This window comes from Gouania willdenowi, chromosome 19, assembly GCF_900634775.1.
Source record: "Gouania willdenowi chromosome 19, fGouWil2.1, whole genome shotgun sequence".
NCBI classification, from domain to species: domain Eukaryota; kingdom Metazoa; phylum Chordata; class Actinopteri; order Blenniiformes; family Gobiesocidae; genus Gouania; species Gouania willdenowi.
This window is the reverse complement of record NC_041062.1, coordinates 3,597,675-3,658,622: the sequence shown is the minus strand read 5'-3', so window position 1 is coordinate 3,658,622 and position 60,948 is coordinate 3,597,675. Positions and strand designations below refer to the sequence as shown.

Genomic DNA, 60,948 nt, shown 5'->3' with positions numbered 1-60,948 from the left:
TTTCCCTGCATTTTTAACTAAAAAATAATCAATGTGTGCCCCAAATGGACGCTCTGTGGGTCAAATTGGGCCCCTGGGCTTTGGGTTTGACACAATATCAATATGATGCTTTGGGCTATCAATGTATGATAATGATCAGGCAACAACAATAGAACTTCAAAATGCCACTTTCTTTGTTGTAGATAAAAATAAAACAATTAATTGTATTGTGTATTTTTTGAACTAAAATCTTAGGTTTACAGTTCGCTGATTCAATTTACTCTTAAATGATGTTCCAAATTACTATTTCTTTTATTAAAAAATAACAACCACATTAACAAAATATACAAAGACTGATCAAAACGCAATACACAACATTGACAATCAAGAAATGAACAGAAAATAAAACCAAAATAAATGAGAGGTCACTCAAAAAAAGACACATTTCCATTAATTTGGGAATTCTTACGAGCAAGTTTACATTGGACAAGAGTAGAGTAGCTTTATTGATCCCGCAGTGGTGAAATTTACTGTTATTACAGCTTAGATCAGATAATGTACAATAAAAAGAAACAGAAGGCAACACACGGAAAACCCAAAAGGCACCCGAAAAATAGTGCAATGAAGGAGATAAAATAAGCAATACAATAATAGAGGCTATATATAAATATAAAAAAAACCAATATAACATTATTTTCAAAATACTTTTAAGTCATTCAGAAAAAAATATTATCTACACTTAAATATCTATTTATTTATATTTTTATATATTTTTTGTTTACTAAATCAAAATTGAGTTGTATCCTTTATTTTTAAACCAGACTCAAGTTATGGAAAACCAGAAATTAAATCTTGGAATGAAATCCAAAAAGTATGTGTGTTTACATGAAAAAAAAAATACAAATAAATATAAAATGTTTATCACAAAAAGAACATTTACTCACATCAATAATACATTTTAAAATTTTGTTTTTTATTTTTACATTACGTGTCAGATAATTAAACAGGCGTTAGGACCCGGCAAACACCGCTGACGTCAAACCCTGTGAGCCAATAGCGTGGCTGCTGTGAGCCGCGTGGCTTCCTGTGTCGCTGCATCGCTGCAGCTGAGCTCTCACACGCACGCACACACGCGGAGCTCTTTAGGTGTGTGTGTTGGTACCAGTAGCGGCTCTGACAGACAAAGCCTCCCCACACTCACACATTGTTTGTACTCTTCCACTGGACTCCTTTATCTGCTGAGTCAACACTCCGCCGCTCCCACACACTGACTGCTTGTCTCCATGTTTACCTTCCGCTCACCGGCCTCTGTCTTTATCATGTTAGCGGCTCGAGTTCCCACAGAGAAGCTCCGACTCAAGGACACAGTCTCACACCTACCGACCACCAACCACACTGTTATACTGGTATTATCATGAGTTATACTGGTATTATCATTAGTTATACTGGTATTATCATTAGTTATACTGGTATTATCATTACTTATCCTGGTATTATCATTAGTTATACTGGTATTATCATTAGTTATACTGGTATTATCATTACTTATACTGGTATTATCATTAGTTATACTGGTATTATCATTAGTTATACTAGTATTATCATTAGTTATACTGGTATTATCATTAGTTATACTGGTATTATCATTAGTTATACTGGTATTATCATTAGTTATATTATCATTAGTTATACTGGTATTATCATTAGTTATACTGGTATTATCATTAGTTATACTGGTATTATCATTAGTTATACTGGTATTATCATTAGTTATACTGGTATTATCATTAGTTATACTAGTATTATCATTAGTTATACTGGTATTATCATTAGTTATACTGGTATTATCATTAGTTATACTGGTATTATCATTAGTTATACTGGTATTATCATTAGTTATACTAGTATTATCATTAGTTATACTGCTATTATCATTAGTTATACTAGTATTATCATTAGTTATACTAGTATTATCATTAGTTATACTGGTATTATCATTAGTTATATTATCATTAGTTATACTGGTATTATCATTAGTTATACTGGTATTATCATTAGTTATACTGGTATTATCATTAGTTATATTATCATTAGTTATACTGGTATTATCATTAGTTATACTGGTATTATCATTAGTTATACTGGTATTATCATTAGTTATACTGGTATTATCATTAGTTATACTAGTATTATCATTAGTTATACTGGTATTATCATTAGTTATACTGGTATTATCATTAGTTATACTGGTATTATCATTAGTTATACTGGTATTATCATTAGTTATACTAGTATTATCATTAGTTATACTGCTATTATCATTAGTTATACTAGTATTATCATTAGTTATACTAGTATTATCATTAGTTATACTGGTATTATCATTAGTTATATTATCATTAGTTATACTAGTATTATCATTAGTTATACTGGTATTATCATTAGTTATACTGGTATTATCATTAGTTATACTGGTATTATTAGTTATACTGGTATTATCATGAGTTATATTGGTATTATCATGAGTTATACTGGTATTATCATTAGTTATACTGGTATTATCATTAGTTATACTGGTATTATCATGAGTTATACTGGTATTATCATTAGTTATACTGGTATTATCATTAGTTATACTGGTATTATCATTAGTTATACTGGTATTATCATTAGTTATACTGGTATTATCATTAGTTATACTAGTATTATCATTAGTTATACTGGTATTATCATTAGTTATACTGGTATTATCATTAGTTATACTGGTATTATCATTAGTTATACTAGTATTATCATTAGTTATACTGGTATTATCATTAGTTATACTGGTATTATCATTACACAGCGCAGTCCAATGTATGGAAGCCCGTTTCCGGTCAAAATTAATTAAAAATCACTATGGAAAGTCATAATTATGAGTTAGTAAATTCATAATCATGAGATAGAAAGTCAAAAAATTAGAAAGAAAGTCATAATTATGAGAATGAAAGTCAATTATGAGATGGAAAGTAGTAATTATGAGATAGAAAGTCACAATTGTGAGAAAGAAAGTCATATTTATATGTAATTATATATTTATAATTCATAATCATGAGATAGAAAGTAAAAATGGAAAGTCATAATTATGAGAATGAAAGTCATAATTATGAGAATGAAAGTCAATTATGAGATAAGAAGTAATAATTATGTGAAAGAAAGTCATAACTATGAGTTAGTAAATTCATAATTATGAGATAGAAAGAAAATTATGAGATAGAAAGTCATAATTATGAGAATGAAAGTCAATTATGAGATGGAAAGTAGTAATTATGAGATAGAAAGTCACAATTGTGAGAAAGAAAGTCATATTTATGAGTCAGTAAATTCATAATCATGAGATAGAAAGTCACAATTATGAGGAAAAAAGTCATAATTATGAGAATGAAAGTCAATTATGAGATAGAAAGCAATATCTATATGAAAGAAAATTATTTCTATGTAAAGTTGCAAAGAAACATACATATATGATATTGTGTTTCGAGAGTGTATCTTTATATCGGTTCTGTACCTTTTAGTTTTTTGTGTATTTTTCGTAGTGGTCTTGTGTGTTTTGGGGGTCATTTTGTGTGTTTATGTAATTGTTTTGTGTATTTTTCAGTTTTTGTACATTTTTACATTTATTTTTGTAGTGGTCTTGTGTGTTGTTTGAGTCGTTTTGTGTATTTTCGATGTCGTTTTGTGTATTTATATGTCAGTTGTTTTTCCAGACGTTTCTTGGGGTTTTTGTCGTTATTCTGTGCATTTCTCGGTCACTTTGTGTGTTTGGAATCATTCTGTGCTTTTATTTTAAAGGCCGCACAAAATGAGACAGAGGGTCATCTGTTGCCCATGTTTGGTGTGGATGGGAAAATCTTTGAATATAGTCAACTTTGAGCAGATAAACTGGAATGATGGGCTTGTTGTTTAGTATTTGGAACAATAAAGGCAGCGGTGACACAGTGTCAGACAGATATCCGGATGTTTTTAGGGGAGTGGGACTGAAATAGCTGCAGAGACCGAGCCCCTCCCGACACTTGTCTCTGTCAATCACAGGCCAAAGCAAGATGGCAGGCTGTGGGAGCAGGCTCTTCTTTTTAACAGGCAAGTTGTTCCAGTCTTGTTTTGATATACAGCATATTTTTACAACAACTCACAATTGAATAAGACTTTTCACTTTGAATCATCACATATTATGTATTTGTTGTTTAATGCTTGGATTGTTTGCATTTGGGAGGATAATCTGTGACTGTTTGAGGCTCTTTAACCCCTGAGAAAACGAGTTGTGAGTTTTGTTGGTTGATTTTCACGTTTTTGCACAGTTTGTGTTGCCACTTTGCTCGGGGCCAACGCAGAGATAAAGTTCACCATTCCCGTGGGGAGATTTTTCACCTACGAGCTGTTGAGAGAGACTTTCCAGAATGACTTTGAGCCTCTGTCTAAACTCTACGGTGAGTCCAAATGACCCACGAATAATCATTTAATGCATGGGTGTCAAACTCAAGGCCCGGGGGCCCAATCCGGCCCTTTAGAGCATCCAATTTGGCTCGCAGCAGAAAGCAGATAAGTGAGAGAAACCATGAATTTTTGTGCAAATTAAATTAATTTGGCTGTAAATATCTCAGCTAGATATCTCCAAAATAATACACACATTTAATGAAACTCCACAATATTAGCAGGGCTCATATTATCCCCATGCTTATATCATATGATGACAGTCATTTTTAATCTCAAATTATTTCACAAAACTTCCCCAAATTACATAAAAATTGGCCACAATTTTCCTGCAAGGACTGATGTATGTCACGTATTGCTTTGATATTATCAGTGTAGTTGATATTTTATAATTTATTCATACGTGGAAGTGGAAACTTGAGCACAATAAAGATGAAATTTCTAAAATCTGCCACCCACTCAAGATATGTGTCACACTTGAAGTTTTCTACATAAGGCTGACATTACGCTGTCTATACTGTCATTAGCATGAATAAGGTGTCATGAAGGATGACATTAAATGTTGTTTGCTAAATTATGACACCTTTGGAGCTATGTTGGCATTTTTTGGGTTAGGTGGAGGGATCTAGTGGGATTAGATAGGGTTAGGGTAACAAACTACACTTAATGACAGCCTTCATGACACCTTATTCATGCTAATGACTAAGGTGTCATGTCATAATAATGACAGCGTAATGTTTGCCTTTATGAATAAAACTTCAAATAAAGTGTTATCAAACAGTTTTATATTTATTTTTAATTTGTTTTTATTTTTTGCCTCGTCGGCACATGCTGTCACAGGTCAACACTACATGTAGTGCTATCTTTTAACGACAATATGCATGTTTTATTATTGCAAATTGCATTAAAGGGAGAATATGAAAAGAGAGAGCAGTGTTAGACCTAGGTGAGGGGAAAGGGAACAGGGAAGAGGGAGTCAGGGTGGGAAGAACAGTTTAAATCCAAGTTAAAGGCTCTCTTTTTGTCTACTGCGTATGATTTTTAATCATATTATTGCTCATTTAAAGGTTTCACTGCTGATTTTAAATGTTTTTCGTTGCACTTTTCAATCAGCACATTGAGTTTCCTTATGTATGAAATGTATAATACAAATAAATTTGCCTTGCCTTTATTATTGCCTATGTTCATCACATCTGTGTCTTTCCCGTCCTCAGATGGACGCTTGTATGACGACCCAATGACGTTTAAGTGCAACCAGCAGAGCTTCCCTGACCTCCCAGAGTGGCTGCGTTTCACCCAGAGACACCCTTTGGACAACGGCTTCCTGTACGGCACCCCCACAAGTCCAGGAAAGAGCATCATCGAGGTGGGTCCTGGTTCCCATTCACACCCCCCAGAGACTAAAACTCTGCAAAGCTGCTGTTTTAAAGCAGGGAGTGTGAAGACACTTCTTCTTTAATGTGTCACTTCATCAGACAGCTGGAGAACAGCTGGAGAACAGGCAGGAACCAGACTGCAGCTTTTACTCAGCTGGCTTGTGCTTCTTCCTGTAAATATCAAATCATAATAATAAGATAATATAAAATAAATGATACAAAATAAAAATGTACATTGACAAAAAAGAGGAAAAAGGTGTGATTAACCTTGTTTATTGTTTGATAATAATTATATTGTTACAGGCATGCTGCAGTGAAAAGAAATGTCCGTAAAAAATAAATAACACAGCAGAAAAAATATGTGAATAACTAAATTGTTTTAGAGAAATTATATTGTATTTTACATACTTTCTTTGGTAAAAAAAAAAAAAAATATATATATATATATATATATAATAATGATAATAATAAAAATATATATGGACGACGTTATCGACCAATATTTTCTATAAAATGTAATTTGTTAGACATCTGTATAGTTTTTCTACTTTTTTTTCTGCTGATATTTGTTTATTTATTTATTTATTTATTTATTTATTTATTTCCCCATGTCTGCATTTTCTTGTCTTAGGTTGAAACTACACATAGGACAATCTTTTTCCTGACAAATATGAATGTTTTCTTGCAAATATATATATATATGTATATATATTGTATAAGTTAATATAGGAAATTGAAAATTTAAAGTTGGACAATATCAGATGTTGACTAAAAGCTATTGTAAAAAATCTCTAAATAATATTAATAAAGATAATAAATTTGATGATAATAACAATAATAATAGTTTAAAGGTCACAAATAAAAAAAGTATAGTATAGTGCACGTTCTCTGATATTAACTTGATATATTGTTTTAGAAATAATTATAATTTAGTACATTTCCACGCTGGTTCTAACCTCTGGGTGATGAATTTTATTTTGTCAGATTTTTGCCATCAACAAGCGAAGTTACAAAACGACCAAAGAAATCCTGGTCATCAAAATCACTGCAGGTAACGACCATGGACACGTGTTGGAGTGTGTAAACGTACAGTAACACCGTGTGTGTCAGGGTTGGGCTCAATTATATGTGTAATTGCATAATTTATAAATAACTACATTTATGATGTAATTATATTTTTTGCTGCTGTTAACATAATTGAATTGTAATTTAGATCAGATAATTGACTTTGTAATTGTAAATTACTTGGGCAATTCAATAAAAACTGTGATTTGACAATTTGATTAAACGCAAACCTGTGGAACCATGTGACAGTTCTAGGACTTACACATACAAACAATCAATAAATTATGTTTCATATCAACTTTTCCCACTACCTGTCAGAACTCTTGAGTATCAATTCATAATTGAAAAATAAATGAATAAATCTAGGGATATACTGACAAAAAAAATGGCTCAAAAGCCCACGCCAAAAATATTAATACCAATACTTCAATTGATAAGGAAGCCTAACAAGGTAACCAAGAGAAGAAAAACAAATTAGATGATAAATAATATTGTTTCTGTGTAATTCACAGCCAATTTAAGACGTGGGTCAAAACTGACCCGTCATAAGAGATGCTCGGTAATTGTCATTAATTAAATTTTAACTTTAGTAATTGAGAATGTAATTGTAACTGACTTTCAGGGGAAAAATAATTATTGTGATTTTAACTGTAATTGGAAAAAATGCCAGTCACCGTAATCATATTTGAGTTATCAGTGAAATTGAAAAATTGTAACTGAAAAATGTAATTGACTCCAACCCTGATGTGTGTGTGTGTGTGTCCCTCACAGAGAAGTTGATGCCCTACCAAGCTGAGGTCTTCATTAAGCTGAGGGAGATAGAGAAGGTGCTGCCCTCTTCTGTTCAGGGTGAGATAAAACAGGATCTACAGAAGCTGTGGGACACAGAGAACCTGGAAATAGTCAACATCACCAACGCTTTGGACCGAGGGGGCAGGGTTCCCCTCCCACTGGCTGGCCACTTTGAAGGGTAGGCCACGCCCACTGTGAGTGAGTGATGGGCTGCGTCCAAATATTTCCTCCTATCCTCCTATCCACTTTTCCTAAACCCCCGGAAGTGTTTCAGTGGTGGCCATGATAAGAGTGTTCTAATTCTCTAAAAGCTAAGGAAAGGAGGCTCAATGCTTCCTTTATAACCTCCTTTAGCTTAGGAAACACTGATGCATCCTTTACACATAGGAGACCACATAATGCTGACCCACAATTCTTTGCAGTGACAACATTTAAAGGGACCAGCTTATCAGAGTGTTCACAGAAAGTCACAAAGACTGAAAAGGGACGTATATCATGTAAATTACCAGTACAATAATATGCCATGAACTGCTTTAAATAATCTAAAACCCATATCATATTTTATGTATGCCATATTATCAGATTATAACTGACATAAAAAGGGATCAGAGGCATTTTTAGCCACAATATGTTTTATTCAGCATTAATTCATATTTCTGAGTGGAAGGTGAGTGCTATTATCGCTAACCTTCACTGCCGGCGAATGATCACGTCACCTAGTGGAAGTGCGTCTGATTGTAAAAACAACGTGATGGCCTTTCCCTAACTCCTTTAGGAAGTCTCCTAACACCTTTCCTTAACCCAGTGACGTCATCCACGGGGTTAAGGAAAAGTGGATAGGAAAGGAAATAGGAGGGACTATTCGACAGTGAGTGAGTGAGTGAGTAGCAGTCAAAGCAGCAGGGTTGGGGTCAATTACATTTTTCAATTGCAATTACGTCTTCATTTATCCATGTTCAATTACAACTCAATTATGATTACCTTTTACGATTAGAATTACAATGATTATTTTTTCCTCTGAAAGTCAATTACAATTACCCTCTCAATTACTAAAATTAATAACAGTTACTGAGCCTTTAATGAATAAGCCCATAAAACGTAACCTTCCTCTTGTGTTAGCTTTCTGTTAGCATGTCTTATGATTACGGGTTAGTTTTGATCCATGTCTTAAATCAGCTGTAAAATACACTAAAACATATTCTATATCATCGTATTTGTTTTTTCATCTGTTGTTTACCTTGTTAGGCTTCCTAATCAATGAAAATATTGGTTTTAATGTCCTTGGTGTGGGCATTTGAACCTTTTTTCTGTCAGCATAACCCTCAATTTCAATTTATTTCTTTAAAAATGATAAAATGTTCTTCAAGAGAAGTGAAATGTAGAGCAGAAAACATAATAAACAAACAAAAAACATATTTTAATAGTTGTTAATTACATATGTGTAAGCCATAGAACTCTTAACATGATTCCCCAGTTTTGCGTTTTTAATTAAATTGTAGTTTTTATAGAATTTCCATGCCAAGGACAATTATGAAGTTAGTTAATTCAATATCAATTACACGATTACATTTATGATTGACCCCAACCTTGGAAAGCAGTGAGCGTCTGTGAGTGACCTTGGTTTGTCCTCAGGGTGTATGTGAAGGTGGGCTCAGAGCACTACTTCTCCGACTGCCTGCTGAGGGTACTGACAGTGCAGCATCAGAGGCAGTGCTCAGCCGGGAGCAAAGTCAAGATCCCAGGAGGCTGTAACTTCTGCAGCATTCCCAGTAACTGCATCAGCTGGTGCCGCACACAGCTGGTGAGGCCCAGCACTGACACTAATACCCCCCGCCACACACACACACACACACACACACACAATCTTCAAACTAGAGATGTTCGATATTAGCTTTTGTGCCGACAACCAAGATTGTCCAACACCAGATATGAAAGTAATGGATTACAACTACATTTTTCAGGTACAATTATGTTTTCAATTATCCATGTTCAATTACAAGTCAATTACAATTACAGTGACCAGCATTTTTTTCAATTACTAAAAAAGTTAAATCTAAATGTTAAATATTAAATCTAAATGTTAAATCTAAATGTTAAATATCAAATCTAAATGTTAAATCTAAATCTAAATGTTAAATGTAAATATTAAATCTAAATGTTAAATCTGAATCTAAATGTTAAATCAGAATCTAAATGTTAAATCAGAATCTAAATGTTAAATCTAAATGTTAAATCTAAATGTTAAATCTAAATGTTAAATCTAAATGTTAAATATCAAATCTAAATGTTAAATCTAAATCTAAATGTTAAATGTAAATATTAAATCTAAATGTTGAATCTGAATCTAAATGTTAAATCAGAATCTAAATGTTAAATCAGAATCTAAATGTTAAATCAGAATCTAAATGTTAAATCTAAATGTTAAATGTGAAAAATCTAAATCCAAATGTCAAATGCTAAACCTGAACAGTGAATTTGCATATAAGCTAAATATTTACTTTCACCAGTGACATTTAGATTTAACATTTCAAATTTGGATTTAACATTTAGATTGAGATTTAATATTAAGATTTAGCATACAAATTAAACATTATTATATAATATTTTTATGAGATAAAAGGACTCCAAATTTCACAGCTATTGCTGTAAATCTGTTGCTGTGTATTTTAGCATGCACAACTTTACAATCAAAACTGTTTCAAATAATTTGATAAAAAAGTGTGTGTTTTGTCTACGATATTTTATATTTTGGTTCCTCTTTGATCAAAACTCTTGTTCTCTTAAGTTTGACCTCACGAAGCAGGAGCCGGAACCGCCTCCTCCCGCTGTCGGCTCAGGAATCCTGGAGGACGGGGGCGACTTCGATCCTCCCGAGTCTCCCCCGAGCAGAGACTTCTTTCCGGACTACATGGTAACGGTGATTGTTCCCCTGATCCTCGCCATCGTCCTCTGTTTGATGCTGGCTTACATCATGTTCGGCCGACGGGAGGGCGTGTAAGTATCTTTGTATGACATCATCGAAATAAATAAAGTGTGGAAGTCTGGTGTCCCTCCGTTTATTACTCACTGTTCTCTTTCCTTACAGCGTAAAGAGGAACGCAAGAACAAACCAGTGAGTTGACAACAGCACCGGGCACTTGTTCCAGACATAGACAACTGCTGGTCCAGGGGGCCACCTGTGGCCCTCGGGCTAATTTTGTGTGGTCCCCAAAGTTAACGAGCAAGATTACTTCAAAAATGACAAAAAAGAGATACCAAACAATGCAGCAAAAAACATGCAAAATTACAGAAAAATATGCAAAAAGGACAACAACAAAAAACACACAAGATGAATTAATGAAAAATATACGACACAACTACAAAAATGACTCCGAAACACACAAAACAACTCATAAAACATCAAACCACAAAACTATACAGAATGACAGAAAACTACACAAAACATCAACAAAAATGTGCAAAATGACTCCAAAAAACACACACATAACGACACTAAATTTAACATGTTAAATGACAACAAAAATATACAAAGATGACAGAAAAAGCACACAAAAAATACATACAAAACTACAGAAAATAAGGAAAAAACAACACAAATTAACAGCAAAGACACTCAAACCCTTTTTTTTCTGTGGTAATGCTCAGATTGGTCCTCATTCTCAACACTGATATGAATGTTGATGTTTATGTTCAAAAAATCTATCTATCTATCTATCTATCTATCTATCTATCTATCTATCTATCTATCTATCTATCTATCTATCTATCTATCTATCTATCTATCTAAAACATGAAAACATGAGTAAGGGACCTGGTCATAGTTTGGCGCCCCTCCTGTTGCAGGATTCAGCTGTACCATCATCAAACCATCCACGAGAACACGGAGGAGCTGAGGAACATGGCGGGAAACCGTAGCGTCCCCCCACCGCTGTCCACGCTGCCAATGTTCAACAGCAGGACCGGGGATCGAGGTGCACCGCTGCAGTCCGACAGTCCCAGAATCCCCCTCATCATGGCCCAACAGTAAGAGCCATGCCCAACCAGCATTACTGTAGTAGGGACATTATTAAAATATACAGTAAGTGCTTGGAAAATGAGCATTTTTTTGTCTCGTTTCTGTAGCGATCCCTACAGCGACACACTGCCCAGGTAAACACACCACAACATGAATATTCATCATTAATTTTGGTCATTCTTACCATTTCTAAATGTTTGTTTTACCAGGAAGTGAGACCAACGATGGATAAAAGGCCTCATTCTGCTGCCACGGTTTTGTTTTGAAGTCATAAAGTGTGATGATTGATTCAAGCAGTGTCGCAATTTCAAATGTTATCTACAGCTTGTGATTCCTTTTCCGTAGTTTGACCATATTTAGAATTAAAAACAGTGCTTTTACTAACGTACCGAAGCAGCATCATTTTATTTGACACAATTTGAACAATTTAGTCAGACTATATAGAGGTATTACATACAAATATGTGTGAACGAGTGTTTAAGAACAAAGGATATTAACATTGATGTGTATTATTGTTGTCATTTTGTATATCTTTCTGTCATTTTTGGTATTTTTGTTGTGGATTTTGTGTTTTTAAGGTTATTTTTGATGTCATTTTGTGTGTTTTTGTAGACGTCTTCTGTTTTTGGAGTCATTTTGTGTAATTTACTTTTATTCTTGTGTAATTTTCTAGTGTCTTTTTGAGTAATTTGGTTGTCCTTTTGTGTATCTTCCTGTAATCTTTATATTTTTGGAGTCACTTTGTGTATTATGTTCAATGTGTTTTTTTTTGTCCTTTTTGTGTTTGTATTTGTTATCCTTTTGTGTATTTTTTTTAATAGTTTTTCTGAGTCATTCTTGTATTGTTTCTGTTTTTCAATCCTTTTGTGTGTATTTGTTGTCCTATTGTGTGTTTTTCTGTAATTTTGAGTATTTTTGTTATCCTTTTTTCCACGTTTTTCTTTTCTGTGTATGTATCTTGTGGAGTTTCTTGGAGTAATTTTGTTGTTGTCCTTCCATGCTTTTCTTTGAAATTTTGTTGTATTTTGGAGTAATTTTGTGGGGATTTTTGGTTAGTTTTTTTTTAGTGTTGTGTTGTGTACTTTTCTTTTTTCATTTTGTGTGTTTTTTGTTTCTGTTCATTTCTCTGTCACTGTGTTTGGAGTCATTCTGCTCGTTTACTTTTGGGGTGCCTCACAAAATAAGACAGAGGGCTGCACGTGTTGATTCCTGGATAAGATACTGATTATTATTTTTATTTTATTTTTGGACAACATTCATTTGTTCAAATTGAAAAACGAATGACAAATTTTACCATGGGTTCCATTGGTTTTCTTGTGTAACTGCGAATCTTGCTCGGAATGTCCAGAAGGGGTCGCTGATGATTTCTGGCTTATTTTCTTCTTTCTCTGCAAACCATTTGACCTGAAATGAATTGATTTAGGTTTTATTGTAACAGTTGATTGATAAAGCGGCAGTGGGACAGTGACTGCTTCAGACCTCATTTTATGAAAAACCCAAATTGGAGTTAACTTTTTAGATTGTTTTTACTGCTGCCTCAGAGAAACCCATTTAATGCAACTGCTGTGGAACAGTTGATTCCTACGCTCAAAGATGTTTCCACGTTCTCTCACTGCGTTGGCATTGTCACCACCACCGTCCAAACTTTCACAACAGTTGCAAAACAGGACAGTGAAAAGTCGGCCATGAGTAGACCACTTCACATGCTTTATTTCAGCACCCAAAATAATTAAAAACATCTTGATTTATTATACATGTACAAAACAAGTACAGAATCTCTCTTTGAAACCATGAAAGTGGATCTGCTTCAAATTATTTTATAAGAAACCCTTCGCTAAGAAGACATCAACAAACAACATAAACAACAGGGCAGAGGTTGTGCTGTTCTGCTTTTTTTTTTTTTTTTTTTTGTTTTTAGTGAAGAGTTTTTCACAGGGGCAAACACACAGGGAAAGATCAATGAGAGAGAGACAAGGCTGAACCAGGGTCTTTATCTACACAGACATGACTGCATGCATTACATGGGCAGCGAACACCTCCGTCATCAAATCAACACTTCAGAAAGAAAACAATTGCACTGCATGGACAACAAGTTAGCGAGTCAATTTAAAGTAGCACCAAAGGTTCTGCAGGCATTCGTGGCAATGACTGCACCATGAAAACAGCAAGGACTGGACCTCATTAGACTGGTAATAGCACCTTTGAATGGTTTTGAACCCATTGGAGGGTAATGAGTGAGGTAGCCACATTGGTCTTGTCTTTTGCTAGTTGGACCCACGTTGACGTGTTCTATCTTCCAATAAATTTAGAGCAAGAAGACACTTCACACTTTTTACAATTTATTTAACACCAGAAAAATGGTACATATCATTGGTTGTTTTCAATGTCCTTCTGCAGCGGTGGAAACGTGGCAAAAGTCACCTGTGTAGTTTTTTTTCCTCAATCTCCAGGGGGGATTTACTTTTTTAAAACACAAGTAATATATTATTTTCTTGTTGCCTGTGAAAACAATAGATTCTTTTTAAAGTGTCCTTGTGGTTGGTTTGGTTTGACGCAGCAGTCCTGAGAGCTTCCCAGATTTTGGAAAACACAGACACGGTCTTCGGCAGAGCAGTGGTTTTTCTAAGTGTGGCGGGCGAATGGGTTTTGAATGCATAGACAAAAGGGGTTTTTAGAGATGTCTGCTAGAAAAAAACAAAAAATGTCATGTCCATATTTCTTTCCTTTTTACAAGAAGCAAACAGGGCCAACTTCGACGCCAAATTCCTGATCAGGTGCACCAACATCCATAGGAGCAATGTCAATGATGGGAAGGCGGGTTGTTTTTGATGTCTTGTAGTCAATGACTGTCTTGCCCCATGAGCCAGTGTGTGACTGTAGAGAGGAAGAGGGAGAATTAAGACTCAGAACATTCTTGGTTTAGTATCAAAATGTAACAAGCAGGGGAAGTTGGATCTAAACTCACCGTGCAGCCGTCCTCGCTGACGCTGTATGTGAAGCGGCTGTTGCCCTCGGCTCTGATCTCTATGTCGTTGGAGCCCTGGAGGAGCAGTGCCTTCTTCAGGTTGCCGGTGGCCGAATCCATGTAGGCAATGCTGTTCTTGCAGTGGTATGTAACATTCTGAGAGGCCTGGTTTGCCATCAGGCGCATGAAGGTCATCTGGATGCTCACATCCTCAGGATCGGATTCACTGCTGCCGTACTGCATCTGTTTCAAACAAATGGGGAGATTAAAGACTGTACCAAAGCTTAGAAATCGCAAGATCTTTAGCTTCTGCCTTCTTACCTGGAATCCACCTGTCATGGACTCGCTGAACCAGACGTGTTTCTTGTCTCTCTTGTTCTTGCTGAGGTACCAGTTCTTCATTGGGATAGATTTGGTGGGGTAGATGCAGGTCTCACCAGTCTCCATGTTGCAGTGGACCTCAATGGCATCCAATGCAGAGCCTTGGTTGGGATCGATCCAGTACACGCCTGCAAAGCAGAGACACAAATACATTGAATACTTTGTTTAAGCAGTGTAACTACATTAGTTCTTCTATCTGACCAAGCTAATCTCTGAACCCACCGTTCTTCCATTCAGGGTGGCACATCTTCAGGTCACGGCACATGCGGGCGGGGCTCTTTTGGGTGCCATCAGGGCTACGGATGTTCTCGACCTTCTGGGTGAGGGTCTTGAGTGTGGTGTCAACCTCGTTGTCACGCGCATCGCGCATCATGTTGGGGTCATCGCCACGGTAGCCTCCACGCAAGGGATCAGGACCCTTCTCCTGAAGAGGCTGGCTGTGAAAGTCGAATCCACCGCCAGGAGCTCCAGGTGGTCCAGGGGGCCCAGGAAGTCCAGGAGAACCCTGTTTGAGGAGAGAAAGAGGTTAAAATTGCACTTTCAGAGTAATGGATGATAAAAGAAATGATGATGAAACTCACAGCAGGTCCCATCTCTCCATTGCGACCACGAGGTCCAGGAGGTCCAATGGGTCCAGGCATGCCATTCATACCATCTTTACCAGGAGAGCCATTGGATCCAGAGGGTCCCTGAGGAGCAGGAGCAAAGTTAACCATTTTATGAATTCCATTCCAAAAACAGCATTTAGGCCAAAAAGTGTGTATGCAGCTTACACTAGTCTGTCTAGCCGAGTGAAAAAACTAAGTAAAACCTCAGATAATGACAAACTTTACTTCAAGAAATTGGATTGAGTATCTTATTTGAACTTCTTCCTTATTTCTTTTTAAATTGGTCAGGATGATGATTTCCAAATGGAATCAACCTTTAGCTTAAGAGGTCAAACATCTTCAAGGAACTCCAGTTAAAAGAAAGATTTGTCCTCTTCTTCTCCATCCTTACCTTCCAGCTTAATAACTAGATCTAAGGTGCCAGTGAGCTTATAATGATTTATATTTTAGGGTTACTTGATCAGCCAATAACAAAGTATCTCGAAGGCGAAGATAAAGATACACCGACAGTCTAAAGTCATCCGTGAGTAATACACGCAGACTAGATTCACGCTGAGGTCAATTCCATCCATGAACTTAAATCTGAATTTCAAAATCTCACAAAATGGATTGGTAATGTAAAAAAAACCCAATACTTCAATAAGGCCACGGTTTGATGAATCGACATCTGGTGTAGTTCCAACAACTGAATTGGGCTCATTTAATGTCAATTTGGAGTTGTTGTTGTTGTTGTTGTTGTTGTTGATGTTTTTATCTTGCAAGAGTGGAGCTAAAAGATACATATAAAAGTATTTTTCTAAGTTTGCTAGAAGGAACGTTGTAATGACATGATGACATGATATACAAAGTGACTCCCACACAATCTTACAAAAGACTAATTTCGTCAAATGATTTACTCACTCTTGGTCCAGCAGGTCCAGTTGCACCAGCAGGTCCTCGCTCACCAGAACCTCCCTAGCAGCAAACAAAAGGAGGACCTTTAAAATACTACTGGTTCAGTTTCTGGATTAGACCAGATTGGCTTCAGTGTTTTCCACAGAGCTGAACGGAACATTTACTTACAGCAGGTCCAGGCAGACCCTGCATGCCACTGAATCCTCTGTGTCCCTTGTGGCCTCTGTCTCCAGCCTCACCAGCCTCTCCTCTGTCTCCCTTACCTCCAGCAGGGCCCTAAAGATAGCAGATGACTTGTGAACATCACATTCTCAGGCTATGACCATCCTTTAGATGTTAATCACTGAAGATCAAACTTACAGCAGGACCACGAACACCAGCAGGGCCAGTGGGACCAGATGGACCAGCGGGACCCTAATGAATAAAAATACACAATTTGAACACGAGATAAAAAGTTATTTGCAACTTCATCATACGTCAAAGTTGGTATGGCTTACACTCTCTCCACGATCACCACTCTTGCCAGAGGGGCCAGCAGCACCAGGGGCTCCAGGACCACCAGGAGGTCCAGGGGGTCCAGCCATGCCACTCTCCCCACGGTCTCCCTATGAAGGCATTAACATCCAATCAGAAGCTGGTCTCGGTGATGGAAATATTGATATCAAAGTTCATTTTGGACCCTAGTGTTCTGTGATTAAATAGCAATAAGTGCAGACTCACCTTGGGTCCAGAAGCTCCATCACGACCAGGGGCACCATCATGACCTTGAGAACCCTGTAGAAGATTTACAAAGGTGGTCAGTTAATATTTCCAAAAAAATTATGCCTATTTTTTTTTTATAGCTGGAAGTGGAAATCTTATACCTCACGACCAGCCTCTCCGGGAGCACCAGACAGTCCAGGGGGTCCAGCAGGTCCAGGGGGTCCACGTTCACCAACAGGTCCAAGAGCTCCCTGCTTTCCAGGCTCACCCTAAAGTACAGAGGGATTTCAAAGTTCAACATAACGTCTGCTAACTGAAGTGATACGAAGAATTCATTCTACAGACTTCTGCCAAATGTGTTCCTAGAAGTACTCACGCCAGGTCCAGGCAGACCAGCGAATCCACGCTCTCCACGCTGTCCAGGGAGACCTACAATACCACGTTGTCCAACAACACCTTGGGGTCCAGGGATACCAGGGGCACCCTGCATCAAAGACACAATGCTGAGAATGCAAAAATAAAAAAAGAGTGTGTTGGTATACAAAAAGAAGGCAAATTCTTACAGCAGCTCCATCGGAACCAGCAGATCCCTTTTCGCCATGAGAACCAGCAGGTCCAGGAGCGCCAGCCTCACCAGGGCGACCAGCAGGACCAGTCTCACCACGAGCTCCCCTTGGTCCATCTTTGCCAACAGGTCCAGTGGGTCCAGGAGGTCCACCAGGTCCCTGGAAGGATTCAAGAAAATTATAAGAATGCACAACTAGCTCTGAAGGGAGGATGGACCATTAGTGCAAAGATGTTTCTGTGTACTCACAGAGGGGCCAGGGGGTCCAACTCTGCCAGCGGGTCCAGCGAAACCAGTAGCACCCTACAAAGTAGCACAACATGATTTAATATACCTTATTATGCTGATCTTTGTAAAGAAATAAGATATACTCACTGGGGATCCAGCACCACCGCGAGAACCTTTGGGTCCAGGAGGACCAGCTGGTCCCTGTACACATGAAATACAGAATTATTGCACAAAGAATGCCAAATGAGATTCATACTGTCATTAATATATATTTTCATGCATCAAGACAGATTTTTCTGCCAACCAACCTGAGGTCCAGCAGCTCCAATGGGTCCACCAGGTCCAGGGGCACCAGCGTCTCCTTTGGGTCCAGTGTCACCAGACTCTCCCTTAGCACCAGGCTGACCATCAGCACCCTATAGTTAGAGGAAAGAAAATCCACATAAGTTCATGACTTGATATACAAGATCTAGTTTGAACATGATTTTGAAAAGAAGATTTTCTGATGTAACGGGAAAGTCTTACAGGAGGTCCAGCAAAACCAGCAGGTCCTGAAGGTCCACTCTCTCCACGCTCACCCTGTTCAAGTGTTAGATTTTAGTTAATGCAATTAAACATCGACAGTTTTTCTCTAAGCTTCAGTCTTTTTTGTACAAGAACTCACAGGTGCACCACGAGGACCAGTTGGTCCAGCGACTCCAACAGCACCACCCTCACCCTAAGAGAGAAGACAGGGAGGTCCGATGAGTGATGGTCAGATGAGCGATGGTCATAAAGAGCGCTTGTGAAACTAACTAACGAGAAGGTCCAAAGATGATCTGTTGAGCTAGTTTTCATTTTCACTGTTCTTACCTTCTCACCCTGTGCACCGGGAGGTCCTGGGGGTCCAATAGCACCAGTCATACCCCGAACGCCATCTTTTCCGGGGCCACCATCACCCCCCTTGCCACCGGCATCACCCTAAAAAAACAGAAAGAGCTTAGCATCCATCCTCATTCAGGATTAATGGCCAAAATAAGGAACTTTTGTAAATTCACAGGGCAAAATGTAGGATTGTAAGATATTTATTTCTTAAAACTCACTCTCTCTCCCTTAGCACCGGGGATTCCACCAGCTCCACGCTCACCGGGCATACCCTGCATACCAGGGGCTCCAATACCACCAGGAGCTCCACCAGCACCAGGCTCTCCCTGCAAGAGCACAGGAATAAAACCACTTATTAATAAGTTTGATTTGAGAAATAAATGCAGACTTATAATTAGCAATCAAATAACTAGAAAAATTTAATAAATCAGTTCATTTAATTTAATTATTTTATTTTCCATTTTTTTTAAATAAGCAAACTGGTATCTTTAGTATATAATAGTCAAAGACACATTAGATTTTTTTTTTAAATAAACAATAGTCATTGTGTTTGTGTGTTTTAGCAGCAGCTGCAGTTGATTGGTTCAGGTGTGGAAACTTAACTAATCAGCCTCTGCCTTTATATTTGCAATGAATGGCTGGAGCAATCTTTGTTGCTCTGGAACTGAACGGGGACACATATCATTGAATTGTGAAACTGTTTGTTAATAAAAGTGAAATCCATCCACATTCTGTCTTACCTGAGGTTGAATCATAGTACAGTGCTTGTTTTTGTAACTTCTTAATTTTTGCTCAAAAACTATTTTTTTTTTTTTAAATCTGGAATCACAATAACAATTACTCAGAAAACTGAAAGACTATGAAAACTCATTTTTATGGTGGGATTTGCATGTTCTCAGCCACTGTTTTCTTCCACTATGAGCCACCTTATGTCCAAAATAACTATATCTGTTTTTTTTTTGTTTTTTTATCAACCTGGCTTTTTCTCGCCAGAAAACTTGTTTCATTGTATGTTTTTATAGTTTTGCTTTGACCCATAAATGAATGTATTTTAGTGTCAAAAGTCCTCATCTTTTTAAAGTTTTTTTTTTTTCATTTGCTAATATTTATACTTAGTTCTTAGTGTGTGAAAATTAGTCGTCCTGTACATCTCTAGCAGTCATTTAATAAACCAGAATACATCTGTTATAAAACTTAGTTAATGTGACCACTGACTCAGCTTGTTCAAACTGAAAAAACAGGTTTGTTTTATTTTTTTGGGATTAGATATTAATGATATTGTTTTGTAAAAGCATTGATTTTTTTTTTTTTTTAGTGCTGCTTGGTTTGCTTTTTTAGTTGTTGTTTAAAGGATAATGTCAAACTTTCACTCTCGACTGTTACTTTTATTTCTAAAAAGCTAACATCAAAATCGTTGATTAGCAACTCTTTAGATCTTTTTCACAGCTTAGGTGTAGTTACCACTCCCATCCAGGAGGTGGAGAAAAACAATAGTTGGACTCTAAGGTCATGATACTTTTGAAATAAGTCCGTGCAGTCGTGTATATGTCTTTTCTTTAGAAGCTAACACCTAAACTGTATTGTCTTTGTTGGGATTTTGTTTTTAAACTTATTCACTGACCTTAGCTCCATCGTTACCAGATTGTCCGGGAGAGCCTCGGGCTCCGGTTGGGCCAGCACCGCCTGGAGCACCGCGCTCACCGGGGAATCCTCTTTCACCCTAAACGGAGGATGGTAATTATCAGACACAAGGTTAATGATTAAAAAATAAAAGGTTTCGCTGTAGGGATACTCACTCGAGGTCCACTGGGGCCAGGATTTCCTACTTCACCAGCACCACCCTGAACAAAAGAGGCAGAAGTGATTGGTCTGAATGTGTTGTGGGAGAAAATAGCAAATGATTTGAGGAAAAACTAAAACATAAATGAAAGATATCACATAACTAAGATCCATTTGTTTGTTACTATCTGTGGTTCGTACCTGCTCACCAGGCTTGCCAGTCTCACCAGTAGCACCTTGAGGTCCGGGCAGACCCTGCACAGAAAATTGTGTTAATCGGCCACTTTTGCCACTAATGGACAAAACAAAACAAATCAATAGAGAATGCCGACCTGGAATCCGGGGGGTCCAACAGGTCCCTGCTCTCCTTTCTCTCCAGCAGGTCCCTGAAAAACAAAGATAATTGAGAAAACCATTCTCTCTCTCTCAAAAAAGCTGTATTGTGCTTTAGATACATACAGCTGGGCCAGAGGGTCCAGGTGAGCCAACGTCGCCATCTTTGCCAGGAGAACCCTGTGAGTCAGAAACATCCCAAAAACAAATTAATACCAAAGTCCAAAACTGTAAAAACCATTGCTTTCAAGTGTTTAAAAGTACTTACAACAGCACCAGTAGCACCACCGGGACCTCGCTCTCCGGCCTTACCAGGCTCACCCTGTTAAAGAAAAAAGGTCAAGATTACGTCTTTTAATCAGCTGCCGTTCGAGTGGATGTGTGTGTCTGAGGTTGTGTGTTGGCCATATGGGGGATTAGAAGCTTGTTTGGGGTGTATCCTCAAAATCTGCTTTTCTACAAATGATTCCAAATTTTACATGTCGTGTCAACTCACACTAGTTCCTTTGGCTCCAGGGAAGCCCATTACTCCAGGCAGTCCTCTGGCTCCAGCGGGGCCAGGAGCTCCAGAGCGGCCATCTTGTCCAGGAGCACCCTGAAAAGAAGGAAATAAAAGAGAACAAGTGATTGAAGAAACCACAACTCTTTATGTATAGGCTTCAACAGTCACAATGAACCCATAATGGAGTCAATACTTACAGCGGGTCCAACTTTGCCATCAGGGCCGGGGCTACCAGGGCTGCCAGTCACACCCTGTGGAGAGAATGCGGCACTTGTGAGAATCAGTGGATACAAAGGAAGTAGTTTAAGGCCTGAAAACTCAAGATGGACGATATCATCGGCCAATATTTTCCATAAAACCAGTTGACATTAATATTAGTTTTAGTCTTGTGTGCTGTTGTTTAACACATTTAAAAGGCACTTTTTACATTTTACGTTCAACTGAAGTTTGAACATCATATTAAAATTAGGGTTAATGTGTTATTTTATGGAGAGATATATAATCCATCCATTCATTTTCTGACCCGCTTGCTCCTATTCAGGGTCGCAGGGGAGATATATAGTGTGACCTAAATTTCGGTTGGGAAGGGGCCTATGAATGTAAAGGTATCGGTTAATATTGGAATTCTGAAATTAAGTGTTGGACATTGGCAAAACTTCTCCAGATAAAACATCCCAAAATTTAAAAGTAGACTCACCTTGGATCCAGGGGCACCAGGGGCACCAGGGTTTCCAGCCTCACCAGTGGCTCCTTGAGGTCCCGCGGGACCTGGGGCACCACGCTCACCAGGGGCACCCTTAAATAAAAGACAAGATGAGGGTAAAAAAGTCACATTATTTGAGGCAGATATCTGGTAGCATTGTTTAGTTTTGCTAGCAACTCTAGTAAGTATCTGATAGGTTGAATAACTCACCTTGCCACCAGCACCTCCATCAGCACCAGGGAAACCACGAGCACCAGGGGATCCCTAAAGAAAAAACCCAGATATCAACTGGTTTAATACCTAGTAATAAGTTAGGAGGTGAAGTTATCAATCAGGATGCGTGTATGGGAACATACACGCTCTCCAGGGGGTCCACGAGGTCCACCACCACCAGGCTCGCCACGGGCTCCTCTCTTTCCTTCCTCACCAGAGGGGCCAGGAAGTCCCTGAACTCCAGCAGGGCCCTGAGAAACAAAAGTAAACCAGTCAACCCAATATCTACTTGTTTTGCAAAAAGTGGCAGAAAATTCCCATTGTAATTTATTCTATATTCAAACTTACAGGTTCTCCCTTTGTACCAGGCTCTCCCTTGGGACCAGAGGGACCAGGGTCTCCCTATGGCAGAAACACACAAGTCATAAATAATCCGGGATCAACACGAAATATTTTTTAAAAGCTAAACAGATATTTGACCACTTACGTTGTTTCCCTTGGGACCAGGTGCACCGACAGCTCCCTGAGTTCCAGCAGGACCACGACTACCAGGGAAACCAGGAGCACCAGCAATACCAGAGGCACCCTATGATATGGTGAGAGTAGTCGGGTGAGAACATTTCTGGTACAGCATTAAAGAAGAATAAATTCTATCACTATGTGTGAAACTTACAGGTGATCCCTTAGCACCAGCACCACCATCAGATCCAGGGTTACCCTTTAAAAAAAGACAAAAAAAACAAATCCATCAACAAATAGTTTCTAGGTTAAACAATTAAAAGATGTGATGGCTGATAAAAGATCTCCAACTTGGAATCAAGCATCTACTCACAGCAGGTCCAGCAGCACCAGCAGGTCCGGGGTTTCCAGGCTCACCACGGGCTCCTTGAGGTCCCTCGTTTCCACGGCCTCCAGCGGGACCAGTCTCTCCCTAATGGGGGAAGCGTTAAAAATGAGCATAAATAGATTTGTGTTATTGGTATTCTGGTATCCTCTCAATCTTAACCCTAGCCCTCTGTGAAGGTCTTAATGATGCCATATGTTTCCATGGTAACATGAAACGCTAAAATAAATGCGAACTAGCTTAAAACTGGATCACTTCTACTGAAGCTATAACACAGATCTTTGCACACCACCTCAGTATCTACAGTCCCAGGAAATAGAATGACTCCAAAATAAATCAAAATAACATTAAGATAGATATAATTGAGATGGTAAAACATTTGGATGATTATGACATTAAATTAGTTGGTTTTGATATATTTTGAGCAGATATGTTTTTGTGTTATGTTATTTTACAACCTCACTGCCCTAGTTTGTGTGTTTGAGGTGAGATGCCAGATAATTGTCTAATGCCATCTGGTGGTGAGGTTGTTGACCGTCTCATACCTCATTGAGTCAAATGAGGTACTATCATCTTCAGTGTTTGCATCCTACTGCACATCTAACAGGGAACACATCCTGGACACATGGTCTACCAGTGGGCAACACCTGGAATATCCTGAATCATCTTGATAAGCTGACGATGAAGTATTGGTCTATTGCTTATGACTAAGAGGGAGATTTTTAGCTATGTTATTGTTTATTTAATGTTTTTACTGCTGATTTAAATTCTGTTGCACTTTTTGCTCATGTAAAGCACATTGAATTGCTACAAAATCTCTATACAAATAAATTTGCCTAAGATTTCATGTAGTTTGGTTGTAAGGCTGATTTGGATTCTGGTGTGGTGTGCTATTCTGTGTTTGACGTACCTTGATACCAGCACCACCAGGGAATCCAGGGGCTCCAGCAGGTCCAGTGGGTCCCTAAAGGAAAAAACAACTAAGATTAGTAATCAATGACTAAAATTTCATCTCAGGAGCTACTACTGTAATTTTGGATTAGTTTTGGCATCAATTCTTCATAGCTGCTTCAAGGGAATGGTTGACTGTGTGTACTTACAGGAGGACCAGCAGCACCAGTGTTGCCATCATTACCACGAGCACCCTGCAGAAGAAGAGGTTGAAGATTGGTCAGTTTTACCTTTAACTAAACAAGTCAGTTTAACCAAGGCATGTTCAGGTAAATTTGTCAGTCCTTACAGAGGGGCCAGGAGGTCCAGGACGGCCTCTCTCACCAGGAAGACCACGAGCACCCTGGCGAGGAAAGAACGTAGCTTAGCAACTTTTCTAAGACACATGATAGCTTCATTCCTCATTTGAACAGCAAACAAAGCCTACCATCGCACCGGGGACTCCGTTCTCACCAGGAGCACCACCCTCTCCCTGAAGACGAATCAAAGAGATTAGCTTTGAAGTTGGTGGAACAAAGCAATGATGTTGAGGTGTATTCAGTAGAGACAGGTCTCACCTTAGGACCAGCAGGTCCAGCATCTCCCTTGGCTCCATCCAGACCACTGAAACCCTGGGGACAGATTCAACAAGAGCTCAGACACGACGTGCAGCAGATGAAAGTGAGAACTCACGTGTTATCAAACTCACTCTGTGTCCCTTGATGCCGGGCAGTCCGGGGGTTCCTGGGAATCCACGAGCTCCCTGCAAGAGATTCACCAACATTTCAGACAATGTTCGATGATATTTTGTTTGCCTCAAACATTTGGAAAACACTCACCTGAGGACCAGCAGCGCCGCGCTCACCAGGACGACCGGGTTTGCCGGGCTCACCCTGTTAAAAACCCACAATGTTTTCAACTGGATATTTACTGCATTAACGAACCAACAAGATTCAATTTGGATTCATTGTGTAACATCAAAGAGTGACATCACAATGACACAGCATCTGCAGTTAGACCAAGTTGACGTACATATTGTTGTTTATAAGAGCACTGGTGAGTCACTTACGTCTTCTCCGTTCTTTCCAGGTGGACCAGAAGCACCTCGGGAACCCATTGGTCCCTAAAACACACCAGAAAACCCCTGAATCAGCTGCACATTATTAGCTTGAAGAGAAGGGGATTGTCTATCCAGTCTGAAGACATTTTGGGTTGCCAGTTTGGATGTAAACCATATTTTCGGCCAAAGAAATGTTAACACAAGAAAAGATGTGCTTCATCTAATAAGGAAAACTGGATGTTTACGATCAACGTGTTAACTTACAGCAGCACCAGGCTCTCCAGGCTCACCGGGGGGACCAGTAAAACCTTGAGGACCCTGAGAAACACCAACAGAGAAACTTTAGGGACATCTCAGGTCATTTGATTAAATTGTGACGTGGCTGAAAACGTGTAGATACTCACGCTGGGGCCAGGAGATCCAGGAGGACCACGAGAACCCATGGGACCCTAAACAATAAATATACATGACATTGTCCTCCCAGTGGAGTTTATTAAATGAGAATTGATTGAAACAGGAAGTGTCCTACCATTGGGCCAGGCATTGGAGGGCCGCTAGATTTGGAGTGGTCGGTGAAACTCATTTGAGGAGAGAAGTTCTGTGAAATTAGAAGATGGATAAATGTTAACACAAAAAGACAACGCCGTATGTGGTATTCTGTCAGTCTAGTGGTATCTACTGAATTAAAAGATCAGGTATTGATTGCTTCTATCATCAGGTATCAGCATTGTTTTTGGTGAGCTGTCTGCACTCCCAGTGCTGAAATATTCATACAGGAGAATCGAAAACCTTCTCCGACTTCAGCTTTGGGTTTTTTACATCCTGTATAGTGTAACACATGGTGACACTTACTCCGCCAAAGCCAGGAGGACCAGGAGAGCCGGGTAGGCCGGGAAGGCCTGGCTGTCCGGGAATTCCATCATTGCCGGGAGGACCGGCGGGACCCTGCAGACAAGTCACACTCAAGTCAATATTCACTACACACATCACAAAATGTCTCAACATTTTACATTATTCCACAGCGCAAGAAAAAAAAAATGCGTTATTGCTTTAAATCCTTTAAAGCCACAAAATAAGTATAAAATTGATTCAGGTATGTGACAATATGGAATGAATTAAATTTGCTTCTGAATTTGTATGATGACCTTTGAACTTCTAATGACCCCTTGCACATTTGACCTCATTAGCATTGACTGCATTACGCTAGCATTCCAATTTATAGGAGCTGTGGGAACGTGAACTGGGAGTTTCTATATGACTGAGTAAATATTGGGAAAGGGAGCAAAGCATGTGTGGTAAACATTATCTTTAACTGTGCAAAAGAAAACTACTAGAAAATATATATTGTGTTCCAAACTTCATGAGGAAATGCATTTATAGAAAAAACAAAATTGTTTTGATCAGGATTTTAACAGAAGCACCAACAGAGCATATTGTCTTTATGTGAATAAACAGGAACCTACCCTGTCTCCTTTGGGCCCGTCATCCCCAGGGATTGGCTGAGAACAGACACAACAACGGCGTTAACCTCTAATCTGACTGTTAATCTGTGGCAATGTGAATAAATGGAAAAATACCTGCTGAGGTCCGGGGATCATTGTTCCTACGGAACCAACACAGAGGAAAATAAGTCATTTACAGCTCTGAGTATTCACATTAATCTGCAAGGTAAACATTTCCTGATCAAGAGGGGATTTTATGTGCATTTTTAACCAATATGTTGGTGCAAAATGTAAAAAAAAAAAATGGGGCACCCCTGGAAATGTAATCTGTATTTTTTTAAAGCTTGTAATATCCATGGTTTTAAAGATGCATTTAACCAAATTTAATCCATTTTAGTTCCTCTCTGACTGAAATTCCTCAAAGGGATGCAGACAGGCTGCAGAGGCCTCAGAGCTCTGAGATGATGAGGAAAAGGGTGAGAGGGCAGAGGACGTGTCAAGGTGAAGTACCATCTTCAATGTCGGGGCAGATAGGGCAGCACTCTCCGTCTGGAATGATGGGATCTTCGCAGTCGGATGTATCCTCGCAGATCACCTCATCGCACAAGACCGAGCCGCTGTCGCAGACGCAGATCTGGCATGGCTCTGGTTTCCAAACGTCCTTGTCATTGTACGACTGTCCGTCTAATTTACAGCTGCCGAATGGAACTGAGAGAGAGAGAAACAGGACAAGCTCAGAGACACAGAAATATGAATGTCTTATTAACATTCACAGCTGTGCAAAATATATTTAAAAAAACTGCCTGGAGCAATGCTTTGATCTCTCAGGTGAGTGAGGCCTTATTTGAGGGCTTGATTCTGTTTTTTTTTTGTTTTTTTTTTTGTAAAAAAAAAGTTCGGGTTTTTAAGAAAAAAAATGTAAAACTGAATTCTAAAACTTGGTTTTAAACTAATTTATCTGAAATTTAAAACAAAATCAAATTTGGACGTTGCAGGAAGTTGTGCTAGGAACGAATGGTTCATGCGCACTTTCAGCCACATGGAGGCGCTGTTTCTAAAAAATGGGGCCCTCCGCCCCCCGAGTGTGGTGATTAATTGGCGTCTAGACCTTTTGACTGTCGACGTCAGACTTCAGCAATTTTTCCATTGACTTTTTTTTTCTACTCTATGTCCAGTTTTTTGAACACCTAAAAAGCATCAGAAAATAGAAATCAAGAAAATAGAAAGTAAGTTTCAGATGCATCATCCGCGCATTTTTTTTTTTTTTTTTGGTGTTCTGGTGAAGAAAATATTTTTCATCGAATTTAAATTTTTGCTTTAGTTAATTTTTCTCTATTCACTGTGATCCATCTCCTTCTCAGCCTGTTGCTGTTTCAATGCGCATACAATTTATTCCCCAGATTTAATCCAGCAACTGGACGCACACCAAGCGTGCGCATCACAGGAGAAGAAAAAAAAAATCCAAGCCCGTTCCTTCCAGGTTTCCAACAGGACCCATCAAAAAAAAAAGAAAAGAAAAGAGCCATCAATCCCACATCAACCAGTCCCAGCATCCTTGCAAGCTTTCAGCATCCTGTGATGGTGCCACACGTCCAGGGAGGAAAAACAAAGTCACATCAGTGTTTCTGAAAGTCATACTTACAATCATCCTCGCCTTGACCTCTCGCCAAAATCACTGTCGCGCTGAGCAAAAGCGCAAACCGAATATCCACAAAGCTGAACATGTCTAAATATTAGACATGTAGATTATTTGCGGTAAAAGGGGGGAGATCCTCTTTCTCTCCTCAGACAGCACTCATACACGGCAGGGTCCGGTCTGTGCGTAACTCCAATCCAGACCCTAGCAGAACCTCCCTACTGCCTAAACAAACCAGCAAGCTTGGTTTTTATATGCCTGCAGACTTTTTTGGGGAGGTTCGAGTCCCTCCTTCATCAGGGGAGAGGAGGAGACGCGTCTTCAAACATGTCAAACGAGTTCAGCTCAAACGTGGAGGATGAGAGGAGTCTCCATTTACGCATGGCGCAGATCAGACGTGCCCGATGCTTCTCTCTCAATTTTTGGATTCTTGAAGCTAAACTTGGATCAAACAATGTACATTTTATATGAGCTTGGATTATATTTCAACTTAAGGACGAGGAGGTTTAGTCAAACTTTGACAATTAACTGTGCGCAATTTACGCACGAAGAGCAAACCAAAAATAGTCCGAATTCTGAACAAACATTTTCTCCCCTTTTTCTTCTTTAACTAATATTAAATAAAAGACTTAATTTTATGGTTTAATGTCACTTTTTTGTTATTACATTCTTCTTATATTCTGTTTTCCTCAAACTGAGAAAGGTGAAATAAATAAACCTCATGTAAACTTTCACAAGATTCACTTTTTGATGTTAGATCCACTTTCTCTAAGAAAACATGATCAAGTGACGTTGGGATCGAGACTCCAGGGCGGGGGGAGGGAGGGGAGGGAGAATCTGGCAGATCCACTGAACCTTCTGCTGAAGCTGTGGACACGTTGCAGCCTCTTCATCTCCAACACGATTGACCCAGCCTGACCTTTTCATCTACTCGGCTCCAAAAATCTATTCATGGCACGAGAGCAAACAGCCAATCAAAGACGAGAACATCACAGAATTAAGTGTGTCACATAATTTATTAGTTTTAGACAGAATGGATCATAATTGAAGGGTTGAAAATGCCAAAAAAACGATGAAATCAGGATAAAATGTTAAAATATTTCATCAGTGGATATAAATGCAAGTTGCATGATCTTAAAGTCAAATATTAAGAAGTTATGGTACATTTCTTGAGACTTAAGTTAAAGTTTGGTTTGTAGCTGATCAGTTTTAGAAAGATTTAGGAGCTAATAACCCTAGATTTAACTCTCTAATGGTTTATTAACACAATATTACATTTGAGCACTTCTTAGTTCTTTATGATGCAGTTTTTCTAAAGTAAATCAGACATATTTTCCCCAGCAGCTCTGCCTGAACTGTTCACAGTGCAGTGTTTATATCGAAGTGGTAATTTTCTGCAGTTTGTCTTGGACTCAGGTTGCCACAATCTATAATAACCAGAGTTCAGACGATGCTGGTTTCAGGAATGATTTCATGGGCTTTTTAGGAGCTTTTCAAAGAATGTGTCATTTTGTCACTGGAAACGCTGCTTTGGATAACGTACAGTACATTTTTTAAAGGTGAATGTTGTTAAACTTTGTCAGAAATATCTTTAGAGGCATTTATATAAACCTATAACCTCCAACACACTCTTTATAAGTGGGTGTTGCCATTTTGGAGATTTCAGCCAATCAGCGTTCACGTATTATTAGGATTATTCTTTGTAACAATATAATTTCAATCTAAGGTGTTAGTGTTTGGTATCATCAGATTTTTGGACGTTATTCCTGAAAAGAGCAGGAACATCACGGCGGACGGATTATAATGTTGTACCAGAAAAGAAGGAAACGGTGAAGTACGCTACCATGGCAACCATTGGACGCTTTTAACCTCATCAAATCAGCATCAACCACAAGCATGAGTGCTTTTTATTTGATATGCAGCTTCTAAATCATCAACCTTTAAATCTGTGCAACCTTTGACCAGTTTGACGTTCATGACAAAGGTTTTCTAAGAATATGTAGTATTTTTAATTGAAAAATGCACAAAATTGCATCAAAAATACTCAATGTTTTTCCAAAACACACAAGACGACTACAAACAGAAGGGCAACAAATTTTTTTACAAAAAATGAAACAGAAATAGTCAACCACAAAAGTACAGAAAAATATATTTTTTAAAAATACACAAAAGGTCAACAAAAACACATTGTTACTCCAAAAACACACAAAACGACTACAAAAAAAAATACACAATTCAGAAGATGACTTATATCACACAAAAAGCCCCAAAGTACAGACATTGATGACAGAAATACACAAAAATATAGCAGTAAGAGGCAATAAACAGCCTTCGTCGCGCCGCCTTTTATTATTGATTTGTTTAGACAGAAATGTACTAGTGAGATATAATATTCTAACACATCCAAGAACAATGCTGGAGTTGTGATGGGAGTCATTAAGAATATAGTTATATTTTGTTCAAGAAGAAAATGACATTTGCCTGTAGACTATAGGATCGGCTTCCCCAGCCGCATCTTAAACTTAGTTTTCTGTACAAACATGCACCCAAGTTCAGGAGCAAGTACGCATTTTTGGCGTACAACCCGGTCAGCATTGGCTCCGGGTGGTTTCCAAAGAGGCGTGCGTGTGGCGTGGATGGGTCGATGACGTAGAAAGAGCAGCACCGCGCTGGCCAGGTTATCAGTTCTGGTGTGATGGAAGGTTTTTCCCCACAATTTGGAATTGATCCACATTAATGATATAATTCAAAGCACAAATCAGACTCCAGAAATATCATGCTGCTTCTTATTGTTTTTTTGTTGTTTAAATAATGATGCAATTTCTGTGTAAAGCTTGCATCCTGAGCATTTTCCACAAATATTTTATTTTGTCATTTTTGGCCAAAATTCACAGCTCTGCCCTGCAAATACCGTAAAAGTTATCAAAAATCCATGGATATCTTTCGGTGTTCCACTTCTCTAGATGATCTCCAGTGATTTTGAACCCCGTCAGTGAAACCCCCTAGGAGAAATGTGTTAAAATACGTGAGCAAAAATAGCAATTTTGCAATTTTCAATTCAGGATTCTGGACTTCCTGTGCGTTTTTTGGCATGGTCTTAATAATATTTTTTACTTGTCTTGTCATGGTCTACTTCTGTGTCAATTTTCATGGTCCTACGATGTATACAATTTTTGGCAATTCCTATCTCGTAATGCATTTTTGGCGTAGTTGGGGCCCCTGGCGCGTCACATTTTTGCATTTTTAAAATCGAAAATAGCCAGAAATTAGAGAAGCGTGCAATTGAATTTTGTTTGAATTTTTGTGACCATTCATAATGGTTCAGTGGGTGAAAAGTAGGTGAGTTGGTTCCGACACCGAGAAAGAAATAAATAAATAGAGAACAATATTCCAGCACAATAACAATGTTTCCCCCTTTTTGAGTACCATGAACCATACATTTTCGGAAAATGCGGGGGCATGCCTACAACATGACGAGGGTCACTGACGGTCACGTGGCTTTCGCATAGGCCCCGCCCCTTCCCTTGTAGTGTGGCCACTATGAGAGCAAGAAGCTCGTGGCGCTCAAGCCTAATGACTCTAAAGACATATACAACTTTCATTCAAGCCTGTATTAATGATGAGATGAGTCATTATTAATGTTGATAACGTGGCCCTTGGGTCAAACAATGACTTTTTTGGCCCCCTCTGTAACAAAAGCTGCCCATCTTTCATCTGAAGTAAGAACCGTTCTCTACTGTCTCTGTGCATTCCCTGTAAACCTCTGAGCTGCAGACAGAAACACGGAGCATCCGCCTGCTGCCTCGTCCACGTGTTTCTACTTGCAGTTTTTCGGAGGCTTTGCAGCTCCAAACACACACTCTCACACTCCTTTCTGTCCGTAAGTGGAGTGCTGGGGACTGTTGTCTGCCTCATATGAAGCCAATGGTGATTTTCACACGTTTTAACCCTTTTTTTCCTGCTAAATCAACACCTTTACTTCACTCTCCTTGATAAGGCAACAATTACTTGTTAAGCCTTTATTTCAGCTTTGTTAAATATTGTGCATTATGGAGTTTGGAGCTATATCTTAGGCTTTGTTCAGCCCATTAAAGGCCCCCTGCCTCAGACTAATTACAGGGTGTAACGTAGAAAATTGTACAGTAAGTAGGTCTCTGCACAGTTTACCGTTACACTTCTAAAGAACTGTTATCAAACCTATGCTGTGCATTAGTTCACTTCGGTCTCTCCACCAACTCTCATAGCTTGTATTTTACACACTGAGCGATAAGTGGGCTTGATTTCTATTGAACTTTATTTTTATTTTTTCTCTGACAGAAGGAAGTAAGAGAGAGAGCAGCCGTCCCCAGTGTAGGGGATGTTATACTGATTCTGAGGAGGAAAAGTCTGACATGAGTAAATGTTGCCTGATTCAACCTTAAGTACAAAAGACGTGCAGCTTTTATCACAACGAGGGCAACGAAAATGTGATTGTATCACGTGATCAACATTGACCAATCATTAAAAGTATTAAAACACAAAATGTGTTTTTGTTGTCAATTCTTCTATTATTCTCTAATTTTGTGTGTTTTTGTAAGTATCTTGTATTTTTGTTGTTCTTGAGTGGGTTATTTTGTATATTTATGTTGTAATTTCTGGATTTTGAAGTCATTTTTGTTTGATTTCTATATTTTTCAGTTTTCTTTTGTGGGTTTTTTGGAGTTATTTTTGTGTATTTTTGTAATGGATTTGTATATTTTTCAGTTTTCTTTTGTGGGTTTTTTGGAGTTATTTTTGTGTATTTTTGTAATGGATTTGTATATTTTTCAGTTTTGTGTATTTTTGTTTTCTATGTTATTTTATGGCTTAATTTGTGTACTTTTGATGTCATTTTAGGGGTGGGGGGGCGGGGGTTTGGAGTCCTTTTTTTGTATTTTTGTAGTAATGGATTTGTATGTTTTTCAGTTTTTTGTGAATTTTTGTTGTAGTTTTTATATTTTTACTGTCATTTTGTTTGTTTTTGTTTTTGTGTGTGCATAGGTTATGGATTATTTTGTGTATTGCTACTGTCGTTTTCGTGTATTTTTATTTTTTGGATTGGTATATTTTTAGTTTTTTCATGTGTATTTTTTGTCATGGTCTTGTGTTTTTTTGGATTATTTTTATTGTATTTTTTTTGTTTTCCTCTTTAATTTTAATTTTTTTGCTGTTCTTTGTGTATTTTGTGTGCTTTTGCTGTCCTGTTTATTAAAGAATACCCAGGGCAACATTTTCTGTTTATGAATTCTCACTAGAAAAAGCATGAAGAGTTTATTGATTCCTGTATCTGGGTTAAAACCTGCTCCCTTTGCCTTCGTGAACCTTTTCACCTTGTTTATGGTGTACATCCATTACTTACTTTGTTTGAAGTATTTCTCATACATTCATAGTTGATAAACCTCCAAAACTGTTCGGTAGGAAATGGATGTTCATTGTAGATGTAGGGGGAGGAGACAAACATGCAAAGTTGCCTATACACACCACACTATAAAACCTCTTAAAGGAGAGGTTAGTATGGGGACTATTTATAAGCTCCGCCCATTTAGTTATGGGTGGGGCTTGTAAATATCATTGTAGGATTTTTTTTAAATGACAAATAAACATGATTTTTAAGACTAGTTCAAAGACTGGTTTTTAAAGTTCTTCTCTTCTGTAAAAACTGTGATTATAAGGTTTCATTTCTCCATATTTGATTATTTGGAATGTTTAGGGGTTCAACGTGCAGGTCTTTGTGTCTCTCAGAAAGTCAAACGTGAAGTTTTTCCTCCTGTTATTCTCCATCTGGTTTTCTTTTTCTGTCACTGCATCTGGATTTTTCCTGCATCCCAGCCCCCATTCCAGCTCCATCTCTCCATCTCCCTCCCTTTCCCCCCTCGCCCAGCCTCCACACGCTGCCTTTCTCCCATCCCTCCATGCACTCCCCTGTCGGAGGAGCAGACATCCAGCCAGAACGTGGACGGAAAAAATGACTGGATCCTTCCTTGACTTCAGATAATGCTCACAAAGCATGCTAGGGCCGAAAGAGAGGAAAGCAGAGAGAAAGAAAAAGAGCGAACGCAGACATTCTCACATTTAATGCGTCTGTTCACCCTTTCTTAACTTTAAAGAAACTGTTTCTGAACCTCCCTCCTCTTTTGAAGACATTTATGTTGACTACCTTCATGCTAGCATAGCGTCAGAGGCCGTTGGTGTCATATTTCCCTTTCACAATGTGTGGAAGTGAAGAAGACTCTGCAGCTCGGTCAGTGTTAGAGAGACGTTTGAGTCCCAAAAAGCAGAAACTTTGTTATATTTAACCAAAGGACCATTTTGGGGGGTTTTTAGGAGTTTTTCTCTCCTCTTTGAGGCCTTTCCAGTTGACCTGCAGACCTTTCAGGATGGTTTCACATCAGTCTCTCCCAACATCTGGGAAAGTTGGTCTGCATTACCCACATTTTTCATCCTTCTCCTCCATTTTTGCTGGTTCTACAGTTACATATAAAGAGTGAAATAGCTTTAAATCTTGTATTTTGTTAATCCTTGTTGTGTTTGTTCTGACCCAGCTAAGCCCCAGAGGGCCACCAGTTGCTTCCACCAATTTGGAAGGAATATAAAACCCAACACAATACACAAAACAACTCCAAAAACACATAAAACTGCTAAACAAATCAGTAAAAAAAAAAAACAAAAAAAAAACAGACAAAATAACAACAAAAGTACCTAAAATGAGAATTAAAAAAATGCAAAACTATATTCAAACTTCACACAAAATAGTTTTAAAAGGTACACACAAATAAACATACAAATACACAAAGTAAAATTAACACAAAAACATGAAAAATGACGGTTAAAAAAAGACAGAAAAATACTAAATATTATGCAAAAATACAAAAAGTAAAAAATAAATAAATTGTGTAAAGTACATAAAACGACAGAGAAATGCAAAACATTTCACTAAAATATAAATTTACTCCAAAAATACACATTACACAAAAATACAAGTTAAAATTGCAACAAAAGCATTAAAAAAAAAAAAAACACTTGGAAAGTACACAAAATGACAGAAAAATACAAAAGAAGTCTCCAAAAAAACGTACAAGATTACAGAAAAATATGCAAAAGGACAACAAAAATACACAAAAGTAGATAAAGTGATGCAGAAAACACACATCTAAATACACAAAATGACAAAAAAATGCAAAACATTTAACTAAAACATGAAATTATTTCAAAAATACACATAATGACAGAAAAATACACAAAATACACTTTGGTAAGAATCATTCGTGGGGAAACGAGCTCAGAGATCATGACTGGAAATGCTGTTACTCCTGCTGCCCCCCCAAACCATTATAACTGAGATGTTCAGTGGTGAACACACACAGAGGGGGGAGTGGGAGGTGCAGCTGCACTGTATAAAAGAGCAGAAGCTTGAAACTTTCAGAGACCATCCGACAGATTGAACACAAATTAAATGTTTGCACTGTTTAAACTGGAAACCATTAAAAGAAAAATATTGAATCTCTTCAGGGGAAAAGAAGCAGAAAGCAGCTCAACAGGTATACGTTTAAAACTAGGGAAACAGTTCAGAGGACGACGGAAAAAAACCATCTGTGCGATGACTCATTCTCTCCCTGCAGCCACAGAAAGAAACGACAGATATTATAAGAAAAAGGTTGTAACACATTCCTCACTCATTCTGTGAGCTAGAAGCTTTTTACATTTATTGCTCATTTTAACTCAACATCCACATTTGTATCAATAATTTCATTCTATGAAATACAACGTTGTCATTATCCATGTCAGCATTTAGAATAATGACCAAACTGAGCATTTATACAGTGGTTTTTTTTGTCTTTTTGCCCCCTATTTTGTGTATTTATGTTGTTATTTTGTGTATTTTAAGTCATTTTGCCGTAAATTGTGTATTTTTATTGTTGTTTTCTAGATCTTTTGACCATTCAGTGTCGTTTGCTTGGCGTTTTTAGTGTGTCATAAGTCCTTTTGTGATGAGATCACTACGGGAAACTTTGAAAACACTCATTCATGAACCAAGACTATGTATGAATTTCATAGGATATAATCAATAGTAATATTTTATTTTTTAAACATACATACCCAGGGTGAAGATAAAATGAACTGGTAACTGGTTGGAAATAGTTTGGATCCTTTTTTTTTCTTCCAACAACAAGCTGAAACCATCCTCAGAGATGCTAACCTAGCATAGCGTCACACAGCGTATCCACATCCATGATGCTGTCCTCCTCAACATCTCCATGGTGCTTATTTTTGGAAAGGATAAAAGATGAATAATCATGTTTTATTTGACCTTACCCCTGGACTTACACTGGGTAAAAATAAAAACAAACCATAACAAAAAAAAAATGAGGGAAAAGAATGCGGTTATTAAAACCCTACTGCTTTTATACCAGGATGTATACTATATCGGGACATTTTTTAAGTATGCACGGTGGGCACACTAGTCATACTCAACCACCCCATGATGCATTGCGAGAACGAGCGTTAAATCGTTCTCGGACCGGCTTCAAGCTAAAAATCAAACATCCCCTTTTCAAAATAAAAGCATATCTTCTAAATGAAATGTGTTTCTGTGAGTTTTATGGATCAAATGAGCACATGTTGATATTCTACTCGCTCACTTTCACACTTGAAATTATTTCAGAACTTTCAAAGGTGGAAAATTAAAGGAGATATTTAGTGTCAGTGTTCTTCAGGTTTTTGTTTTTGTAGGTTTGAAATGCATCTTGGGAAACTTGGAAGTATAGTTCAGTGAAAACGGTATATAGTAGACAGTATATACTCATTGAGTTTGTACTGAATGTGCTGTTTCAAACACAGACGATGTTACAATTATCAGAAGTTCTTTAGTCTTTGGAGTTGAGCCTTGGATTGATGTGAAAACAGCTGGATAAAACAGCTGGCTACATAAATAAAAAATAATCATTTTCACAGACAACTGTCATCGAAAGTAAACTGCATTTTATATATATTAAACGTATTGTGGAGGATGTTATTTTGGCTTCCAATTCCGGATGATTCATCTAGAGTATTGGTCTGTCATACGTGTTCATTCCCAGCTAGTTTTCTCTTGCTGCGCATGCGCTCTAAAGGTGCGTTCACACCAAACGTGACTGGAGTGACTGATGCAACTAGATTACATTCAAATCAATAGAAATGACACAACCTCAAGTTATCTCCCCTCAAGCAACGTGACTTGCGTAATTTTAGCCACTAGTCAAGTGTGACCTGGGCTCGTGCACGCTCTCTCAAACTCGTTTAATAGGCCTTCCCTCTTGGGAGCAGGTAGAGTGTAGCGCATGTGCATTTTTTCGAAAAGTTGAGAGGGCGTTTCTTTTCTAAACTTTGAGAAAATCCTCCTGTATACCTTTAATAAAATAAGTCAAGAAAGAACAGAACAGAACAAACAAAGAAAACAATGTGTCCAATGATTGGTAAAACCAATCCTGATTTGTTGATCCTGTGACGTGTGCTGACCCGTTGGGTCTTTATTATTAGTAGTGGTAACTACTTCCTGTTTTAATCTTTTAAAACAGGAAAGCACTAACGTAGTGTCACCTCTGAGCATGTGCAGAACATCCCTCACCCCTGATGGATCCAGTCTGCAGTCCAGCCCAAAGTTTGCAGAGAAGAAAAAAGTGAGCTCAATACCAAAGAATGCGGTGCGGTCTGCTCTCTCTCCCTGAACATCGAGCACGGAGGGAAAAAAAAACGACTTCTCCTCACCCACTGTTTAGCACAGGCCGTGTATACGACTTCAGCCACTTTAACAGCCACAGCCAACTCTCGTCCTCCTCCCTTATTTTCACCTTCTCTCACCAACGCCAGTTTGCGTGAAGTTGCCACGTTAAATGCTACTTTTCTTCCCTCCTCTCGCACTGTGTAATTGTTGCAATGAAAGTCATCGCTGGCAGCTACACACACACACACACACAAAGTGTAGCCTTTTTTCTCCCACTTTTTGACCAAGAAACTTAAATCTGTCTCGTTGCTTTTCACGTCATTCTTCTCTGATCTAAAGGAGATAAAATGAAGGATATCTTCATCGTCATTTATGTGTGTGAACTTACAGGAAATCAACCTTTATTTGCAACGTTCAGATGCTGCCGTGGAGGCCTCGTGGGGAGACATTTCATGCATGAAGGTCCCCCAGTGCCAGCCACATGTTCACAAATCACTGCTGCAGCTGGAAGAGGGGGAGGGGCTATCTCTAAGGTTTGCCTGTGCTGTCAACCTGAACGTGTCCCACTAACACTTTACAGATGTTTCCAAAAAATTTAAAAAAAAAAAAAAAAAACTGCACAAATTCAAATTTAGAAAATCAAAAATTGATAATATTATTAATATATTATATAATAATACTAATAATCTTCAAACTAAAACACACAAGGTGTGACTTTTTTAAATATACTGTACTCTCCTCTTTTGTGTGTTTTTTTTTTTAAATAAAACTTTCATTTTACCTATAATAAATATTGTGTGTTATTTCTATTAATGGCAAGGCAAGGCAAATGTATTTGTAAAATGCATCTCATACACAAGGCAATTCAATATGCTTTATAGTATCAAAAAATGCAACAGAAAACATACAACAGCATAAAAATCAATAAGAACCTTTAAAATCAGCAGTAAAAACATTAAATCAACAATAACATGATTAGAAATCTCGCTCTCAACCATACAAAGGAGAGAAAAAGTGAGCCTTGGACATTTAAATATGTTGAACGCTGATATTTTTCAAAAAAAAAAAATAAAAAAATCTGCATATGACTTGACTAATGACTTGAATTGAAGTTCTATGTGATGGGGCTGATAGCGTTAGGGTTTACTCCACACATAAAGCCTGTGACTCCACAACATATTTACCAGTGATTTTATCCTTTGTCAGATTAAATATCGACACTAAGAAAATCCCAATTCCACCAATGATTCTCCAATTTAAAGTGGCACAATGAAAAGTATACTTCCAGGTTTCCCAAGATGCATTTCGAACCTACAACAACAGAAACCTGAAGAACACTGAGCCTAAATATCTGTTTGTTCTCCACCTTTGAAACTTATGAAAGTATTTAAAGTGAGAAAGTGACCAAGTAGAATATCAACATGTGCTTATTTGATACATAAAACTTGCAAAAACACATTTCATTTCGACATTTAAGAGATTTTTTGGAGACCATTGTGCTAAAGACGATTTTACATTCTACTTGCAATGCATCATGGGATGGTTGAGTATGACTAGTGTGTTCACCGTGCATACTTAAAAAATGTCCCAATATAGTATACATGCAGGTATTTCTTGCATACTCAATCTTTCCATACTATCTAATGTGAACGCACTACATTCTCATTTTAACATCGGACATAGTATGATTAAAACAAGTCTTTAAGATTAATCTGTGTTTTATGTCGTCCTGCATTTGTTTGTGTTTTTTTTATTTTTTATTTCTAACAATATGTTAAAGAGTAGAATGGCGCTAACAGCGCTACTAGTACTGCTAGTACTTTGTAAAGCACAGAGCAGACGCGTCGGGGAAAGTGAGCTAGTAAACTTCACACAGTTATTACTATTTCCTCCCGTTCTTTACTTTCTCTGACAGTAAATACGGGGCCTTGGGCTGCCATTACGAGACAAAACAGTAATCTATGGACCCACTCGGTGCACCTGCACACACACACACCTGGATAGTCGTGAAAACCAGGTGATCAACAGCCTTTTCTAGAAGCTCTATTCTTCTAATGTAATTGTATTCCTATACAAGAAATCTAACTCCCATCAACACATGCAGTAACGTAGGAAATTGAACTTGAATCCATTGACTTTCAGTCCCGGCTATGAGTCTGGGCTCAGTAAACTCAGGTCCTAAAATAAAAGCTAAATTAGAGGGTTAGGGAGTGGAGGGAAACACATGGACGTCTCGGCCGCGGTGGACTGTTCCTCAAGCCTCATATTTCCTTTGGACGTCTGCCTGGATGAATCAGAGAGCAACAGGAGACAATACAGAAGAGAAAGCGATGGAAGGACCGACAATGGGACACATCACATATATGTGTGTCACTCAACAACTAGATCAGCCTTTCACGAATAAGGATAAGGGAATAAATGAATGGCAGTAAAATTGATCCAAGCAGAGGAGATGAGATCTACTAAAGTCAGGATGTTTAACTTTAATCAGATGTTTGTCATTATGGAGATCAGTTATATGAGGAGCCGAAAGTAAAAACTCGGTCACCGTTTGTTTCATAGCCGACATATATGGAACATTTAGCTCATTTTTATTTTATTTCAGCATGTCATATCTCATTGTCAAAAATGTGTAAACATGAAAAAATAAATCTAAATGAAAATGTTAAATGTGAATGTAAATCTAAATGTTAAATCGGTCACCAAGTGTAAAGCTAAATGTTAAATTATGCAAAGGGAGCAGGTCAGCACCTGCTGATCACAAGGCTCCGCCCACACCACCGAGGCAGAGGGAGTGGTGGGGTGTGTGGAGTGTGCCCTGATTTAACATTTAGATATACATTTAACATTTAGATTGATATTGAACATTTACATTTAGATTAATTTTACGTGTACACATTTTTAACAATGATATAGAACAGGGTCTTTTACATGAGTGGATGACTTTTTACGTTCGGCACCTCATCCAGACATGTGGAACTGGCTGCCCTCCGTCTAATTTTGACTCAAAAAACACACAATATTACAGAAAAAATGACATCAATAATAAACAAAATTACGAAATTAAAAAAAAACAACAATGACAAACAGAAAATGAGTGTAAAATATTAAAAATAACAAAAACACAGTACATTAGCAAACTATACAAAATGACAGGTACAAATGCTCCGAATGGTGATTATTCTAAATGCTGACATCAACATGGATGATGTCGCTCTTGGATCAAAAAATTAGATTCTTGTGGCTCATAATTGTGTGAAGCCATGTTTTTGTAACGTATTGTAATTTAATCAATGCAGTCCAACAATTACATTTTTCTAAACATGAAATACAGTAGTCCTCGCTATAACGCGGTTCACCTTTCGTGGCCTGTGTTTTGCAGATTTTTTTTTTACACTGCAATTTTGGATGCATTTTTTCACAGCGTTTTGTGTCCTGCGTTCTGATTGGCTAATGTCGCGTTCACCCACCAGCGACACATCCAACTCGGTGAGTTTCACTGCCTGCTGAAGCGAGGAGCTCTGCTCCTTTTTCTCCTCTCGTAAACATAAACCACCTGTGAAAAATGCTGGTGTGATTAGCGGCTAATGCTATGCTAGCTCAGTGCTACAGAGAGAACTTTTACCTGCTACTACCACCTCCTCGCTGATTCTCCCCCACACCTAATCCTTCCTAGTCCGGTCTCGGTTATAAAGGCCGTGTCATACAGCTCCAGGTGGTCACACACAGCTTCTACTCCATGATTGCGTTCGACATCAATGTCTGATCGCTATAACAGTGCTGTATGTTTGAAAACAAGTTTATGTTTTAAAATCTACAAAGGTTTGAACTTTGAGAGTTTTTAAACAAGAGAGAAATGTTCATTCCTGTCTGAGAAAAGCGTATAAAGTGTGTGATGAGGGGTTTTACGTCCTTAAAACATGTATAATAATTGTAAAAAATAAAGCTGACTACTTCACGGATTTCGCTTATTGCGGGTTATTTTTAGAACATAACCTCCGCAATAAACGAGGGACTCCTGTACATGAGAAGATAGGAGATTGTGACAGGATCCATTATAAATCACTATGGAAAGTATACGAGTATCCATTGATTAGTGAAGTCATTACAGTAACAGATACTTGAGTATTTCTATTCTTTACCAATGAGGCATTTGTGTTAAATTTTCTTTTCGCGTTTAATGGCAAACGAACAGCGTCGACGCAGCTGTGATATCGATCCACAAACGAGCAGCTCGCAGTGACTTTCTCACAGGTTTCCAAACGGTCTCTAACCGGCGCTGCATCCGTGCTACATGTCACATGACCACATCAAAGCCTGCTTTCCACTTATAAGAAGGTAAATAAAGAGTTCATTAGAGTAAGTTGAGATTCATGCATGCGCTTACTGCCTTTCATTACTTACTAACCAGGTGGGTTTGTCATGTTTCTGCACCCCTGGGTGTTTTACAATAGCTTTATGTGCCGCCATTATTTTAATGAGGAAATCTGGGGCCTTTGCAAAAGGTACAGTTCAAGCTTCTCCTGCTGTAATGGGTTTAATGGGAGTGGAAGAGTGATGCCTTGTCATACTGTTGCTGTTATGATGAGATATGAGATATTTCCATGTGCTGCCGTTGAACTCGGATGGACGCGGAGATCAAAATATTCAACTCGGAAATGCAGAGTTCAAGTTCCATGCATTACATGGTTCTCAGTCAGCTGATTCTTGATTGGTCATGACGAGGAGTTTTAGTTGTAAATATTGTTCAAGTTTAATTAAGCATGTTATGGATAAATAAATCTAGATTTGATTATCTTCAGCTAGCTTTGAGGCCCCCTAGTGGCTCATGGGGCCCTATGCAATTGTACAGTCCGCCTATAGCTAGAAACGTCTTTGTTTCTTACATGAATCACTGTAGTTATCACCTTGTTTGTTTTTTTAATTAAGCTTACAGATAAAAAATCATTTGAAGAAGATTTTGACAGATCACAGTTGGATTTGATTTCACAATAACACTTGAAATGTTATACATAAGGCGGACATTACACTGTCATTAGCATGAATAAGGTGTCTTAAAGAATGTCATTAAGTCTCTTTTGCTAAATTATGACATCTTTGGAGCTATGTTGCCATTTTTTGAATTAGCTGGAAGGATCTAGTGGGATTAGGGTTAAGGTTAGGGTTAAGGTTATGGTTAAGGTTATGGTTAAGGTTAGGGTTTAGGGGTTAGGGTAACGAACGATGCATAATGACAAGTGTCATGTCACAATAATGACAGCACAGTGTCAGCCTAATGTATAAAACTTCAAGTAAAGTGTTACTGATTTCACTAAGGCTCGTGCAGTTTGCATGTGGACTGAGCTCATATTGATTTAAACTTCATTCCATCAACACAAAGTGAACACATCAACTTGTGTTGGTTAAAAAGGATCACTCCAGTGATTTAAGTGTCTGCTGTTGTCTTCTCCTGTTTCTGTAAACCTTCTCTGTTCTTCTGTACACATCATCCTGTTTTGCACGCATGCAATTCTGATCAGCGTTGGCACCTTTTGTTGCTTTTGAAAAATGTGAAGCTGTCCAAGTCATAGTCTGGATGGAGTTTCCTTAGAATGAAAGTTCTCCACATGTTGGGAAATGTTGTTAATGAACAGTAGAAAGTCACCAGTTTTGACTAAAGTTTTGATCTTCTGCTGATAACCCAGTGATCAGGACCTGGTTGTAGACTTTGTATATAGAACGATGGTGCACACAGACAGCAGACTGCACCATTACAGGTCTCCACGTCACACTTTTCAACCGCACCAAACTCTGAAGATGGTTTATGGAGAGATGTAAGAGGGCGGGTGTTTTCATGGATACACATGAGCTGATTGGCTCCAGCTGGCTGCCCATATTTAGACCATGTCCCTTCCCTCTCTGGTTTGTGTTCAGAATGGCTTTGGAATGAAAAGAAAGAGGCCTGGTAGCTTTCTCCCTCTCTCTGTCTCCACATTATTTCATGGAAAATTGCAGAAATGCTCCCGGATCTGTCATCTATTAGTTTTTTTTCTGCCTCAGACAGAAAATCATCCAGTATTTCAAAAAAATGCATTAAAATACACATGAATAAAGGGAAGATTAGGACACGTGGGGGCCAAAACACTTAAACCTTATTTAGTGTACGTTTTTAATTGTTTAATGCATAAAAAGTTAAAATCACAGCAGAGGGATGATGATGCCTTTGGCTTATTTTCACCATCACCTCTAACCTCCACCTAAACCCAACGCTGTCATTCTCTCATCTTCACATGTGATTTTTTTTTTTTTTACTTTCTCTGTCCACGTTTGCAAGCAGAAGATTAAAAAAAGAAAGGAGGAGGCACTTTGCTTAACGTGAGGCAAAGTCTTTTCATTTCCCAGGCCTGCCACATCCACACAAAGGGAGGAAACTTGGCCGAGGAGCAGAGGGGAGGAACACAAAGACGGGGAAGAATCGACCACGGAGGAGGACGAGGAGGGATCACTGATCCATTTCAGCAGGAGAGGAAGGATGAACTCTGATTTTACAGTGTTGGTTTTCATACTTTGAGTGAAAGTTTGGATTCAGACAATCAGGAAAACCATGTCCATAAAACCTTCCCAGATTGTGGATTGAGCACAAAAATGTACAGATTGTTATTGCAGGGAAAATGTTGCGCTTTAATGTGATGATGATTTAGAAGGAAGAATTTTTTCTAATTGGCACCAAAACAGAAATAATGAAGAATTTCCTAAAACGTTTGTCTATTTTTAATTAAAAAAAACATTTACATTATACCTGATATTCTTACATTACCATTACTTGATATTTTATGTTTTTATTTTATATATACAGTATATATATATATATATATATATATATATATATATATATATATAAGTTTTACAGGTCAGACACAAAATTACAGTGTTAAATAAAAATATAAATGTCATATTTTACAAAATAATTCCAATTCTCATCATTACTGACTGAGTAAACATGCCTAAAGCATGTAAAAAATAAATAAGTTAAATCTTGCAAATGAAATCTTGTAATTTTATTTGTCTATGTGTCAAATCTCACAAAACCTTGCGAGACTTAGTATGAACTTGATTTTTTTTTTTTTTTTTTTTTTGCAAGAGTTTTTGAGCAACATTTGACACGTCTGTCTGTTTATCTCTTCTAAACACTTGCTACACATTGAACCACCTGCTTAATGGGTAAAGTAAATGCTTAATATTTACCAAAAACATACTTGAGGCTATATTCTGTCTTTTTAATCTTTTTCTTGGTTTCAGGAAGTGAATTCTGTGAATTCCATCTGTTTTCTATGATCACGGACTATTGAAGACCCTACTAATGGTTAAAAGTGGGATACTGTCCACTTTTCTTCACAGTCGTACTGGTTTTTATCTCTTATACAGTGTTATTTATTAATTGCAAACCCTTTCCCCTCTGTGACTTTAGTATTTACAACTCTCTATATATTTTACTTGTTTTATTTGTTTACCAAACCCTTTAATTCACTTTGCACCAAATTCAACTGTAGACATGATGCCATAAAAGCTTCCTATTCATTCTTCAGAGACTAAAGCTGCTCCTTTAACGTGTCATGACACTCAGCAGACAACATTCCACCTCAGTCCTCCTGAAGCTCAAAGAAAGCTGAAGCAGTATTCTGTGTTACTGCAGTGATGCTGTGTGTCTGTGTGCGTTTCTCAGCTTCCATGGCTCACATTTGAGATATTTCGATGGACTTAGTTTATCAAAATAGTAACTTATAGGTATTTTTTTGTCTCCTTTCAATCCAAACCTCTCCTCTTCATCAGAAACATTTGCCGTTATTGTATCCGTCCCTTCCTCTCGCTCACTGCGAGTAATTCTGTCCTGTCTCTACCTGTCTTCAGCATTTCTGAAGTTCTTGATTTGGTCTTTGAGCTCCAGCCCCCTCTACTTTCCTAACTCTCTCCATCCCTCCACAGTGGGAGGAAGAAGCACCCTCGGGCTTCATGGGAGTTCAGGAGGCGGGAGTGCAAACTGTAGCTCCGCCCCCAGTCCCACCCAGCACTCTTCTTTCTTTTTTCTTTCTTTTCTTTTTTAACTTGGAGGAACAACACACCACATCATGAAACCACAGAGGTTGTCCTCTCTCTGGGTAAATCCACAGTCACACGAGCAGACTTTAAATGTGTCACCGACATCACAGGCCCCTCCCACTTCTGACCAAGACTGCCTTTTTTTTTTAATTTCCAGACCTTTGTTTCATATTTTAGAAATTTGATCCCCAAGCTTCCAAAACTTCTCCTTGTAATAGTTTCTACTTTTTTTTTACCCAAACACACTCTTAAAGTCTTTCCACACAGAGGAAAAGAAGAGAGTGTAGGCCTGTAGCGTTTGTTCTCTCCACGCACTCGGTTTGATTTCTCCAACAGCTGGAAGCACTTAAATCCACATCGCAGTCTCATCTGTGTGGTGACTTCACGTCCTCAGAATCAAAAACTAAAGGAGGGCATGAGGCACAGTGCAGAAAACTCCTTTAAACGCAAGATTTTACTTCACTCAGCCAATTGAAATATGCAGGTTGTCGTACCAGGAAACCCATTTTTCCCTGCCAGTGCCTCCAACATTCCTGAGCTGTGATGAAATACTCCTTCATGTCAATAGGTGGCACTAGGGAGCTCCATAGGGCTGCTATAGCTAACAAACAGCTGAAAAACTCTTTGCTGTGTTCGATATTGCATACTAACGTACCCCTCATACTAAGTTTGTCGTCAAAATGAGTATGTAGAGCGTTTTACATTAGATAGGATGAAAAAATTGAGTATGCGAGAAATACCCAGATGCATACTATTTCAGGAATTTTTTTAAGTACACATGGTGGGCACACTAGTCATACTCAACAGCCCCATGATGCACTGGAAGTAGTGTATAATCAAGTTTTATGTAAACTTTAAGTATGATTAGGATGATGAGCGTTCCCACTGAAGAGTACTTCAAAGTTTCCCAAGATGCATTTGGAACCTACGGCAACAAAAACCTGAAGAACACTGAGGCTAAATACATTCATTCGCCAACTTTAAAAGTTCTGAAAGCATTTTAAGCGAGAAAGGGACCAAGTAGAATATCAACATGAGGACATTTGATTTGATAAAACTCACGAAAACACATTTCATGCCAGCATTTCAAAGAATTCCAGAGACGTTCTATTGTGCTACTGACAAGACTTCCTGTTAACTTCAAAACAAGAGCCCTAATTACAAAAGCGATAATAAAAAAGTAATGGAAGAGAGGAAGAGATGCTTTTGTTTTGAAAATGATGTTTGATTTTCAGCTTCAAACTGGTCCCGGGACGATTTTACATTCTGTGCGCAATGCATCATGGGACGGTTGAGTATGACTAGTGTGCCCACTGTTCATACTTAAAAAATGTCCTGATACAGTATACATCTGGGTAATTTTCGAGTACTCAATCTTTACATACAGTACTATTTAATGTGTACGCACTACATGCTTCTCCTACCCGAGTATGAGTCTTCTGTACCTGCTTATCGTGTATCAAGTCTCACTGATGGAAGTCGATGCCAGATTGTATTGACAGTGTTCTGAAAAGTCGCTTTTCTCTCTTGGACATTTCCAGTTTGTGTTAGTTTTCTCCTCAGAACTTTAATTACCATGCGTTTTGAATTCCCGCAACAATAACACACACACACACACACACGGCCATGAGAAGACACGTGGCAAACTTCAACCTTGTTGTCCATCCCCTTGTTTCAGTCATTCCTAGCTTCGTGTGGACATGGGATTTATTAAAGACGGTTTGTGTGAATACAGCCCAAGTCAGCTGGGATGTAAAATTATTCATCATAACTTTCTAAGGAGTGATTTTATCTGTCAATGCATGGAAAATTAATGCATTTATTTTGAAACAGAGAAAGTGCTTGATGTAAACTCACCTTTTATGTGGTTGCCGAGGGCAGCGCAAGTTACAACAAGCCGGGAAACACTTTTACATCACCTGCAGCTATGTATACACACACACACACATGCACACACACACATGCACACACATGAACGCATGCACACATATTACTAGGGCTGCATCAATCTGTTACTACTCTAAATTAATCAGTATTATCCCTATTACAATAAAAAAAAAAATCTAAGATGCCAACAAAGATAATAAAAAAAAAAAATAAACAAAACATTTAAACACAACACATTGGATACTTACAGGTTTAAACTTAATAGTCACCAAAACAGCTTTGACGTCAATACAAACAAAACTTTTTTTTAAGTATGACCTACATTGAAGTTAATTTGTGTGATTTATGATTAAAAACTTGATTTAATCATATTGTTTAAACACGTGACACTAACATTAATCCAAAGAGGTCGACATTTTCTAGTGTTTTTAGGATAGGACATGTTTAGCTCATTAATTGTAATGCATTTCTTTCCTCTCACTTATGCTTCTATTGTGTTTTTATCAGGTTGTACAATAAGGTCTTGTCGTAGAGAAAAGTGAAGCCCAATGAAGACAAAGAGGCTTGAGTCTGTCACTGAAGTCCAATGAAGTGCTGCACTTTCACTAGTAAAGATTGACAACACTAGGTCTGAAGGGAAACCAAACACAAGCTCAGTGAGACTGAATCACCAGTTAAAGTTCTTCTTTATTAATATTCCGTAGTTTTCCTACCAGGATAGCCATGCATAAAAAATACTGAGGAAAATGATGCAATGTTCTGGAGTTTTTTTCAAAGTTTAACGGTTTTTTATTATTTTGTCGAGATAAATTCCAAAATTACACATATAAACCTATTGGAACAGTGACATCATACTGATTCCAAGACGTATAGTGAGGGTTATACTGACTCCGAGGAGTAATACTCACAGGTGGAGTTTGAGATTCTTGCTAGAGGGTGGAAATAGAAAAAAAAAAACAGATTTAAATATATAGACCATCTCATGATTCGCGCCAACCACACGAACAACAACAGAAGAAGAACCAACCTAAAGTCTGAAAAGTTTGGGACCATTTCACTGAAAACTTATACTTACAAACCTAAAGTACAACGAACATCTGTACACTAAACTAACAGTAATATGTAAGAAAATTATCTTGTAAAAAAACATATTTTTTTAATGAATTTGGGAAAATTTTGACCCGGGGGGGAACATTTCTACCTCAACCCCCCACCCCCATCACAACCCCCCTCTGAGTATGGTTATAATGACGCTGAAGGGGTTATACTGATTATACATCCCTACTTTTCTTTGAGAAATGAAGTTTGTGTAGTTTTTGTTGTTGTTGCTCCAAACACAGGTCAGATTTCAGGTCAGAACTCACTCAGGGGCTGCACATGTGAAAAACGGTTGGGATCTTTTATTTTGAAATCCTACAAAAGTTTTATTTATTTCCTGCCATATGCATCCCTAAAAGAAATAATTTGACTAAGTGTAAACATGTAGGTACAACCTTGTGCGCTCGTTATGCTGTGAGGCCTCGTCCCCCATCGTGAGGCTGTTGAGAAAAGGCCTGAAAACACATCCTCCTTCTTCGCAGGCGATCAGGTCTGTGACCCATATCTGTGACCGCCATTCTGGAGAAAACTCTGGCAGTGTTTGGAAGAAAGTCATTGTAATGTGTTCACTTTACAGTAAGCTAGCTGCAAAGCTAAGAGCTGTTTGAAAGTCGTAATGGACGCTGTGTGTGTGTGTGTGTGTGTGTGTGTGTGTGCCATCTTCACATCTGTGCTAAGAGCTAAAGTCAACACGTTTCATGAGTAAAGATCACGACCCTAGCACTCACAGCAATCTGTGACACACTTTCCATGAATGCATAGAGGTGGTGAACATGGCAGCAGATCTTTAAAGACCCAGAAACAGACATTATGCTATGTGCAGCTTGTCAGATCTCTACTTTAACTCTTCTATTATTATTGTGGTCAATTTGACCCCATTCAATGCTCATCATTCAAAATTTTTAAACAACATTCATGACTTTTCCTAATTTGATGGGTGCAACTGATTAAGCATAAAATGATCATGATGATATTTTTTCAATGTGCTGAGCACATATTGTACACATTGGTGTTTCTCTGGGGTCAATTTGACCCCAAGCTGTCTGTGTGACCTATTACTCACACCTGCCAAAGTAAAACTGATATTTCCAGCACTGTGGAAAAGATTAGAAAATATTTGAATAGAATATTTTCACCCACAACCAATAGGGTTCATACTCTGGTCATTAATGTCAGTAAATTTGAAAAGATTTGGATGAAAACTATTCCAGATAAATTAATTCTAATTTAAAAGAACAGGTCAAGGTTTCATTATCAAGGGGTTATTTATGTATTCAACAAATACAGTACATACCCAAGGGTAAAATGTGAGGATAATAGGAGGTTAAGAAAATAAAGACTTGATTGGAGATCTGCAGTTTGGAATGAAGTAGAGCTGGGCAATATATCGTATTGAGTTTTCTATTTGGGCGATATAGAAAATGACTATCGCCTATTTGAAGATACATCTGTTTTTAAGAAGTATTTAATATTCATAAAGTACAGTCAAATAGTGTCCTCCTTTACAATTTTTCCATATTTCAGATATATATTTTTACAAGTTATTTTGTATTAAAATACTCGTTTAGGAGTTGCTGCTTTTGTTATTTACCACAGATCTTCCCCTAAACAAGCCACACTACAGAACTCACTCACACGTGCTGTCCCTAATAGAAGAAAAAGCCAAAAGTGGCACATATTGTGCAACTGTTTGTTAATGAATGTGTCGGTGGGGCATTTTCATCAGCAAATTTAACCCAGAATTGTCTTTCTGGTCAGACTTTTTTAATTTAAAATATCAAAATTCATATCGTTTATCGCCATTTTGAGAAAAAATATTGAGTAATGAGTTTTGGTCCATATCGCCCAGTCCTAGAATGAAGAGCCCCTTCTAGTGCATGTTTTCCTCCAGGATCCCCCCACCAGCCCAACCATGTAAACACAAAGCCCAGAAAGCAGCAGTGACAAATGCGGATGCTAACTTTAGTGTGGATTAGCGTGTGGGGGTTTAAAGGGAGGGCAGTGGGTGGGGGCTAGGAGGGAACATGAGCCTTTGGATCAGGTCTGATGTATCTGCAGGAAGGAGGAGCTGCACCCAGATGGGTGTGAAGAAGCACGGGGAAGAATCCGTTGACACACGCATGATTCATTCTTTGCGTCTCACAGCTAGCTAGCATTAGCAGCAAGGAGTTAAAACCTGGGGATTTCTTAATGTTATTTTGTTAAATCGATCACACATTAAGTTTGAAAAATGAACTTCTGCTAATACTACAATATACTTGTATATAAACACTATTATTTAACCCAGGGGTTCTCAACTTCTCACCCTGTGACCCACATTCTGCCACTGCCATTAAATCGCAACCCACTTTTCAAGTTTCTTTCAAAATAAAAGACAAGTCCAACATGAGAGATATTAAGTATTTATCTATTTTTGACCAGCTGTCCGCGACCCACTTTATGTCCCAGCCCACCAGTTAAGAACCTTTGATCTTACCATCTGAGTGATTTTGCTTTTCAAAATTGCTGGAACCATTGCCATTTTTAGCTATATGCAGACTAAGCAATTGCATAGGGCCCCATTAGACACCAGGAGGCCCCCAAGTTGAGTCCTTTGCCTCATCTGACAAGAATAAACTTCACCTGCTTTAATACCCATTATCCAAAATAAGATAAATACAAGAATTTAGGCACGCACAAGCACACACACAGAATTCCTGCATTAACAGCAAGGAGTTAAACCCTGGGCATTTTTTTTATGTTTTTCTGTGAAATCAATCAAACACTAAGTTTTAAAAATTATTTTTTGCTAATAGAATATTATCGTATATATACACTATTATTTAACAACTGTACTACATTATACTATAAAATATTGCCCCACAAATAGAGTTATGAGTGATTTTTACATTCCAAAATAGCTGGAACCATTGCCGTTTTTAGCTATATGAAGACTAAGCAATTGCATAGGGCTTCGTGAGCCACTAGGGGGCCCCCAAGTTGAGTCTTTTGCCTCATTTGAGGAGAATAAACCATACCTGCCTTAATCCCTATTATCCATATAAATAAATATAAGAATAAGATAAAGTGCTGTTAAAAAATGTAATTTAGGAAATCATGATTATTGTTAATCCATTCTATCACTCGCAGTTGACTGGTAGTAATAGTAATCAGCTGGGTCTTGTCTCCCAAACAACGCAGTAAAAAGTGGAACGGCTAGTATCATGTGGAATGCAGAACAGTCTCACAGTAAGTGATCCAGTTTGGTCTGAGGTGGAGGTACAGACATGTGGCCTGAGTTTAAGGCTCAACCCACAAAACAATGAGCAAAGCTACGCTGTTTCCTCAACAGAATGTTTGCAGAGAAAACCAAAAACAACCCTCAAAAAATGTCCTTTTTACACATATTAACGTTATTAACGCAATTTAAAGATATGTCACGTTAAAGAGTTTGTACTTTAAACGTGAGCACTTGAGCTGATAAAGTCAGTCTGATCCTGGGAGCCCTCGGAACGTCTGACTCGGCCTAATGTGAGCCTTCAGATTGGGAGCAGCTGTGGCCGTTGGCTGGGCCTGAGCTGTGGGAGGCTGTGGCAGGCCAGCGGGGAGGAGCTCCAACATCTGGAAAAGCAGAGACGAGAAGGAGAAGAAGTTGAAGGAGTCCTGGAACATGAACACGATCCCACTATAGGTTTACTGAGAATACATCACTAAAATGCTTTTGGAGTCACTGTAAAGCCCTAAAGTTTTAGATCAGATCCTATTTAAGGTCAGAAGGATACCAAATGTTGTCTGGATAGTAGAGGGAAGGGTCTGCTGTTAGCATTGTGCCTCTCCTGCTGCAGGAGCGAGTCTAAACATGTGGGAACCGCCTGCAAAGGGAAAAAAAAGTTACATACATGTGTAACGCTCCTCCATTTGACAAACTTTCTCAAGAGTTTGTGATGATCACATCATTCTTAATCATTCACAATGAAATTTACTCTTTTTTTTGTCCTCAAAAGTGTTTGTGACCCACATCATAAAAGCTACTGGAGGAACTGATCCACTAAGGTCCACTTTACAGTGGTCTTTTGTGTTTTTTGGTGTTATATTGTGTATTTATTGTGTGTTTCTATTGCTGTTGTGTTGGTTGTTTTTCTTTCACTTTGTGTGTTTGGAGTCGGTTTTGTAGCACTGTCACTGCTGTTTGAAAGAGATTGTTGAGACATTTCAGTCAAAAAGAAATGCAATCAGTGAAAGTGGATACATTGAGTTTATTACCGGGGTGTCAAACCTTTTAGTTCAGGGACCAAATACAGAACAGTTTTATCTCAAATGGGCTGTAGGTTTTATTCGGGAAAATAGGGCAATTTTTCCACAATAAATTGCAGGTTTTGGGAAAAAACTGAGGGTTCTTCCAACAATTCCTGATTAAAAATGGCTGCCATCATGTGACATAAGCATAGGAAAACTGTGATTGTGGGATGCTCGAAAGGGTCAGATTTGGGGGCGGGGACTTTAAGTTTGACCCTAGATTTCTTGTGTCTAATTTTAGTGCACATGTTAATCGTAAACTTCAGTCTTTCCTTACGATATGGTCGTCTTTCCTTTAAGTGGTTCTGCTTTGTTGATTGAGGCTTTAGTCCTGAGAGTTTTCCCTGCATTGAGCAGCAGAGGGATGCAGGAGAGCCACTGAGGTGTGGGACAGAGGGGTCTTTCTTCTCCTTGGGTCTCCTGCAGACCACAGTTTGTCAGCCACTCTCCCCTCCGCTTACTAAGGAAATGTTCACTTAGTGCAGGAAGTCTGAGGTTTCATTCCCACGTTTGATTTTTGCTCTTATACAAATAACACTGAGGTTACAAGTCAGGTCACAACAACAAGGATGGGAACTAAACCCAGAGGGGCCGACCACCTCAATTCACCTGTTAAACCATTAGGATTTCATCACTGTTCATCCTCATTATAAATACAATTATTGATTATCAGGAGGAAACATCTGAATCTAGTACATTTTCATCTGTATGATGATACAATACAATTTTACAAGCACATTGGGTCAAGACCTTATTTATTTATTCACATTCTTCTTTTACAGTTGTGTCTTGTCGACTTTAGTGCAATCAAAGTTTGGAATAGTTACATGAAAAGTTTAGTTTTTACAAAAGAACATTTATTTATGTATTTATTTTGGACAAAACCAACTATATAACAAAATATGCCACAAAACCAAGAAATAAAATTAACAAACATACATAAAAAGTAAAAGCATTACAGTCTACTAACTTTAACATTCACACTCGGCGCAACGGCCAAACTTTAGGGCCTCCTATTGGCTCTTATGCAAATGCATAGTCTGCCTATATCAAGAAACGCCTATGAATTCACCTTCGAAGGTCCGGTAATACCTACAGATATTCTGCTGCTGATGCCTAACAGGACATCATGAGGTTTGGCTCTGACCAATCAGTGGATGGCAAGTCAAAGAGTTCAAGGTCTTCAAATTGGACATCAAGAATCCTCTTTAAGACCTTCTTGCCTGAGCCTTAAGTTAAATTTTCTATTTATTTAAATACTCTACGGTTGTTTTTGAGGTTACAACGTTCAACACTTTCTGTTTGACGGGGCAATCACTGCAGCTTCTTCTTTGCAAGTTCCGCTAGCTCTCTGGCTTTCCTTTTCTTTAGCTTCTTCTTGAGGAAGAGCAAGTCGATGTAGACGATGTGATCCAACACTGTGGAGGCGCAGAGGAGTCCTCCGTGGAGAGCCCCCGCTATCCCACAGCTGAAAACATCCTGACCTGCAATGCAGACAGAGACAAAGGGATGAGATACACGGATGTACACTTGAGAGGTTTGTACGATATCGTCTCTGCGTCAAAAGTTCTTACCTGAGATGTAGAGGTTTTTGATGGGGGTGCTACTTCTGTTCCTGGCCACGGCCTCAGCTTGGAAGCGCTCCAGGTTGTGCTCTGCAGAGTACATGGCTCCGCGCTGAGCCCCCAGGTAGTGCATGTTGGTCAGTGGAGTGGCCACGTCCTGGAAAACCAACTGGAACAAAACATCCGAGGGTTACCAAACGCCACCATCCACCTGAGCAGTTCTCAGAGACAGAATAGAACGCACCTTGTCCTTGATGTTTGGGAACACCGTACAGGCCCAGTCAAAGAGGTTCTTTGCAAACTTCATTTTGTAATCGTAGTATTCGTCTCCTCTTTTGCGCACAGAGGTGTCCTTCCACTCCTCGAACCATTCGTATTTAACCATGGTCAGTATCGTCATGCAACACTTCCCTGCAAGCGCAAAGCATCTAAAATGTCATCAAATACTCTGAGATACGTTTTATTTAACATTTAACAAAGCTTCTGCTTACCTGGGTGTCTTAGTTTGGATTCGGGGTCTTTGGATGAAGGGACTGTGATAAACATCATAGGAATGTTGTCGGGGGCTTCGTCCTTACCCAACGCAAAGTAATCATCCATCCTACGGAGAAACAAACCAGTGAAAACTTTAAAAAGTCTGTTTCAACAAAAATTTATGAGTAATCTGCCCCCTTGTGGTGGCTGTGATTATGACAATGACAGTGAAGAAAGTCTGGAATTATGAAACTATAAAACACTGTTAAATGAATAAAGTGGCAGTTAGAACATTGAGACATAATAACTAATTAAAGATATAGTATGAAATAAATTTGAAACATCCAAAAATTTACCAAGTGACCAATTGAACAGTTCCTTACATGTCATGCTCTTATTTAAGAGATTATACAAGTGCTCTAGTCATAAATAACCATCTATAGATATGGGATGTTTTTAAATGTAATGAAAAATAACTAATATGCAATGATTTTTCTTTTGATTTAGATGAATTCAAACATTTGTGAAGCAGACTGCATTGCTGAGCCCATGTTTCTTCACCAGTCTTTACTTAAGCAACAGCACTCCTTAGTGGTTGCTTTGTGTTTTACTTACGACTTGTCCATGTCGTTGTTCTTGAACAGCCAGAAGTTTGTGGACACCAGTCCCAACTCTTCTTCGGTTCCCTCAAAACCGGAGAAGACCAGGAACGAGCCTCGGCCGTGTTTCATCATGTTCAGTCTTTCCTGAACATCTAATAAAAAAGAACACAATTAAATTAATAAATTAAATACATTGTGAAAGCAAATGAAAAAAAATATATATATCATGTAAACTGGTAATGGTAAATATAATTGTGTAATTACTTCTAAATAAACGTTTATGCTTTTCCAACTTTTTTAAATATATAAAAACTAAATGAAAGTAATAAAGTACATATACAGTATATACATACAATATATGTTATGCTTGTATCTTTATATAGTTATAAAATCATGATAAATAAAATGTACATTTTGATAGAATGATTAGGTTTTAAAAGTTTTTTGGTTATCAAACATAATTTAAAAAAAAATTAAACAGCAACAAGTACAAGATTTAAATGTTTCTTTTCTACATTTAAAAGAAAATATTTGGTAAAATTTTACAAAAATCTTTTCAATTTTTGGTCAAATTTGTGGTTTGTAACTATTATCAAGCAGCAGTTGGGAAACAAAGACACGTTCCTTTTTATCTCAATAAACCATGTTCTTCATTGCTGGGTTTTTTCAACAATCCAGTCAGAAAATGGACAGATGGATGGACAAAAAGCTTGCTTACTGTCTTTGACTTGAATTTCCGGTGGCAGAAGTTTCTGGAAGGTGGTGAAGATGCCGCAGTTGGAAACAACCACGGGGGCGTGAACCTCCAGCTCCTCCTGACCCTTCCTCACCTTCACACCTGTCAGCACGAGTCAAACTTTTAGTTCAACCATCAACAAACCAGAGCTTTAAAAAGGTTGAACTGGTTGATCTGGATCAGGTTCTCACCATAGGCGGCTCCTTGGTCATTCACCAGAATCTGAGAGACCGGGGCTCGCACCAGGCAGTTGCCTCCATATTTTTGGATGGTGCGGATGATGTGGAAGGCGATCTCGCTGGCACCTCCTTTGGGGTAGTAGGCACCTCGTTTGTAGTGATGAACCAGGAGGGCATTAATCAGAATGCTGGAGTCCTTTGGAGGCACGCCTGAAGGAAAAATGTTACTCCGTTACTTATTATCCATAACATGTTAATAACATTTCTCTACGTTTTTAAAGGTTGTACCATAGAAGAGATAAGAAAAGATGACTTGGAGATCCTTGTTGCTGGTCAACGTGTTGACCAACTTGGTTGCACCTGTACCAGACAGTTTGAAGACTGGAGAGACTAAGTCAGCGATGCCTGACTTTAGAAGGAGCAATGACACCCACTGTGGGATGAGCTTCAGAGTGGCCAGGTAGTGGGTCTTCTTTGCAGAAATCTGCAGGAAAAACAAAATAAGAGGTGAAAATCTATTTCACAATAAAACAATCTAGAACATTTGACAGAGGAAATGCTTTCTGCTGAAATGCTCGAACCAGTTATGGACAAACGTTTATTATGTTTCCATTTGAGAAACCATTGTACAACAGTGGTCCTCAAACAAGGAGCCATGGACCACTACCGGCCCTCAGAACTGTGGGTGCCGAGCCACAAAGACAGAATAAAGGGTCACACTTTACTTAAAGTTTTATACATAAGGCTGACATTATTGTCATTATTATGACGTAACACCAGTCATTAGCATGGATAAGGTGTCATGAAGGCTGCGATTAAGTGTCGTTTTTTACCCTAATCCCTAACATTAACACTATCTAACCCCACTAGATTCCTCTACCTAATCCCAAAAAGCCAACATAGCTCCAAAGGTGTCATAGTTTAGCAATCAACACTTAATGACATCCTTCATGACACCTTATTCATGCTAATGACAGATAATGACAGCGTAATGTCAACCTTTTTTATGAAACAAAGGTTATGTATTTTATTTCTATATGTTCTGGTAATTTATTTTGTAAAAAACGCCACTTCTGCTTCAGCTCGTTTACTTGACTGCACTATTTTGGGATCAGAGGCCAAGGCAAAAGGGAGGGGCCAAACTGAAATTGTATTTCAACCCTTCCTAAACTCAATTGTCCCGTTCACCTCTATGAAGGAGTCACACGAATTCCACATCAAAGTACAGACGTGAACGTCATGACAACGGGTGGCTCTGAAAACAACCGTTTCCATGTACTCCTAATAGAAATGAATAGAAAATTGAAGAAGATTTATCAGTATCACCTTCATTAGGTTAAAGAATGTCTCGATGGCCTTTGTGTCGTTAGGAAACTGCTTCAAAAGGTGGGCTTTCATCTCCGTTTTCCCAGAGAGGATGGTGTAATCTCGTTTCTCGCTGCCGGTTCCGATCTGGATGGTGTCAAAGTGTTGGTTGAGCTCCTGAAACTCCAGCTGACCCTCAGTGATCTGATCGAAGGCAATCCGTAGAAGGCTGTTCTCGTGGACTTGTCCGATGTAGTGAAGGCCTGAGAAGAAGAATCATGACTGAACATCCGTAGGGCTTTGAAGCCGTGACGTAAATGTATTGAAGCGTGTTTTTTTTTTTCCTCACCAACATCAAACTCAAAGCCTTTTTCGATGTAGGTGTGGCAGCAGCCTCCGGCCTGGTCGTGCTGCTCCAGAACCAGCACCTTCTTCCCAGCTTTGGCCAGCGTGGCTCCAGCCGTCAGCCCTCCGATCCCACTGCCGATGACGATGACATCCAGATCCTGGGGAACCTTATCAATGCTGAAACCTGGTGGGAGACATCAAAGGACAGCCGTTAACACAGTTCACACCTTTCAAATAATTCAGTTTTTGTTAGTTTGTTCTTCATTATGTAAAATTAGTTTCAGTTCTATTGTTGATTGCAAAAGCCTTATTTTGCTGAATTCTTCATGTAAAGGAATATATTGTACCTCAAATCTCCACTTTGCCATGATATTAGCAGTTATCTGGATTAGCAATCCTGATGATTCCCCTTTTAAAGGCTTTGAAATCATTTATATTCACATTAATAATCACACTATCGATCCAAATGTATATGGTTACTACAGTTTTTTCAAAATAATGAGATGAAATGTACAATCCAGATCCAATCTGGGTAATTGAGGAATCAACTCGACATAACTGAGAAAAGTTTCATGAAGATTGGTCAATTTCAAACTGGGATATGACTTTTTGAAATTTTGCTAATGATCTTCAGAGTTTTGAAACTAATCCAGAACCAGTATGTTGATCCAAAAATTCATATCCTTCCAATGCTTTTGACGTAATCCTGCTATTATTGTTTTCCCTTTGATTTTCACAATAAAGAAAATGATCCTAGTGCCTTGTTCAGGACATGATCTTAATCTGGATGAGATTTAAGAATAAAGGATTTAAATAATGCCTTTTCATCTGCTGTGACTTTACCTTGTTTGATGACTTTGTCTCGCTTCTTCTGGTCAAACTCTCGAGGTGCAGGAGGTCTCACCGACTCCAAAGAGAATGGGCTCTTCTTCCCAAACAGATACCAGTAGGTTCCACCGACCCACATCACCAGCCACAGGAGCAGAACTAACAGCCACATTATAATATCAAAAAACTCAGCTCTGATTTGTAAATTCTCTATAGCTACCGTCCCCGCTGGTCCACTCTGGGTCCTGACTTCCTCTGAAGCCCCTTTTATCACACCTGGAGTGAAAGGTTCACAAACAAGAGGCTGGGTCTTGTCTTTTTATGAGCGTTCGTTCTACAAGAAGCCATAAAGATAAGTCACATATGACCCAGTTTACTAATGATGACAGTACAGTACAGTCTATTGCTCTACTTTTATGGCTCTTGTTTTCAACATTAAACCCACAAAGATTTGGACCATGTTTAATACAGCATTGTTGCATCTGTGACCAAGAGAAAACATTGTTCTGTACAGTTAATTAGTGAGAAGAAAAATACAATAGCTTTCAATGAGTTTTTACAAAGGTCATTACAGAATAAGGAGCAGTCTGATTATTACAGGAAAATACAAAGATTTTTAGTTATTTTGGTTCTCCTTTTGCATGTTTCTGTTGTAGTTTTGTGCATTTTTATTGTTATTTTGTCTGTTTCTGTTGTTGTTTTATGCATTTTATTTTGGCAGGTGTTTTTGAGTAATTTTGTGCATTTTTGGAGTAATTTTCTGCATTTTTGTTTCCCTTTTCTGTATTTTTTTTTATTCCATATTGTGTTTTTGTGGTCGTTTGGTGTGTTCCGCTGTCATTTTATGTGTTTCTGGAGTAATTTTGTGTGTTTTTGGAGTGCTTTTTCCTGAGTCATTCTGTGTGTTGCTTCTTGCATTAACTGGTCGCTGAAATTCAAGGATTTATTACTTCACTTTGGGGTTAAAGTTAGGTACAATGAATTCTCCTCAGATGAGGCGGATGACTCAGCTTTGGGGCCCCCTAGTGGCTCTCGTGACTTTATATACAATTAAATACTCCACAAACAGCCAGAAACGGCTCCGTTAACATATTCCCGAACAATTTTTATTAAAAATAATTAAAAAATTAACCACATTAAGCCATATACTGCAAAGATTTTTTTTTTTAAAAATCAATATTGTATTACTTTATTAGTAAAAAGCTTAAATATTAAGGAATAGTATCATATAATTTCCACCAAGGGCTTAGAAGTTAGAAGTGGCCACTTTACGAAATCCTCTTTAAAATAAGAAAATGCATGATTTACTGAAAACACATCTGGGACCAAAACTTCTGTATCATGACCTATTTTTACTTTGCAACCCAGGAGTTGAATACCTTTGGCAGCCCTCATACAGACGAGCTACATGTTTGTTTGTTTCCAAAAGTTTCAAGTGCTGTTTTTGGTCTTTTAGTACAGCAATCCTGCAGTTTTTTTAGGCCTGAAACTAACGGTGATGTTACGCAAAA

General features: G+C 38.3%; 3 protein-coding genes across 3 annotated transcripts; 1 reads left to right on the top strand and 2 right to left on the bottom strand.

The window, feature by feature from the left end:
* Positions 1 to 3,851: 3,851 nt before the first annotated feature.
* On the top strand, positions 3,852 to 12,085 carry sgca (sarcoglycan, alpha). The gene is made up of 11 exons (XM_028476263.1): positions 3,852 to 4,098; positions 4,317 to 4,445; positions 5,664 to 5,815; positions 6,810 to 6,876; positions 7,662 to 7,860; positions 9,315 to 9,483; positions 10,468 to 10,676; positions 10,768 to 10,794; positions 11,526 to 11,705; positions 11,805 to 11,831; positions 11,907 to 12,085. The coding sequence occupies exons 1-11, from the start codon at positions 4,062 to 4,064 to the stop codon at positions 11,911 to 11,913; spliced, it is 1,203 nt and encodes a 400-aa protein (XP_028332064.1). The 5' UTR covers positions 3,852 to 4,061; the 3' UTR covers positions 11,914 to 12,085.
* A 1,937-nt stretch (positions 12,086 to 14,022) lies between these two features.
* On the bottom strand, positions 14,023 to 28,587 carry col1a1b (collagen, type I, alpha 1b). Its single transcript, XM_028475370.1, has 51 exons — positions 28,353 to 28,587; positions 27,221 to 27,418; positions 26,846 to 26,871; positions 26,732 to 26,767; positions 26,121 to 26,213; positions 25,798 to 25,866; positions 25,673 to 25,717; positions 25,533 to 25,586; positions 25,278 to 25,331; positions 25,048 to 25,101; positions 24,918 to 24,971; positions 24,787 to 24,840; positions 24,657 to 24,701; positions 24,519 to 24,572; positions 24,379 to 24,423; positions 24,189 to 24,242; positions 23,267 to 23,365; positions 23,108 to 23,152; positions 22,922 to 23,020; positions 22,783 to 22,836; positions 22,578 to 22,685; positions 22,432 to 22,485; positions 22,216 to 22,314; positions 21,716 to 21,769; positions 21,513 to 21,611; positions 21,285 to 21,338; positions 21,143 to 21,196; positions 21,016 to 21,069; positions 20,885 to 20,938; positions 20,701 to 20,745; positions 20,526 to 20,624; positions 19,123 to 19,230; positions 18,893 to 19,000; positions 18,705 to 18,758; positions 18,566 to 18,619; positions 18,349 to 18,456; positions 18,188 to 18,241; positions 18,062 to 18,115; positions 17,811 to 17,972; positions 17,624 to 17,731; positions 17,409 to 17,516; positions 17,266 to 17,319; positions 17,043 to 17,150; positions 16,906 to 16,959; positions 16,714 to 16,821; positions 16,552 to 16,605; positions 15,625 to 15,732; positions 15,266 to 15,548; positions 14,984 to 15,171; positions 14,663 to 14,905; positions 14,023 to 14,571 (listed from the first exon to the last, which is right to left on the bottom strand). Exons 1-51 carry the CDS (start codon positions 28,432 to 28,434, stop codon positions 14,425 to 14,427), a joined length of 4,353 nt encoding a protein of 1,450 aa, XP_028331171.1. The 5' UTR covers positions 28,435 to 28,587; the 3' UTR covers positions 14,023 to 14,424.
* A 25,551-nt stretch (positions 28,588 to 54,138) lies between these two features.
* LOC114482043 (inactive all-trans-retinol 13,14-reductase) lies at positions 54,139 to 59,726 on the bottom strand. The gene is made up of 11 exons (XM_028477241.1): positions 59,453 to 59,726; positions 58,611 to 58,793; positions 58,283 to 58,524; positions 57,245 to 57,440; positions 56,969 to 57,166; positions 56,760 to 56,879; positions 56,055 to 56,193; positions 55,457 to 55,566; positions 55,210 to 55,376; positions 54,975 to 55,134; positions 54,139 to 54,884 (listed from the first exon to the last, which is right to left on the bottom strand). The coding sequence occupies exons 1-11, from the start codon at positions 59,607 to 59,609 to the stop codon at positions 54,715 to 54,717; spliced, it is 1,842 nt and encodes a 613-aa protein (XP_028333042.1). The 5' UTR covers positions 59,610 to 59,726; the 3' UTR covers positions 54,139 to 54,714.
* Positions 59,727 to 60,948: the final 1,222 nt, after the last annotated feature.

What these genes read in the sequence shown, in the direction of transcription:
- sgca (XM_028476263.1), top strand. Translation starts at nt 4,062, where the DNA reads ATGGCAGGCTGTGGGAGCAGGCTCTTCTTTTTAACAG. An exon ending in CAGGCTCTTCTTTTTAACAG is followed by an intron (nt 4,099 to 4,316) that starts GCAAGTTGTTCC and finishes GTTTTTGCACAG; the next exon opens with TTTGTGTTGCCACTTTGCTC. An exon ending in AGGAACGCAAGAACAAACCA is followed by an intron (nt 10,795 to 11,525) that starts GTGAGTTGACAA and finishes CTCCTGTTGCAG; the next exon opens with GATTCAGCTGTACCATCATC.
- col1a1b (XM_028475370.1), bottom strand. Translation starts at nt 28,434, where the DNA reads ATGTTCAGCTTTGTGGATATTCGGTTTGCGCTTTTGCTCAGCGCGACA. An exon ending in CTGGTACAAAGGGAGAACCT is followed by an intron (nt 22,686 to 22,782) that starts GTAAGTTTGAAT and finishes TTTGTTTCTCAG; the next exon opens with GGCCCTGCTGGAGTTCAGGG. An exon ending in TTGGACCCCCTGGCCCCTCT is followed by an intron (nt 17,973 to 18,061) that starts GTGAGTACACAG and finishes GAATCCTTCCAG; the next exon opens with GGACCTGGTGGACCTCCTGG.
- LOC114482043 (XM_028477241.1), bottom strand. Translation starts at nt 59,609, where the DNA reads ATGTGGCTGTTAGTTCTGCTCCTGTGGCTGGTGATGTGGGTCGGTGGA. An exon ending in AACAACGACATGGACAAGTC is followed by an intron (nt 55,567 to 56,054) that starts GTAAGTAAAACA and finishes GTTTCTCCGTAG; the next exon opens with GATGGATGATTACTTTGCGT. An exon ending in CAAAAACCTCTACATCTCAG is followed by an intron (nt 54,885 to 54,974) that starts GTAAGAACTTTT and finishes TCTGCATTGCAG; the next exon opens with GTCAGGATGTTTTCAGCTGT.